At 34.4% G+C, this 60948-nt stretch overlaps 3 protein-coding genes and 1 long non-coding RNA gene across 4 annotated transcripts in view; 3 read left to right on the forward strand and 1 right to left on the reverse strand.

The window, feature by feature from the left end:
• Nucleotides 1-14569, forward strand: part of LOC125648057 (uncharacterized) — a 16478-nt gene extending 1909 nt beyond the window's left edge. Inside the window, exons 3-5 of the mRNA XM_048874955.2 lie at nt 2942-3004; nt 11862-11952; nt 13407-14569. Of these exons, the coding sequence (XP_048730912.1) occupies nt 2959-3004; nt 11862-11952; nt 13407-14121 (852 nt within the window). The 5' untranslated portion in view covers nt 2942-2958 and the 3' untranslated portion in view covers nt 14122-14569. The remainder of the gene's footprint in view (nt 1-2941; nt 3005-11861; nt 11953-13406) is intronic.
• A 4879-nt stretch (nt 14570-19448) lies between these two features.
• LOC125647683 (uncharacterized) lies at nt 19449-29157 on the forward strand. Its single transcript, XM_048874457.2, has 7 exons — nt 19449-19852; nt 23986-24170; nt 24397-24532; nt 24608-24694; nt 25039-25080; nt 26697-26769; nt 28570-29157. Exons 1-7 carry the CDS (start codon nt 19795-19797, stop codon nt 29099-29101), a joined length of 1113 nt encoding a protein of 370 aa, XP_048730414.2. The 5' UTR covers nt 19449-19794; the 3' UTR covers nt 29102-29157.
• Nucleotides 29158-35060: 5903 nt separating this feature from the next.
• LOC125683272 (eIF5-mimic protein 2-like) lies at nt 35061-56780 on the forward strand. The gene is made up of 14 exons (XM_048924253.2): nt 35061-35207; nt 35531-35598; nt 42235-42317; nt 43702-43795; nt 44122-44228; nt 44878-44943; nt 46149-46284; nt 46570-46679; nt 47817-47903; nt 49332-49415; nt 55270-55335; nt 55488-55707; nt 55900-56022; nt 56221-56780. Exons 2-14 carry the CDS (start codon nt 35538-35540, stop codon nt 56241-56243), a joined length of 1260 nt encoding a protein of 419 aa, XP_048780210.1. The 5' UTR covers nt 35061-35207; nt 35531-35537; the 3' UTR covers nt 56244-56780.
• Nucleotides 52300-53737, reverse strand: LOC130047131 (uncharacterized). Its single transcript, XR_008796177.1, has 3 exons — nt 53447-53737; nt 52904-52987; nt 52300-52581 (listed from the first exon to the last, which is right to left on the reverse strand). It is a non-coding gene; the product is annotated as an uncharacterized LOC130047131 (long non-coding RNA).
• Nucleotides 56781-60948: the final 4168 nt, after the last annotated feature.

A 60948-nucleotide genomic window follows, 5' to 3' on the forward strand; every position in this document is an offset into this window, starting at 1 on the left:
AGGATCAAATGCTAGAGCTCTAAACAATATTAATTGTAATAGTTCGTTCGCCGAAATAGTGCGATAATTAGCCAGAGTACGGACTTATTTCTGAGCCCGATTTCAAAAGTCTAATTAATTAGTAAGGTAGTCACATGGTACAGTGACGTCATATGCCACCGACGTCGATCAACATACTGTAAAAGTAGTGTTAGATATTTCTAAAAACACGGCTTTTGGGGGCCCAATTCATTTATCATGAATGTCATTTATTTTGATGTTATCCATGGTAAATAAATTAGGCCCCTAAAACCCGAGTTTTTCAAAAATATCTAACACTACTTGTACAATAAGTTAGGAAACATAATATTTCATTATTTATAATTGAAAGTTCAATTTGTTTTTATCTTTAACATTTTTTAAAACTACCAGTTGGTAAAAACTGCGAACACAAGTTCTGCTTATATGTTTTTAGAGAGTGAAGGTCAGTTTGTGCGAGATGGTATTGAATTTGAAGTTTGCATTTGCCGTAGGCCTATACGTAACAGCGCTTAGCTTTGATAGAACCATTTTCTCGCAGTTCATCTACGTATTTTGTCCAAGTGCTTTTTTGAAAAAGAACAGTGACAAATGCTGCTGGTTTTTCTATGGTAAAGTCGTTGTGCCGACAAAAAATATTCACGCGTCTTTTCCGTCATACCTTCTTTCGAAAATTTAAAAATAAAGAGTCTAAATCTTCTCTACTGACATCAAGTACACCCTTAAACGGCACAAAACACCCTAATGTAAGGTGAAGATAACGAACAGTGATCAATCTCATAACAATGTTATTTACAAGCCGTTCATGTGATAATTGGTTTTTTGTCAGTTAAATCTAATCTGTTCAAATCTTCCCGCTCGAAGTCGCATATGACCTCACAGATAATGGCGTGTAAATTATCGAAGAAGATATGCATATTACAATATTTGAATTTTATCGCTTTCAAACTCGAAATCAACGCAATCTGTTTCATTTAAAACACATGTAAAGTAGTTTTAGGTATGAAATGAATTAATTTTGCTTAAAACATCAAAAGGTTTAGAAACATGCGATGTGCCCTTTAAGTCTGATATTGAATCAGGTCATTTATTATATCTACATATATTTATGCATGTGTGCTTATCTCTTATATCTACATGTATATATTTGTCCATGTCCCCTCCATTTTTGGATATTTTATTGAACTAACAACACATCGTTATGACAAAGGACTTCATTTCAGCTTCTTTATCGTCAACTTCCCATATTTGTGTAGCATTATTATTTCATTATCACCAGCACATGATATTTATATCCCTCGACACGCCAGATCATGTTCTGCATGTGATCAATTTTTAAATCAAGGGAGACTTCTGACAAAGAAAATGATGTTACATGGGGTTTTAATATTCTCTTTTAAATTCAGCATTTCGAAAATCCCATGGTCTTTACTGGGTCGAATGCTGTCTGACGTGTTTCATTCCTAGTGTTACCGTATATACTCGCCTTTAAGTCGGTTTTTTTGGGAGTCATTTTTTTGTCCAAAACTCTATGTCCGACGCGTCCTAAGAAGATTGGTATTTTTCTGGGCGGCGTAATGTAGTATTTTTAAAACAACTCCGACGATTATCATGGACTACCACACGAATGATTATTGTTCACTTGTTATATATTGAAATATTCATATGTATACCGGCTGAAATATATTTCTTAAAAGATTGAATATTGTTAACAGATAATTCAGATCATCATTCTTGACTCTTAAAAACTCTATTGTTGATACAATGAATTATACCGGAATCCCACAATGACAATTTTCGCGAGGCGCGTGCCACTAAGTAAACACGGTGTCAGGTACTGGTCATTAGGAGACCATAATTGCTTAGGTAATCAAGGGATCATGGTCCATAATAGATCAAGGGATACATTTAAACTCCAAACGGATATGGCTTGGATATTGAGCACCTCATAATTATTGATTTCTCAAAATATTTTTTGAAACATAGGTAAAACACTAGAGCATTGACTTGAAATTGTCAACCTATTCTGACAAAAATTTGTACCGACTTATAAGCGGGTCAATGACAAATTCCTACAAAATAACCTTAAAAAATACAACCGACTTATAGGCGAGTATATACGGTAGTCAGTCCTTTACGTACTGATTTTGACTATGGATTACTCCGTTTAACTGATAAAGATATATGGCTCACTGGGGGATATGACCGGTCAACAGGGAATGCTTCCTCCTAGGTACCTGATCCAACCTGTAGTACAACCAGGGGTCCGTGGTTGCCCTTCTTGTAATAGGATTGATGAGATTAATCACTGTTCATTGTCTTCGCTTGTTCATTAACTAAACAATATAAGACTAGTTCAAAATACTCTGCAATATATATCATTACGATATTCACTGACAAAACCCTGTTGTTCGTTATTTAAAAATGTAGAATGTATGAACTTAGAAAAACATTTGACGCGTAGTTGGCCACAATCAATGGTCGGTAGTAGAACTAAGTAACAATTTACCCCTATCCAATAATCCTATTGTTACTTCATAACCAGTTAAACAGACAGATTTCCCGAAATTTATGGAACCTGATATATATATATATATATATATATATATATATATATATATATATATATATACCTATTGTGCTCTGGCACATGCTGCTAGGAAATTTGGTTCCGCAGGTCGCGTGTTCAACTCCAGGCAGGGGCGGGAGTGGGCATCCATGTACTTTTGTAATAGTGAATTTCTCTGCGATTTATATTAAAGTACTTCTTCACTTAGGACAGTCATGTTTATTTAACAGTTCATTGCAATCTGTGTGCTTTGAATATGCACACTATATATATACATTGCGTATTTTCATATGATCTTTTGATAACCTGAATTTGACAAATTATGTCAATGACAGTAAATTTTCTTTGCTTTAGACACATTGTTTTTAAAGATGTCCGATGAAGCAGGGATAAAGCATCATATTGCGCAGCCTGTAGGTAAGTCATTTCTTATGTTTCTCTCATTCCAGGGAACCGTGTTTACCTAACTCTCCATTCTGATTCATTCTCGGGGAGAAACTTATGGCTTAAAGCCCATTTCAACTTCCACTGGTCTTTAAGATGATGCTTAGAAAAATGATCATAATTAATATTTGTACAGTTATTTACCATTAATTATACCGTTTCAGACAATGTCAATTTTAAAATTGTATGTCTCAATGCATATTCAGTGAACTTTAGAATACTGATATATTGAAAATTACACACACAGTAGGTATTTTATTATGTTGATTTCAATCTTGTCTGAAATTAATATTACATATGTAACACTATGTTAAATGTGTGCAGTGCAGCAATGGGAACTTTGGCAGTAATAGTACAGCTCAATGATTGTTATTTATTCATATTGTTATAGCTAACTACTATTTAAACTGAACGTATCCCCCAACGCCCTTAATGTAGTGAATGCAAGGTGAAAATAACGAACAGTGATCAATCTCATAACTCCTACAAGCAATACAAAATAGATAGTTGGGCAAACACAGACCCCTGGACACACCAGAGGTGGGATCAGGTGCCTAGGAACAGCAATATAAAATAACGGATGTGTTCATAAACTGTCAGTTCTTTATTTAAAATTTGATGCTCGTTTTTATAAAACAAGAATGTTCCTTTATTTTAACAAACTTTGTATATATTTTTAGTTTTTCAATTAGATTTTTGAAGATTGATTTAGCGATCTTGTATTCACATATTTATTAACTTTACAACTTAATGTACTTTTTACACCATTGATTATTTAGAATCCATGCTCTATAAATAGATGTTTTACGTATTTTATCCGCTTTTCACCCAATTCCTGAAAAATATCGGTCTTCCCATGTACGCAAACTGTCTGTTATTCCATAAGTATCTTTGATATGTTTATTGTATTTAACGGTTTTGATTTTTTGTATCTTTAATATCTATAGAATTAATTTCAATGACATTCAATATCTGTAGTTTGACTTCCGAGTATGCTTTGCATATGCCTTTTAATAGTATTTTGATTATCATTTTTGACAAGTCTTGATACCCATACAGCTTTAAGTGCTTGAAATTTAAGGATTATACATGTATCAATAACACCTATGCCTCCTTCATTTACTGGACCTATTATGGTTTTTCTTTTTATTCGGTCTTTTTTACTCCACAGAAAGTTAAAGATACTTTTGTTTATTGTTTTAAAATATCTGCTCTAGGAATATACTAATTCTGATATATATATATATATATTAATTCTTTCATTGAATTAATATTTAAAAACTAATAGAGTGAGATCACCTGCATGGTGAGCATGTTTTACTTCCTCGCCAAATTGGGAGGTTCTTATTCCAAATACTTGTTTATTCTTTTTCAGTTTCATAGCCAGGATTTCAGCTACAAATAGGTATAATATCGCAGAAATTGTACACCCCTGACGTATCCCTCGTTTCATGTTGCAAGCTTTAGATATCCAATCATTATTTTTATCCTAATTATAGAGTTTGTATACAATCTTTTAACCCATTTTAGAAAATTTTCCTTACATTTGAATTTTGTTAATGTTTTGAACACGAAGTCCCTTTCGACAGAGTCAAAAGCTACAAAAAGAAAAATTCCTTTATCAGCTGATTCTTATCAGTATTCTAAAATGTCTAAAATTAGTCTAGCATTCTATCCAATATATCAACCTTTGATGTACGCGGATTGATTTTTATTTATCAGATTAGGGGATGATTACTCCTCGTAAGCACCTGATCCCACCTGTGGTGTTTTCAGGGGTCTGTGTTTGTCCAACTATCTAATCATATTGCTTATAGGAGTTATGAGATTGATCACTGCTCGTTATCTTCACCTTTCATTATCTAAAACCTTTTGAAGTATTTTGGCAAACATAAAGACTATAATTTTATAATCAGTGTTTCTTAAACGTATTGGTCTATAGTTTTTCAGGTATTTTTGTCTCCTTTTTTAAAGATTAGAGAAATTACAGCTAATCTCTGTGTATAGCTTAATTGATTATTTCTATAAATATTTTAGTGTGTCATAGAATAAATCTTTAATATGATTCCAGAATCATTGGTAAAATTCATTTGTTAAGGTAGGTAAATACTATTAGAAATTTCTGTCAATCAAAGTTTTTTTTCATTTAAATAACTTTAACAACTCATAAACTAACTAAAAAGCCCATATAAGACATGCCTTTGCAGGTTTATTTTTATACTATGTGCTACAGAGCACATATACCCCCAAATGCAAAAGCCAAATTCTAACACAAGAATGCATCATCTCATGTTTTATTAAAAATATGCACCAAAGCACATCATATTAAGCTATAATATATAAACTCCAATAGCTATTCATTTACTGAGAGAATTTTTAAAGATATTCATTGAAAACATACACAATTGCTGTTTAATCTGCTCACATCCTTCAGAAAAAAATCACAGAATATCGCAATTTTGAAAAATTCTCAAAATCTAAATTGTTTACATGCCAGTTTTTCTTTAAAAATATCTAGAATTATATCTAAGGTTAATAAAAAAACATATTTTACCATAGTTGACCAGAGATATTTTGCAAAATGGTCTCTTGAATATGTAAACCCCCATTTTTAAATTTAAGTTTTACAATTATTCTTTGCACACTTTGAAAAATAGTAAATTGTAACAGCAAATACAGTCTTAAAATCAAGAGTAACATAATATGACAATATATATATATGTAAAACATACTGAAAATTTTGTCCTACCAGACAATTAGAACACAAGGAGTGGCGGGGGGGGGGGTGCACAATTATTTTGGTGTGTGTGTTATTCTTTTTTGTTTGGCTGTCAATCATATAATACATAAAAATACATACATGCTATCTCATACTTATAGAAAAAATAAATATAGTGTAACATATATGTAGATTCTAGCAACTACAGCTCATGTACAAATAATTTTGTTTCTTTAAAGTACTTGTGAAGAAGAGTTCAAATATTCAACAACTTTGCTGATGATTTTCTGAGGATTTATAATTCTGGGTTTCTTTGAACCAAACACACTCCCTAAAATTCACTGTGAATTCCACTGTGAGGATCACGCCTATGTATGATTTTTAACTTGTTCAGGCTTAGATTGCAAGCTATGAGCCTTTTAAGCCTATGAGCCTTTCAATGTAGATATTACATTGCTTTGTACCATTGGAGCTAGTGAGGACTTCACACTATAATAATTCATGGTAAATATATCTAAGATTCACATTTGAATGCTAAATTTGACTCGTACAGTTCTCGTAAACTACAAACATCAAACAAAGAAGTTATAACTGGAACTTTCTAGTCGGTGTTTAAAATTTAAAACCGGATACGTAAAAGCACGGACTTTCCTTAAGCCATCTAAACCAGGTGATTTATTTAGTTTTAAATTATGAACAGCTCCTGTGCATTCTTCAAGTGATGGGAATTCTTCATATAATTGTAGGTCATTATCACTCATTTCATTTTCTAGTTCAACAGATTGTAAGTAGCCATCGATTTCGTCATCCGACATATTTTGGGAAGAATATAAGGTTTCAAAGAAATTGCACATGGCATACATTATATCGCTAGTTTTTGAAATATATTTGTTATCAATTTTTTAATCTTTTATAACACTTTGTTTTTGTCTACTTTTTTCTGAAGATAAGAAATAACTCGTGCGTTTCTCACCTTCAGTTATCCATTTGGATGTTGATCGTATAAAAGCACCTTGACATTTCTTGCTATATGGTTATATAGGCTGTCTAACTCTGCCTCGATATTTCGTTTTCTATTCATATAACTATTTTGATACTCTGATTCCTCAATATAATTTATTTCTTTTTCTAAAGTTCTAATTCTTTCATTTAGAGTTTTTTTTAATAGAATAGTCCCGAGCTTTTAATTTGAATGATTCCCATTTATCTTGTGGTTCTCCTGAGTCATCAGTTTTGTTTTTAGATTTCAGTAATCAGGTTTTGAATTCCCATTCTATATTCTAAATCTTTAAATGGGAGTTATTAAATTTCCAATGTCCTTTTCCTCTTTCGTTATGATTTGCTTTAAATAGTAGTTTTAATACTCTGTGATCTGATATTCTCTTTTTCGCTACATTACCTGGAATTTTACGTATGATAACGTTTTCCAAATAATATATGAAATTTTTACTTATAAACACATAATCTATTCTTCTACAAGGAATGTCGTTTGCATTGCACCATGAATAGCCGTTTATGCCCGGGTGTTTACTGTTCCTGGAATCAAACATATCTAATGAGGTTAATATTTCTTTAGTTTTCTAGAACTTGGATCCTGTGTATTCTCTACTTTACAATAGAAATCTCCACATATTATAACATTCTCTTCTGATATTTTCTTATCCAGGAAATTTTGTAATTTTGAAAATAATGCATCTCTCTTTGATGTGGTTTGGTGCATAATTGTTCTCATCTATTTTGACATTTAAATATAATCTTTTTCCGTCTGTCGTTATATGTTTTTCTAGTATATCAATATTCATGTCTTGTTTAAATAATATAGATTCTCGATCCTTTATTGTGATTCGCTGAAACAGTGATAAGATTTTCCAAACCACCTTGCATTATATTTTGTTTCATTTTTTCTCTCTATGTAATGGGTTTCTTGTAGAAATGCAATATCAACTTTAGTGTCTCTTAACCAATCATGAAGTTTTATTCTTTTTTCGTCCGAGTTTATACCTCGGACATTTACTGATATGATAACAAATAAGTCCATGTATCATAATAAAACATTTTGAATCTTTCATTGGTATGTATTGTAAGAAATATTCAAATTTCTCATATGAAAAAAATAAACTAATAATAATCATAATTCCATAAATACAAAAGATAGTCCTTTAGATGATCTGGTTCAAAATTCTCTGGGATAATTATACCTGTAATATACACTTTACCCTTTGCCGTTGGAGTGGAGGTCTCGTCGGCTTTGTCCATCGCGACTTTGTTGTCTTGAATCGCCATTTTGTCTGGTATAACTTGCAGAATTACGTGATGCCCGATGATTCGGAGGAGAGCGAGAAGCCCGGCTTTGAGATTTTTTATTGTTTGTTTTCTTTTCTGGATTATGGACACTGTTTAACATTTGTGTAATGTTCATCTGTGTCGTAGACTGGGGGGTTCTGGTAACCGATTGAGATATCGAGTGATGCGATTGTTTTTTTGTTTTTTGTTTGTCTTGTTGATATTTATAAGAATGTTACCCATCTGGGTTTTTCCTGGCCACTTTTGATGATTGGTGTGATCGGTTCCTTCTCTGTAAAGTCCAATACCTCAGAATTCATCATATGTGCTATCTGCAAAAAATTGTGTCGGTATCATAACTTTCAAGGATGGATCGAATTTCATCAACTTGATCATATTTCGCATTTACAATTTCTTCCAGTATTTCGATTTCTGTGTTTTTGTTTTTCAAGGAAATCATCATTTGTCTGGATATTTTTTCCTAGTTTTTTTTGGCATTCAGAGCTGTTGGGGAATCACGTATGAGTTGAGCGTTTTCAATGTTGCCACAACGCAGTGCTTTGACGTATTGAAATACATGTTCAGCTGATGAATGCGCAACACCGGAGACATATATTGAACAAGGGCAGAGGTTAGAAAGAGGGTTTTTTGCTCCTGAGAATGAAACCACTTCCTCTTGGTCATCCTCGTATTTGCTGCATAGTTGAGAACCTGGCTCATGGTCTTCTTGCAGGCATATTTTACACCTACTGTTTTCAGGGCATCGAAACAGCCAATGCTTTCCCTAGCAATTGGCGCACTTAGGCTCTCGTTTGTTTGAAGGTTGTTCTCTGTTGTATATCTGGAATCTAATACCTGCACAGGTGTTCTGTCTAGGTAGGTATGCGCCGTCTTTAAAAGGTTTTGCATATACAAATTTGTTACCGTTCATAACGCTAGTCATTTTCATGGTGACAGGGTGTCTAATATTTTTCTGCTTTATAGAGCTTATCAGGTTGACTTTATGTTGATCTAACATTTTGATAATCTCCTCATCATCTACTGATTATGATACACCTTTCATAGTGATGCGAATTACTTAAATGAAGTCTTGGCGCCAGAGGAGAAAGGATTGGTATCATAGATAACACAAAGACTGCGGAATTCAAAACCCTCAGACAAAAGCTTGTTTCTACTGACTTGAGTGTTGATTTAAATTCTCAAAAGTCCTCTATCCTATTGTAAACATTTTATTTTGTCAGTACATCGAAGTATGGATTGTAGCAACTCATAGTCAGATACCGGTTTTCCATCGTTTGTAATGTTAGAATTCCGGATGTACACAAGTTTGATCATTTCATTGTTAGTTGTCATATGAGAGAGGTTATGAACAAAAAAACCAGAAGACAAAAAGAGCAAATTTCTACGCTCGATATATATAGTATAGTTGACCGTGCTCACTATACGTGACCAGGGACTGAACTGTTTTCATGTCTACATATACAAGGAAGGAATGCACATAAAGTGTCAAATCAAACGCAAAAAAAAACCCCAAAAGGGTAAAACAGCACACTTGCATAAATGAAAATCTCGAAATAAGATATCTAGATCCAACTGCAATTCACAATTTTGATCAAATCGACGAGAGCTTTGTTGAACGTTCTATATGAGCGACGTCACGTGACCTTTTTCCTTGATGTTGATGGGTACGATTTCTCCAGAAGTCCTCCCAACATGTGAGAGTCCGTGTTTTCAAATGTGGCATATACATGACATCCATGTACAATTACATACGCATATAGAAGTTCTATTTTGGATACATATGGAATACATAAATGTACAGAAAATTAAACATATCCAAGTTGTGTGTTTATATATGTTATTATAAAAATAAATTGTGAAATAACAGAGGAAATGTGGGTTGAACACAAATTTAATTTGCCATATTTTTCACATACCAAACAAAATTATGATTTCATTGTACACGTTGAATGCATCCATTGAATTCCTGTTCTCAGAAGAAACTGTGCTCAGACTCTCAATGACTACATAAACAGTATTGAAACTCGCAGCACTCTGACACCTCGCCACATCACAATCTCTACCCAGAACTATTTTATAAAATATCGGGAAAATGTAGGACAAGCAACTATTTGTAGATTTTTTTCCAATTCTATATACTCTTCATGTATCTATGTATAGGCCTGGTGCAATAGAACTACCCAATATCCACGTTTCAACCCAAATCAATGCTTCTTGTATCACACAAAGACTTTACATCTGTTCAATATTTATTTATTTACGTATATTTTTGTAACTGAAGTCAAAACCATACTTTATTTGAGCATACGTGCCATTTTACAAAAAATATTGTAAAACCCTTGAGACGTTGACAGAGGTGTAAGTGAGTGTAAGGAACGATAACTCTGGGTAGAGATTGGCCACATCAACAACTGTTTATGTAGCGCCGCTATGTATGGTGGTGAATCTCGTTGGGTAAAAAGTGCCATTCCGCACGGACGAAACCTTTGGTCCACTACTATTACACTGACGTATTCTTAATCTAAACTATGGTCAAATTTCTCTCTCTTTCGTCGAGACTATCCCCTCAATCTTCGAGTCAGTCAGAGCAGTTCAACTTACACTTTTTTCAACTACTCTATGACGGGGTACGGAATTCCGAAAAATAAATTCACGTGAAAATACATGATTTTTACTGATCACGTGGTTACTATCCGGCTCTACCTTAAAGAAGTTAGCTCTTCAATTGTTGATCCCACACGCACAAGGTGCTATAACTTTGAGGTACTGATTTAATACTTATTTCACACGTACAGGGTATTGCAACTGTCTAGTACTTACACGCACAGGGTGCTATAAGTTTAATACTTATTTTACACGCACAGGGTGCTATATAGCTGTCTAGTACTGGTTTAAGACTTATCACACACGCACAGGGTGCTAAATAGCTGTCTAGTACTGATTTAAGACTTATTTCATTGCTCTAAACATATACATGTGTTACTTAAACCTATCCGGTTGAAAATGTGTATTGTGAAAGGACTACCTTTCGTGGCGGAAGGATTTTTAATCAGAAACCTCCAAATCTGCACAAATTTACCGTTTCTATTTTATACACTATATCATCAATATCAAAACCCTTAAATGTATATTCCAATTTTGTAATATACAATAAAAGTAGTACAGACTTAGAACTAATTCAAGTGTAATTTCATTAATTTTTTTGATATATTTTTTCCCCAAACTAAACACGAATTCTTAGAAACATCTTCAATAATTTACCCAAAAACTCAGTATCAATATTTAATATTTTGACCAATAAGACCTATAAGTTCTGTCTCAAATTTTGAGGCAAGACTTAATAACTGTAGAGGAGTTTGAGTTCTCAAATTCTGTTTGATGATATATGATTACATTTTCCCATATTTCAGTGTATAAAGATTATCATTCATTTTTAATCTATTAGCATTGGACTTGATTTGTATCGCTTATGCTGTATTGACAAAGATATGAGTACGTTTTAAGTGCGAAAAGGTCATGTGTAACACACTTTGGCTCAACAACAAGCAGCACGACCCCTTGTTTGTCATTTTAGTTTCATAATCCTCTTCCGTATAGAAATCAAATAAATACCTCCACCAAATTGACAATGCTACAAAACTTAGTCGTAAACCTCTTTAACTGAAATCGAGTTTCCCTTTATGATAAATTTAATTTTATATCAGAGTAAGTCCGTTACCCCACTTTCGTTTTGGCACGCGCATCATTATTTCAAATATAAGCGATGTTTCCTCACACTTTTTAAAATCTCGTTTTCTTATTTGACAGATGCTGGTCTGATTGCACTGTTTGGTGGGGTGATTTTGCTGATCTTCAACGTAACATGTGCCTGTATATTTTACGGGAAATGGAAGAAAAGGTACTACTTAAATTGGTTACAAACTTGAACAGTTTGCATATATATCAGATGGGACGATGATTTTCGAACACGAAATTGTTATTTTTGAGCTGTACGTAAATTACATGTAATCAGTTAATGACACATCCAATTTTACATTCTTGCACGAGTTCGAACCCAATACTGTTCGTCTTACCCGATGGTTGTTTGAATTATGTTTGTTAATTACTCAACAAAGTGAAGTATACAATTTGACATTGTGGAGGATGTTCGAAATTTACACTTCACGTCGTACCTGTAAACAGACGAATGTTGCCTACTTAAAGATTGGTGGAAAGTCAATACTTTGGCCCAAAGATGAAAGGAAAACACGTGAGACCCGAAAACCACAATAGAACCCTTGTTTTTTTTATTCTTGGGAATATTTTTGCAAGTTGTGTTTTTAGTTGTCTGGTGGTTTTTTTTTCTTATTGACAGACACCGTGTAAATTCCATACACTTCCTTAGAATTATTCGATCAAGATGAGAAATGATATCAATTCTCTTCACGTTTTTAGATATTCTGTCACTGTCTGTTAAACCAATCAAATTGCGTGTTACAATTAAGTACGTTTAAATTATATAGAAATAATTGTTGAGTTGGGGAATGTATACCTAACCGTCATGTTTATAGATGTACATCTCCTAAAGACGAACTGCAGTTTAGATATGTTACGCTGTATACAATAGAAATGATTACTTCGTTGTCAGGTTTGTCGAACAATTGCTTTCTCGGTCTCGAAATTTCATTGGGAAACAGCATATATCAGCCAGCTGAGTTTCTCTTACGTAGTCAATTTATCTAAAAATGACCCACCGGTCGATTATAGATGTACCCTTCTTTCGAAGCAAGCAAGGTGTATGAATTTTTTTTTTTTTTACATAAGTTTATGAACAAAGGTTAAGGATATTATTGATACTTACCATCCCCTTTTCATGCAAAATCAAGAACCTATGATTGAGTTCAAAATGATTATGGATCAAAGGATCAATCAATGATTTGCATATAAAATATCTAACCGTCTATTCAGGATAATAACATCTTACACATAACAATTAAGGAACAGAAAATATAAATTACATGCAACCTAATAGAATATTGTTATCTAGGAATATCGATGATATCAGGTAAAACGTTTTGCTTGATAATTACCTTTCTTTATTACTACACATAGTACAATAATCAGTAAATTTTTGCCCCGCTGTCATTTTTGTAATTTTCGCTCTTGTCTTCAATTAAACAGAGCTTACATTAAAACAACACAACCTTAAAGTAGGAATAAGCCAAAGGGCAGATTCGTTACCTTCACTAACTTGTAACACTACATCCTTAGTGATAGTCAACTCCAGAGAAAAATCATGAATCTTCATTATACACATATACGCAGTGTTTGATGTCGGTCTTTTAACTGTCGTTGTATTGTTTTTTTTTCTAGATGGCACAGGTCTCGCTTTGAGTCTTTATTGCAAGGACGTTCTGCATATCTGAGTAGAAGCAAATCTTCACCAATCAGCGTTAAATCTAAGTATGATAGGCTCCAAAAGAGTATGAGCACTCGCTTTAGAATTCGATCGATAAGAAAAAGTAAAAGATTTGCAAACAGCAGGCAAAGACGGCATGAGGAGACCTGTTTGCAATATAAGCAGCAGAGTGGGTCTACAATAAAGAGTATACTAGTTCAAAACCCCAGAAATCCTGGCAAAGAGACACAACCCAAGAAAAAAGTTACTGTTATGGAAGAGATGTGTTCGAACACGGAAGTTCATTGCTTGTCCGAAATTTCTCATGATTCCAATGTAGTAAAGAAATCACTGCGTCCTGCTGCTTCTGTACGAAATACGACAACGGTAGGAAACCCGAACAAGAGCGAACATCCCCCAGCTGGCAACCGAAAACTTCGCTGGTCAGCGGGAAGACGTAGAAACCACATTCCTCTACAAGACTCTGAAATACAAAACTATGGAAGTAAAGCGATGAACGAAAACCACCACACTGAATCTGATGAGTCCGCATCAATAAAACATCTTATGAATTCAGGCGCGGATCCAACTTCTGAGAACAAAATATGCACACTCAGCACTCTGTTTATTACTCATTCGAATGATGTATTGAAAGCTTTGTCACGATTGGAGATAAACGAGACCAACTGAATTGTCTGCAATTGATCCACCATCTTGATTCTAGTATTGTACTGTTCATCATTCCACATAGGAACATGGTTTATTGATTGAAGAACGAGTCATAAATGCCAGTAATGCTAGATTGCAGCAGTTATTCATCTTGGTTAATGAAACATTAAAACCATTGACCTTATATTTAAAAATAACACGCCAGTCTATTATTGGAAACTGGTGATTTCCTTTTAGATTTCGAGGTCGGCCGTTTCAGCAGCAAAAGTGCTATACCTCTTTATTGTATATATATCGAATGAGAAAAAAAATGAATGTGGGAATGCACACTTCCCATTTAATTTATTTTTAGTGATTGAACATCTATGAAATTGATCACTGTTCGTTATCTTCAACTTTGGCACTTGTGTATGTATATCGATTGTGGGCTGGTTGCATCAATACGGAATATCAAAAGTATAGAATTTTTTAGAAAGTATAGAAACTCTCCAGAAAAAAGAATTCACAACAATTGTTTCACTTGGACAACTCTTGTATACATATAGTGTTGACTAAAGACAATTTATTTCAGATACAAAACGATTTACCACATTTAGTAGTAATCAGAATAAATTTCTGAGGTTTGGTAGTAGAATGCAAGATGAAGATAACGAACAGTGATCAATCTCATAACTCCTACAAGCAATACAAAATAGATAGTTGGGCAAACACGGACCCCTGGACACACCAGAGGTGGGATCAGGTGCCTAGGAGGAGTAAGCATCCCCTGTTGACCGGTCACACCCGCCGTGAGCCCCATATCCTGATCAGGTAAACGGAGTTATCCGCAGTCAAAATCAGTGTGCCAAGAACGGCTTAACAATCGGTATGAAACACGTCAGACAGCATTTGACCCAAATACGAGGTTGTATTGGCGAACTAGATCGTTATAACGACCATAGAATTTGCGAAATGCTGACTTCAATCGAGACTGTTGAAATCCATGTACCATCAACTTGTTTGTCAGTAGCTTACCTCGATTTAAAAACTGACTATACCCAGAACAAGCTTTTGCATATCGAATCAGTTGAGATATATAAACACCATATGCAGGTGATAATGGAATATTGCTACATAAATGTGGGAAGTTGACGATGGAGAAGCTGAAATCATCCCGTTTGTCATACAGTTGAGTTGTTAGTTTGCCGTTAATGTCTACTTTCAATAAAATATCTAAGTATGAAGCAGAAGTGGACGACTCTGTGGTGTCCTTTATTTCGAGCTCACAGGGATATATCAAATCGACATATGAATGAAAGCTATCATTGTTAATAGACAAAACGTCATCGATATATCTAAAAGTCGAATGCAGCACAATAAAATCAGAGTACTGGGTATTTTGTCTACTGTATTTGGATTTTCTCAAGTCATTATAACTTACATCAGAGTCTATGGAACGATATTATAAAAAATGTATCATATGCAGTCCCCAGGCTCGTATAACACCCCTCTCTCTCTTCTTGAAAACGTGCCTGTAGGCCACTGACAAATAAGCAGATGTTACAGGGGTTTCAACAGTCTCGTTTAAAGTCAATTTCGCAAACTCTATGGTCGCAATAATGATATAATTTGCAAATACAAAATATAACTGACTGACGTAGTTCATACTAATTGTTAGGCTGTTCTTTACACACTGATTTTGACTACGGATTACTCCGTGTATTTGATCGAGATATGGGACTCACGACGGGTAGATCGCTCAACGGGGGACATTTACCCCTCATAGGCACCTGATCCTACCTCTGGTATGTCCAAATGTCAGGGCCCGTGGGGATTTGGGTTAGAAGAGGTATTCAGTACCCCTTGCTTGTCGTAAGAGAGGCCTAAATGGGGCGGTCCTTCAGAGAAGACCGCAAATACCGAGGCCCCGTGTCACAGCAGGTGTGGCATGATAAAGATTCCGATCTGCTCAAAGGTCGTAAACGCCGAGCACAGGAGTAAATCTTGCAGCCTTTCACTGGCAATGATGACGTCTACATATGAGTGAAATATTCTCTAGCGGGACGTTAACCAATATACAATCAATCAATCCGTGGGTTCGTGTTTGTATTCTTTGTGGGATTTGTGAGATTGTTGTTCGTTGTCGTCGTTTTTTCGCTGATCCAATTTTTATCAAATACATGTACATGGTTTGGTATCTTTACATGCAACTGATTCAATACGCAAAAGCTTGTTCTGTGTATGATCAGTTCTCAAATCGAAGCAGGCTACTGACAAACAAGTTGATGACACAGGGGTTTCAACAGTCTCGTTTTAAAATCAGCATTTCTCAAATTCTATGGCCGTTATAGAGATGTAGTTTGCCAATATAATCTATCATTGTGTCAAATGCTGTCTGACGTGTTTCATACCGATTGTTAGGCCGTTCTTGGCACTCTGATTTTGAATACGTTGAATTCCGTTTGTTTGCTCAAAATATAGCCCACACGGCGGGAAGGACCAGTAAACAGGGGACTCCTCCTTGGCACCTGATCTCACCTCTGGTATATCCAGTGTTCCGTGTTTGCACAACTCTCTATTTTGTATTGTTTATAGGAGTTATGAGATTGATCACTGTTCGTTATCTTCACCTTTCATGCAAAGATTGATTTATTTGCTGTCACGTTAGTAGTGGTGAAATGTATGATTAATCCAATGGATTGAACGGATGTACTGAGTGTGCTGAAGAATGTCCACTCCATGATTTTGAGGCAAAAATACTTGATTTACTTAATTGTCAAGACTTTTTCAGACAGATTATAAGCCAACTTTTTCTCCATCATCCCATTTTCAAAATTGATGCGAAGTGCCGAAACTCACTATATCTTAAAGTTACGTGTTTGTTTACGGAAAAGTTGTCCAAGTTAAAGCAGGAAATGTGATTTCGTTTAGCATGCTAAATCTTTATCCATGCAAAGTTATCGTTCCTTACACTCACACACACCTCTGTCAACGTCTCATAATTATTCCACGTGCAAATTCACTTTTGAAGGTTAATAACAATAAAACCAAGAATCAGGAAAGACAAATTACAGTTTTTACTTCCCAATACAATGCATATCTACCTCAAGAGTGTAATGGAACATTATCCGCGTTTCAACGATATTCAAAGCTTCTTGTGTCACAGAAAGACTTGACATCTGCTTAATATGGATTAATTTATATGTATATATTTGTAACTGAAGTCGAAACCATATTCCATTGAGTATTTTTACCGTTTTACATGAATCTTGAAAACCCCGTTGAAGACATGAACAGAGGTAAATGAGAGTGTGATGAACGATAACTCTGTCTAGAGATTGGAGTTGAAGACGAAATAATGGTTCTGGCAATACTCTGTATTGATACTACATAATTTAATTTCAAGACTATAATACGTAAGAACCTATTTTCACGGTTCTATCGATTAATGCGATGACTATAATACGTAAATACCTATTTTCGCGGTTCTATCCATTAATGCTAAGACTATAATACGTAAGAACCTATGTTCGCGGTTCTATCGATTAATGCTACGAACTTATTCATATTCATTAATGAAATTTTCCGTATGCTTTACTATAATTCATTGACTTATGTGATGTCCTGTGTATATTGATTTCTGTGATGTCCAGTGTAGATTGATTTCTGTGATATCCAGTATAGATTAAGTTCTGTGATGTACAGTGTAGATTGAGTTCTGTGATGTTCAGTGTAGATTGATTTCTGTGATGTCCTGTGTATATTGATTTCTGTGATGTCCAGTGTATATTGATTTCTGTAATGTCCAGTGTCGATTGATTTCTGTGATGTCCTGTGTCTATTGATTTCTGTGATGTCCAGTGTAGATTGATTTCTGTGATGTCCTGTGTCTATTGATTTCTGTGATGTCCAGTGTCTATTGATTTCTGTGATGTCCAGTGTAGATTGATTTTTTGTGATTTCGAGTGTACAGTATGTTGACTCTATCGATGTTGATGTGATTAATCTCATAACTCCTATAAGCAATACAAAACAAAGAGTTGGACAAATATGGACCCCTTGACACACCAGAAGTGGGATCAGGTGCCTAGGAGGGGTAAGCATCCCCTGTCGACCGGTCACACCCGCCATGAGCCCTATATATTGATCAGATAAACGGGGATATCATTAGTCAAAATCAGTGTTCCAGGAACGGCCTAACAATCTTTATGAAACACATTAGACAGCATTTGACGCAATGGTAGGTTGTATTGGCAAATGACCATAGAATTTGTGAAATGCTGACTTTAAACGATTTAAAAACTGACCATAAGCAGAACAAGCTCTTGCGTATCTAATCAGTGGAGAGATATAACCATCATGTGCAAGTGATACTGGAATATTGCTACATAAATACGAGAAGTTGACGATGAAGAAGTTGAAATCACCCCGTTTGTCATAAAGTTGAGTTGTTGGTTTGCTGTTATTATCTACTTTCCATAAAATATCAAAGTATGAAGCAGAAGTGAACGACTCTGTGATGTCGTTTATTTATAGTTCACTGGGATATATCGAATAGATAAAATGTCGATATATTTAAATGTTGAATTGAAGAACACAACAAGAGATTTTTTCTTCTCACGTAGAAGTATTTAAATAATTTTTGCATCACAGAGATATAAAAACAGGTCAGCTAACAAATGACAATTCCTGCCCATGGGAATTCCAACAGACTGTTAGAAGACCTGATCACAAAAGACCACGAAGATATTGTCAATGAGCAACTCCAGCATATTATTTATTTCAACTTCAGAGTACTTGTTCGTGGAATCAGAGTGGTGGTTAACAAAGTAATTCTTTGGATGACTGATCACTAAATATGAATATTTGTATTTTCCATTTTGTTGAAGAAACAACTGTCTATGATGTCAAAAAGTCTAGTCTTTAATCTATCGTGGGGAATGGTCGTGTATAGTGTTGAAAAGCCATATGTTATAGAATGTGGATGGAATGAAATCAGTTGGAGAGAAGTGGTACTTCGTACGCCCTGATTATCATCACATGCTTTAATCGATTAATCACCTGTTCTACAACAAAACACTTTACACATTTTCCACAATTTGGCTATTTTTGTTTTGTTCTATTTTAAAATATTACAGTGCTGATTATTACGTATTTCTTCCTCTTTCTGGAAACGAAGGATCACATTTGTCAATTGCTTTCTACTACAATTAATATAAAAATTAAAAATAAAACAGTATATTAAGGAAATGTCAATTTGAGTTTCATTGAATTAATAAGTCCCTTCCTCTTATTCATCATTTTTATATCCAAAATAAATACGGTCAAGAAATATTTCCGGAGTTCAACTATTGATTGGAAAGATAATAAACAATTAATCTTACCCAGTATAGCTCACAATAGGGGTCGATGTTGGTTGTTTATATATTGTTTATAGGTGTATATATTTCTCTAGAATCTTTAACTCATATGGAGATGTCACCATTGCCGGTGAAGGGTTGTAAATTGTAGGCCTATGCTCAGCGTTTACGGCCATTGAGCAGGGAGGAATTTATCGTGCCACACCTACTGTGACACAGGGCCTCGGTTTTTGCGTTCTCATAAGAAAGATCGCCCCATTTAGTCGCCTCTTACGACAACCAAGGTGTACTGAGGACCTATTCTAACCCAGATTCCAACAGACTCGGAGGAATTGAATATAAAAAGCGAAAACAAATGTCACAGTACGCTGTCCTCTGTTTTTGGATGGTAGCTACAGCGGTCTCTGTGGTCGGTGAGTATATTCTTTCATATTCTGTTCATTCCTTACTACTGAAACAGAGGGTTATTTTCATGTGGGTTTTTTTTTTTTTATCTCAGATTACAAAATACCAACTATGACGTCACAATCAAAACTTGGTATTTTCAATGTTATCGATTGTAACGTCACCATGAAAACCATCGAAAAGCAATACTTGTTGTTTATTGAAGGCTGAAGAACAAAACATTTACATTTGCCAATGCATTTCTTTATATGACAATACTAATGAAATTGACATTCAATATTTGATAATATGAAGTCGGTCACATGATCAGATTTACTTACGTATTAATACAATCATCGATTTAAAAGTCATGCACATGTACTTTAATCTGGCTTCTTGCTTATGCAATGCAATGGTGGATTTAGAGCCTCCTTTCACCACAGAAAAAAATGGGAGTAAAATTCCAGATTGGCACCCATACGATGACTTTGATATGGGCCTCCGAGGCGTATTGGTTAGGGCATCGCTCTCAAAATCACACTGCCTCTCACCTCTTCTCGGCGCGGGTTCGAATCCCGCTCGCGCCGGTATGTAAGAAAGTTTCCCAATTTACTTGCGGAAGGTCGGTGGTCTCCTCCCGGGTATATTGTATCTGGGCTCTCTCTTCCATCAATAAAAACTGGGAGCCACCATATAACTGAAAAATTGTTGAGTGTGGCGGAAAACATCAATCAATCAACCAATGATATTGGAAGTGAAGAAATGGAGGCAGAGTTAGATGTCTGTTTAATTGATGATGATAAATTGTTATTTCTGGGCAACAGCCATCACAGCCCGGCCATGATCGAGACTGGTTTAGAGGCTCACAATATTATGTTCTCAAGTAAACAAAAACTTTATCGGTTCGTGTTTATTTTTTCGTATACACCATGGAGGTAGAAAAAAAGCATCCTACGTACACTTCGTCTAAATATGTCCGATCTTACTACCATCAGTCCTAACGATGAACATCTGTTGTTTCCGTCTAAAACCCTGACAAAGAACTTAAAGTTAACATGATCTATCTCTCCTTCGTCAAGTCTTTTAGATCCACTGAATTTCTGTCGAAATCTGTGTTCAACACATTTTGCGTTTTCAACATCGAGTAGGCCAACGCCACAGTTCCTTCATTGCTGATTGACCAAATTACTTCTGGGATGTAATTTAATCAGCTTTTCTCATCTTCAACTGAGTTGACTTGAATTACCTTTATTTTACACCAGTTTCATCTTTTTTATTCCCCAAAGACGTCTCCATATGAGTGAAATATTCTCGAGAGGGACAATCAATCAACCTGAACTAAATATTCATACATCATATTCTCTTAAATATTTTTTCAAATCATTTATTCGATAAATATCTAACGAACTATATTTTGTGTTGTCCGATCGTTATTTCGGTCATCTGCTACATAAGTATGGAAGCTTGATAAGAACACAAATCAACATAGAAATGGGAATATAAGAAATAAGATATAATTCTTTGAGCGAATTGGAATATGTTATGAAGTTAATACGTGTGATCAAATCTACTATCCCCTTTTCGGGTATTATAGGATTTTATCATGTGACCAACATTATGTCATATTCCAATGACACTGAAAAATTGATGTCTTATTTCTTAAGTGCAGTCAACATAATGACATTTTTTCTCTTTCGTAAAATATCATTTTTATTATACCGTCAACTTCATTTACAAAGTATTATACCATAAATGACTTTGAGAGTGTACTATGACTTTCATTTTTCCCCCCACCATATCATATCTGATTTTGATATCAAATCAGAAAGGAACACATCTAGTAACACATAGCAGAAGAAATGCGGAAATCCTACTAAAACAATTCAAGCCAGTTTTCACAAAACAATCGGATCTACCATCAACTCGACTTAATAAGAACACAACCATCAAGCTTATCATCATCAACGAAAATGGCATCTACAAATTTCTCTCTCAAAAGTCAATGTATCTCAGCATCCAGACCAAATACAATACTCAACGAATGCATCCATCAGTGCGCACCAATCTTTAAAACCGTTACGCAATGCTCGTTAGACACCACAGGACCCCCTAAAGACTGGAGAAACATCAATATTTCCAGCATATTTCAAAAAGGGAGATAAACATCTAGCAGAGAATTATCGACCTGTATCCATAACTTCTGTCCCATGCAAGATCCTTGAACATTTTATATACAGACATCTTCTTGAACATGAAAGGTAAAGATAATGAACAGTAATCAATCTCATAGCTCCTATAAGCAATACAAAATAGAGTTAGGCAAACACGGATCCCTGGACACACCAGAGGTGGGATCAGGTGTCTAGGGGGAGCATGCATCCCCTTTCAATCGGTCACGATCGCCGTGAGCCCTATATATTGATCAGGTAAATGGAGTTATCCGTAGTGAAAATAAGTGTGCCAAGAACGGTCTAACAATCGGTATGAAACAATACTGACTTTAAACGTCTAGAAAAAAGTAAGATCTTAACCGATCTCAATCATGGTTTTAGATTGGACCATTCCAGGGAAACGAAACCCAGCTAGTAACAAACTTCAATGATTTCTTCTTAGAACATGACAAAGGAAATCAAATAGACGTAACAATATTAGAGTTCTTCAAAACATTCGAAAGCATTTCACATAAACTCCACCAATATGGGATACAAGGTAACGTTCACAATTGTGGCGATCAAACATCCTCACTAAAGGATATGAGAAAACTAGTCGATGGAAACCAATCATAAGTAACATCAGTAGACTCGAGCTCCGTGGTGTCACAATCAACAGTTTTAGGCCCGTTAATATCCCTTTACCACATATATGACCCCCAGACAGTGTCGTCGTTCCGCTTCTTTACAGATGACTGTCTGCTATACAGAACCATCAAGAAAAATGAAGACAATAATATACAACAAGACCTTAAAAACCCTTGAAATGGGAGATGTGTTTCAAAGTCAAAAATGCTATATTCTATCCATAAATCGATTTTCATCAAAACTCTAAGAAATGTCTAAGCATATACTTCAAAGTGTACAGGTCTACAAATCTTGAATTATCTCAAATGGAAAAAACCAACATTAACAACACAAACAATACTTGCTTTCTCAAAAGAAATTTAATAAATGTTCCAGAGTGCAGAAAGGTCGCATGCATATCACTTGTAAGATCGATCATGGAATAAAGAATAACTATCTGGAACCCGAATCTACAAGGTGATATCAATAGATTAGAGAATATCCAAAGCAAATCAGTGCGGTTAATTGGACGAGAGAACCGGGAACCGTCAGGAAAATAAGTTAAGAACTAGAACTCGAAATCTTGGAAGAAAGAAGACCGTACCGTCTTTATCAGCTTCGAACTTTATTAAAACCTGAAAAGAACAATCCAGTCTAAGAAATTCTCAGACCATGTGTATGTAAGCACCAACATCATAGAAAACGGTAATTGCAATAACACCAAGAGCATAGCGATAACAAAACAAAACTCTGCAGTAAAACACTCGTTTTTGTGACCACCGTTATTCAGTGGAACCATATACCAAAGGAACCTGCCGACTCTGTAGATTGATTGATTGAATATTGTTTTACATCCCTCTCGAGAATATTTCACTCATATGAAGATGTCACCATTGCCGGTGAAGGGCTGTAAAATTTAGGCTTATGCTCAGCGCTTATGGCCAATGAGCAGGGGGGATCTTTATCGTGCCACACCTGCTGTGACACGGGATCTCGATTTTTAAGGTCTCATCCGAAGGACCGCCCCATTTAGTCGCCTCTTACGACAAGCAAGGGGTACTGAGGACCTATTCTAACCCAGATCTTACTCTGTAGAGGCCTTAAAGCCCACCCTACGTTGTTAAAATGTATATTTCTTTCTTGTTTAGACATGATCAAAACAGAAACGTTTTCAAAATGTAAGGATTCATTTTCAGGTATGTATACACTGCCGCTATTTTTGTAAGGCATAGTTCCTTAAAACATCAGGCAGACATATTACTTAATTGTATTTGCTAATGTCCTCAGTAGTTATGCATATTCCTATCGCAAGGGTAACGGTATGAATATGCTAAACGAAACAGTTTCTTTAAAGTTGAATTTTAAGAGTTTTAATTTCTCCACAGAATGTAATCCTAAATGCGGGAATGAGATCCGGAAGTCCAAAGGGACCATTGTATTGGGAAGGCCAAAAGACTCACACTGTACGTGGACTATAGTCGTATCGAAAACCCGTGGTGTCACTTTCCGGATATCAGCTCTACGAGTAGCGCAGATAAATCGCAACACATGTCATGACAGCTATCTCAAGGTAGGTGTTAGTGCTCCTACTGTAAAATCAAAATTTTCTTCGTGGTGAAACTGAATTACACCAAAGAACAAATCTTCAACCGCGAATTCGATAAACATGCTATTTGTCAAACCACACAAGAATTGATCCACGAAAATAAAGGATTTTTGCGTAAATGTGGTTGGATTATAATTCTGTGGTGTGTATTGTATTGTAATTATACAGCGTTTTAAATTTATTTTTAAAGCTGGAAGAGGTTAGAGGTGAAAGGAGGACATTACTGAAGGATTACTGTAAATCAGTACCACGTGATTATATCAAAACGCGCCATAACCAAGTAATGGTGTCGGCTTACAATGTCGGATTTAAGCTTACCTGGAATGGTATGAAAATTTAATTACGTTTTCATCACCTATTATCTATCGTAGCTGTTGTCAATATTTTAATTATCACTATAGTTAATGTACCAAGGGGAGTCAACCGAAAGACAGTGGAAACGTCTACAGCACTGGGGAACCACGAAACCACTGTAAACACGCAGAAAGGTACTCATCAGTACTGTAGATAACATCACTTTATTTTTTACACTTTTGCAAATTTCTCTTTGATCTTCCCTTTTTCTTTTTTTAATATCAAGTCTGCGCTTTCACATAATATAATAATGATAATAGTGTGTGTGTGTGTGTGTGTGTGTGTGTGTGTGTGTGTGTGTGTGTGAAATCTAATAAGAAATGATAAATATATATAGATACCAAAAGTTTTAATATTTCATGTCATTTAGATCATGAGGATTACAAAAGTGATTAATCAATTCGTATACAGTAAAAATACATAGAAATACATTTTATTCAATAAATAAACTCTGTAGATCTAGTGTTATATCTTACAGAAAGCGTCTTCCTCAACCTCCTGAAAGAAAAGAAGTACATCGGTAATGAGGCATAGTATATCATGCTAGTATTCCATACCAGATTAAACATAGTTTCTTAACTTACTAACTTATTGAGGGTAATATATATTACGTATAGTGTATGGTGATTTCCCCAAAAATCGCTAAAAATGGAAACTAAAGGTAGAGTTTCTCTCGAACGTATTGAAAAAAACCTCAAACTGTGACAGACTATGGAAGTCACCACAAGAGACCAAGTTTATACGCATGTTGACTTAGATGTCGAGCGTAATTTATATTAAGCATTTTGATTATCATAAATATCGGTATTACTGACTAAAATATCGAGAATAATTTACGTTATCCATATTTACTTACATGTATATATTGAGGGTTATTTACGTAAAGCATAGTGTACAAGAATCTTGATGTTTAGTTTATGTTGCAGTTTGCAATTACGTACTCTGTCGACCATTTATAGTTATATTTCAATTAAAATTCTACATGTACTTAAATCAAAGTTATTGTTTGTTTGTTTAACGTCCCTTTGAGGATTTTCCACCTACATGTAAACGTCACCAGCTCTAACTGATTTAGACCCATACTTATCACTCAGGGTCGTAGCAGTTCTTTATCGTACTACAGCCTGCTATGACACGGGGCATCCGTTTCTGAGCGGAGCTTGAACCAAGGAGATCCAGGTCACTTTAACCACTGTGTTTAATTTCGAATATGTTTTCAAAATGTGTAATAGAAATATGTATCAAAAATCACAAACCCCTGTTACATTGTCCTGTGTATTTATGAAAAGCCTCCCTCTTTTCATTTTGGATGACAGAATTTTTAACCGAGTTGCAACGAAGTTGAACTCGGCTTTTGGTTTGGTGGAGCGGGCGGGCGTTAACAATTGGTTTCCGGATGATAACTCGTAAAGTTTACAAACAAATCAAATGAAACTTTGATATATTGTTGGGTACCAGGTAAGGAAGACCCTTATTAATTTTGGAGAAAAATGGTTAAAAGTCAAGGTCACAGTGACCGAAAATAGAATGAAAATTTCAGAAAAAATTGGTTTCCGGATGATAACTAAGAAAGTTTAAATCCGAATTAAATGATACTTAGAGATATTGGTATGTACCAGGTAAGAAAGACCCCTATTGATTTTGGAGAAAATAGGTCAAAGGTCAAGGTCACAGTGACCGAAAATAGATTTAAAATTCCAAAAAATTTGGTTTCAGGAGGATAACTCGAAATTTTTTAATTTGAATCAAATGAAACTTGGATATATTGTTGGATACCAGCAAAGCAAGGCCCTTGTTGAATATGGAGGAAAAAATTCAAAGGTCAAGGTCACAGCGACCGAAAATAGATTGCAAAATTAAGACAAATATGGTTTCTGGACAGTAATTCGAAAAGTTTAACTCCTAAACTCCTTTTAAAAATGTATTCACAAGAATTTATTACAATATATCCAACAATTAGTTCTTCACAATTATAAATATGCCACATCATTCCTGACTTTACAATGTATCCCATGCAACTCGGCTCATGCACCCCTGGGTGCATATTTTGATTTTGTTGAATTATTAAATGCGTTAAAGTATACATAGATTGAGCAGACGACCACCTTTATCTCTATTTTCTTCTGCGTCTTTCAGTGTTGGCGGTGGCATCTGGAATGTGCGTCACTTTTATCATCATCTTTGCAGCCATGAAAACATGTGCTAGAAGGTAAAGTATAGATTAAAAATTGTAGAAGGTTAGGTATAAATATTGAAATATATGTGTTAGAAGGTAAACTATTTATATCACAATATATGTATTAGATTTGTTGATTGTTTGTTTTACGTCCTGTCGAAAATTGTTCAATCATTTTGAGACGTCACTAGTTGTAGGTGAAGTACCACAAATTTATAGACCTATGTTTAGCGCCCAGGGCCGTAGCAGTGAGGGTTGTTCTACGTGCCAATATCTGCCGAAACACGGGTCCTCCGTTTTTAAGGTCATGTCCGAGAGACCCGTGATTCTCACTTTTGATTGCCGAGCGTTTGGCGAAGGAGCAATCACTCCTGTGTTTTACATCTTAGTTTGACGCGACCATCTACATATGTAAGTTACGAAGCTATCGCGACCGGTAATATGTGTCAGAAGATAAAGTGTATGTATCTAAATATGTGATGTCGTTATTCTTTGTGGCTGTTAAGACAGTGTCGTAGAGCTACATTTTCAACAAAGGCTATTTATTGATTAAGGTGCACAATATTTGATTTTCCTTAGATCTGAAAAGCATACTGTTTTTTTGCATATATCAAAAAAAAAGTTTCAAATCCGATTTATTGTTAATGAAAGGTGAAGATAACGAACAGTGATAAATCTCATAACTCCTATAAGCAATACAAAATAGATAGTTGAACAAACACGGATTCTTTATTTTAAAATTTAAACCCCCCAGAAGAGTCAAATCTCATGCATCAGAACATGGGAAACGTTGCTGTTTTTTGTTTAGCAGATATCAGCGTTGATGTGTATTGTTTTGTTTTTATTGTTTAGCAGATATCAGCGTGACGTGTATGGTTTTGTTTTTATTGTTTAGCAGATATCAGCGTGACGTGTATTGTTTTGTTTTTATTGTTTAGCAGATATCAGCGTGACGTGTATGGTTTTGTTTTTATTGTTTAGCAGATATCAGCGTGACGTGTATTGTTTTGTTTTTATTGTTTAGCAGATATCAGCGTGACGTGTATTGTTTTATTTTTATTGTTTAGCAGATATCAGCGTGACGTGTATTGTTTTGTTTTTATTGTTTAGCAGATATCAGCGTGACGTGTATGGTTTTGTTTTTATTGTTTAGCAGATATCAGCGTTGACGTGTATTGTTTTGTTTTTATTGTTTAGCAGATATCAGCGTTGACGTGTATTGTTTTGTTTTTAATGTTTAGCAGATATCAGCGTGACGTGTATTGTTTTGTTTTTAATGTTTAGCAGATATCAGCGTGACGTGTATTGTTTTATTTTTATTGTTTAACAGATATCAGCGTTGACGTGTATGGTTTTGTTTTTATTGTTTAGCAGATATCAGCGTTGACGTGTATGTTTTTGTTTTTATTGTTTAGCAGATATCAGCGTTGGCGTGTATAGTTTTGTTTTTATTGTTTAGCAGATATCAACGTTGACGTGACGAACAGACAGACAAACTGACGGACACACACACACACACACGAACAGACAGACACACACCAACGAGCAGACAAACTGACGGACGGACATCGTTCTATCGCATAAACTCTCTTTTTCTTGGACCATTATGATTTACAGCGAAGTAAGGCGCTCGGGAAAATCGCAAAAGTCTCATGGTAGAGTTTAAACAGTTGGGTTTTATTTAGCGAGACTTTGATATAATGGGCGAAGTTTAACAGTTGTTAAATGGTTAAGTTTAAATTGTTGATTTTTAGGCGAGACCTGGTTTAATGGTTAAGTTTGGATTGTTGATTGACTTGGTATAATGGTTAAGTTTAATTTGTTGACTTTTAGGCGAGACCTTGGTGTAATAGGTGGAGAAAATCATGAGATGAACGTTACGTCAGAGATGAATGGTCAACTAACCACAAGAAAGTCAGTGCAGGGGGTGTGCGAGGAGATTTATCGACAGGAGGATCATTACGACGACATCCACATCGATAAATCTGATGGTCAGAGTGGTTACAGCAAAATTTCTAGACAGAATACCAGTAGTCGCCATCAACAGAATGAAGGGAGGGGAAAAACCACACATACATGTATGGAGGACCGTTGTCTTGATCTATCAAGCGTTTGTAAACAAGAAAATGGAGACGATCTGAATGACTATATGAACCAGTTCAACCACGGCAAAAATCAGACGGAACGTAGAAAGGAGAACCGGCGTAACAGTGCGTGCCCTTCCCTTACCGAGAGCACCGCGGACAGTACCTTGTACGTCAACAGCTACCAGTTCATGAGCGGAGCGCGACGTAGCACGTCGTGCACCCCATCCAGCTCATCCTCCGACTCTGCGGAATACGTCAATGTTACCGACGCCATCTAATTAGCTTTTACATACTCATATGTGATGTAAATATGTATATAAAAATGAGATCTGTTGACATTTTTTTGTTTTACTTCGAAACGAATTGACAGACACAGGATTAAACAGTTTGACGATTATCACGTTTTAAAAGATAAAACAAATTGCCAAACGCGTGTTAAGGTATTCAATGTGTAACAATAGGATAATAAACATTTTTGATGGTTTTAAATCAAAACAAATGTTTATTGTTAAATAACGATGAAAGTGAAGTAGATGAAATTTACATAACTGGCAAATGATTAGAAGCTGACCTTTTTGCACGTGGAATTTTTGAAAAGAGTTATCTGCCTTTTGTAAACATGAGAAAAATCTTATTTTCTGAAAATGTGTGTGGTAACGATTAATTTTATTCATACTTTCATAAAGAGAAAGTGTATGTAACTTTCTACCAAAAGATTTGTGTGAAAATATGATTGCTTTAAAAAATATTGTAGTGAAATATGTTCTTCCCATAGACTTCAATGTTAAATTCTAGGTGAAATAAATCATGCAAGCGGTAAACAAAATTTTGAAATCCATATTTTTATTTGATGACCCCTTCAAAATGATACCATGATAACAAAAATACCACCATCCATTTATCAGGTATGAAATATGGTCGTTATACATTGAATACCTGAATCGTCAGTGTGATAATGCCGTGCTCAAACTTACATGTAACATCTCTGTGATCTCACAAGTCCGGTCGATATTATTTGTGTCTTCAGTCAATAATCAACATATTGACCTACATTTAAGTCCATAATTGTATATTTCATGTATATACACCAAAACTAGACGAGTGAGATACTAACGGCAAACTAACAACTCAACTTTATGGCAAACGATTTCAGCTTCTCCATCGTCAACTTCCCATATTTATGATATTCCATTATCACCTGCATATGTTGGTTATATCTCTCAACTGATTCGATACGCAAGAAAATTTTCTGCTTAAGGTCACTTTTTAAATCGAAGGAGGCTACTGACAAACAAGTTGATGGTGCAGGGGTTCCAACAGTTTCGTTTAAAGTCAGCATTTTACAAATTCTATGGTCGTTACAACGATCTAGTTTGCCAATACAACCTATCATTGGGTCAAATGCTGTCTGACGTGTTTCACACCGATTGTTAGGCCGTTCTTGGCATGTGCATACTGATTTTGACTACATCTGATATATTCAGGGGTCCGTGTTAGCCCAACTCTCTTGTTTGTATTGCTTATAGGAATTATGAGATTGATCACTGTTCGTTATCTTCACCTTTATAGGAGTTGTGAGATTGATCGCTGTTCGTCATCTTCACCTTTATGTGAGCTATGAGATTGATCACTGTTCGTTATCTTCACCTTTCATGCAAACGTTACCCCTCTTTACAAGGACACGCGGCTTCCTTCGTCGGATACAATGTACCCACGGTTGATTTACCCCCGGTCCGTTCCCCTCTGTGTTATTGTATGACTTTTGCGGATATTTAACCATAGCTGCAGAACTGTATAGCACTCTGAGATTGATTTTGAGAAATAAGAATATATAATGTATGAATTTTTAAAAATACTGAAAAACTGTCTAGACGTCTGTAGAAATAGAAAATATATTTTTACTGATTTAAAAAAATGTAGACGTCTACTTTACAGGGGCGGATCTTGGAATTTTTGAAGGGGGTGGGGGTGGTTCTACCATTAATTTTAGTTTTCAAAGGGGGTATCCACCCTCAAAATGTGTTATTTTAATCTTTTTTAAAAAGCAAAATTTTCTGACGAAATAGGGTTCCAATCCCAGAACCCCGTCCACTGCGCAAAGAAATTTTAAAGCAACATATTAAGTTCAATGTGCTGTATCGTGAGTTCAATGCAAGCTGTATTTGCAAAATATATTTTCCAAAGTAAATGGCTATGGATTTCAACCAACACCGGGTGTGTTGACTTATAAAGTTGATGATTTAGACTAAGTAAATGTCTATTATTCATCTTTTCATTTGTCAAGATAACGCCGGTAAATTTGAAATACACGGAACTCTTCTGGACGATATGAAGCTTAATTTGATAGAAATACCTAGAGTTAATTCTGGGATTTGACAGGCAGATACGCCGAGTCAACTCCGGTAAAGTCCAATTCACACTACCTTAAGTTGTAAGTCTTTTCCAAATTTTGTTTTATTTTTATCAGACTTTTAGAAATGATTCCTTTTATAAAGACCTTCGTTCCCAGAGGAATATTGAAATCACATCTAGCCAAAGTGTGTATCACGTATCCTCCGGTGTCTAGTACACTAGAAGTGATGAGAGGAATAGGATAGACTACATGAGGAAATGTATTGGTTCCAGCTGGCAAAGCTTGTAATAATTAAAATATATATCTTTGTAAGTTTCATTATTACAACTATATTTCAAACGAACCTGGCTTTAATTCCACGTTTGATAATTCAGCCTATATTCCAAGTTCCCTTTTCAAAGACAATATTCTTCAAAGTCATGTTTCAGTTTTAAACATATCTAATATCCCAGTCAATGGGACGAATGAATATGAATTACCATACCTACAATGTATACTGCATTCCAAAACTACACAAAAACCTTTACAAACAGGAGATACATTGCATAATTCAGTAAATGTTCTACCAGACCCCTATCTTCACTCCTCACGAAAATATTAAATGTCATGAAGAACTTCAGAAGTATTGTGCCACGACACATGCAAGAAGTGGTGTAAATCAAATATATGCCCAAATCAACAGCATCAAAATGTATGATTTTCCGACATTTTACACCACTATTCCTCATAATAAATGAAAGACTAGGGATTTGACATCATAGACTTTTATTTCTTTAATGAAAATGGAACACGAAAAGAAACATATCTTGTGTTCAGTTCTCCAAAAATTTACTTTATTTAACACCACTCTGATTCTATGCACAAGTAGGCTGAAGGTGATATTTTAAAAATGCTGGAGTTCCTTATTGACAGTATTTACGTACTCTTCGATAATGAGATCTTCCAACAGTTTGTTGGAATTTCCATAAGCACAAATTGCGCTCCATTATTAGATGACCTTGTTTTGTATTCTTATGAGACAAAATTTATTCAAAAGCATCTACATGCGAAGAAAAATTATCTTGCTGTGGCCCTCAACGTACTCAGCATTTGAATATATATCAGCGACGTATCCTCATTTTCATTGATATATCGATTCGATATAATATAATTAGTCCCCTACAGACGAAGGGGACTTTAGGTTTGCGCTCCGTCCGTCCATCCGCACTTTTTTCTGTTCTTGCAGATATTTTTATGACATTTAGTACGTTGCTTTTCCATAACAAGTTGCAAATCAAGTTCGAATTTCGTCTCGGTCCGTTGATTTTTACTCCCCTACTGACGAAGTCGAAGCCTGAGGGGACTTTAGGTTTGCGCTCCGTCTGTCCGTCAGTCCAGTTTCCCGTACTTTTTTCTCTGTTCTTGCAGATATTTATATGAAATTTCTAATTTCGTCTCGGTCCGTTGATTTTTTTAAAAAAACTTAGTTATGGGTCTTGGACTTAGAAAAATAGCATGGATTATCAGTTTTCCAGACTCTTTTGTTGTGCTTGCAGATATTCATTTGATATAAAAAAAAAAAAAAATTTCGTACATTGCTTTGTCATAACATGTTACAGATCAAGTTTGAATTTTGTCTCGGTCCTTGAATTTTTCATTAAGTTATGGCCCTTGGACTTAGAAAATTAGCATGAATTCTTAGTCTACATCCAAGTTTCTTATTTCTCTAGATAAGAGTACTACACTCATTAAAACTTCTAGCATAGTAATACAACAATGTAGCTAAATTATTCATGGTCACCTATTTATCACAGTTTATTGACTTGGTTAAAGATCTAAACCTAATTATGAATTTGTCTTTTTTCCTGGCCTAGTCTCTAATTGAATAGTAGTTGATTTCCAACCATTCCTATCCTGGTTCCCCAATTTTTCCTTTTACCATAACCTACGTAATGAACTTTGAATATTGTTGTGGTACAGTATTTTTGGCAACCGGTAGGGGACTATTATTGCCATGCAATACTCTCAGAATGCTTGTTCACTAAGGTATGGCCTTAGAAAAATAGCATGAATTATTAGTTTTCCAGACCTTATTTTGTTGTGCTTGCAGATATTCATTTGATATTTGGTGCATTGCTTTGCCATAACAATTTTTGGGTCAAGTTTGAATTTGGTCCCGGTCGGTTGATTTTTCATATAGTTATGGCCCTTGGACTTAGAAAAATAGCATGAATTATCAGTTTTCCAAACTTTTTGTTGTTGTGTATAAATAACTGCAATAATTGAATATCGAACATTTCTTTGGAAAAAGTATACCCATCAAAAAACAACTTGCAAGTGTTTATCCGAGGGTTCTAAATCCCTACATATGTCATCTATAGGCAACATTTCCGATACTTTCAATAGATATACCAAATTTGTTTCAGAGGTAGCTGCAGAACTGTAGCTCTCTGGGACAGGGTTGGAGGTTAAAACCGGTCAATAGAGAATTATTTGGTCATTATAGTCTGTGTTATTTATTTTAAATGTTTAAGTGACCATTATGGTAAATACTGTAATTCATAACATGCACTATCAGTTTATAATATACAAAAATTTATATGTCATAATATCAAATAAATAATGTACAAATGACTGTTGAATTGGGTAAGATGTAAAAGTTTCTGTTCAAATTCCTTAGTTTAACAAGAACTATACCTATTGTTTCAAATCTCCATTTTAATTGTTAAATAAACAGTTGAGGGGTGGGTTGGTGATGTTTTCATAACAATAACAAGCACAGTGGTCATCTCTGGTCCCAGTCTATACTTTTTAACACCTGTCAACTGCTTCCTGTGCTCAGGTATTGTCCAGCTACCTTTTATTCTTAATCTGTCCAGGTACATGTATTAATAGGCCTGTCTCCAATTGTCAAGCTATGCTATGAAAAGACTTAATTTATCTTTGCAAGAAATGTACAAAAATAGGAAAATGGACAGTTTAAATCACAATTGACCATTTGGGGAGTATTGACCAGGACGGTTAAAACCGCCCCTAAAACCGGGGGCGGTTTAACCGCCCAACCCTGCTCTGGGAAAGTATGAGGAAAGATCAGAGAATGTTCCTTTATTTTCTCAGAGAGTTAAAGATCACGCTACGCTCCACAACACCTCTGTTATCGTCTGATTTACAAGAATTTTGTAAAACAGATCGTCTTTAAAAATAAAATAAATCTGCATCATTTTCATAAATAAAACATAAATTTATGAGTTAAAAACACATTGATAGGTATCGAAACGCTGTAATACGTGCAAACTCCATATTTATGGAACTATTTTGTCTTCTCAAATGTATTAATTTCACTTTCACTTCGAAACTATGGACTCTACATTAGAAAAACTAGCGAGATTATAATGATGAAAATCTGACATTACACAAAGAACAGGAACATGTCTTTCTGTTGGAGTAAAAGACGCCATTTTGTCCGTGCGAGATTATGTGGTTAGCCGAACTATTTATCAGACGATAACAGAGGTGAAAGTGAAGCTTGCGTAGCGCGCCCTCTGGTGAGAGAATGAGCTAAAGATTTGCTGCTAACACAGAGATTGAAAGCCTTGTTGATGCGTCTCATATTTAAACATTTCCAGAATTTCTGTCAGCACTTGAAGATTGTATCATGGCCATGCCCTTAGAGTAAAGGAATTTTTTATACGGTCTCGGGAATGTAATAACAGTACATGATTTGACAGAAACAACCATAATTTATGGACCCCCAGGTCATGTTCTATAATAATTGCTTCTGGTTTACTTTTTAAACCTTTTTCACAATGCACTAAATTAATCAAATGAAAATAAGATTATATCAATGGTAAATACATGATAATGGTAATTAAATAAGGGGTACGTGTAATTTTTTTTAAAGTTTTAGTCGAAACAATTAAAGATCGACCTATCTATATCGATCAAATCTCGCGTGAAATAAGCACCTGACGAGATTTCTGTTCGAGAGCATTTGAGTCTATTTTTGGATCAACTTTTTCTGTGAGGCAAACAAGCAAGAAGGAAGCTTCAAGGTGCGTAAAAACAAATCTTTTGTTTAGCAATAACGTTTTATCTTTGAAAACAACGTGATGAAAATGTTATACGGTAAACTGAACGTTCCTGCCTTTGCATCTTTTGTTCCTTAAAAATGCGTCTAAGTTATCGTCACGTGTATCAACTACAAAGTAATGCCATTGCCAGTAATGGCTTCTTCGTGATGGTGAAACTATTGCATATTTTTTATCTGAGTGTTTTACGTTTCTAAAGTTTTATTCTGTATCAAGTTTCAATAATACGGAGTGAATTACATTTTATATATCTTCGGTAATTACTAACGAAGTTTTAACGTTTACAGATTTTTTATGAGTCAGAAGGTAGAAAAACCCTCTCTATCAGGCCACCGTCTGAAAACTAGGAAAAGGGGTAAGTCAAATATAATCTAATTTTATATCCACACAAAGTTACCTGTTTAGAGTGCATTAGATATCTTAAAGTCTTCAATGTGTATCAAGAATCCGAGAAATGAAAACATAATGAGGTAAAACATGAATTTTTATAACTTCATTGTTTTTTGGAATGTAGTTGGTCACATGCTTTAATTCTAAACAATGTGAATGTTGTAGAATTGCTCACACACCAATTACATTTTACAACCCAATGAAGCTACTGAAATTACATCTTGCTAGTTATATTCCATTTTACAAATTAGTCTATCAAGTTTTTTAATGTATATATTTAGATATGAGAAGTAATCAGAAACTTTCTAAACTAGATAAATAACTTACTATTGTTTTTATGAGCAAGCTATACCAGCATTTTAGCAAGTAGAGGATTACCATGGTTCTGTCCATGTTAGAAATCTCTTCTGGAAAATGGGTTTGTTGGGCGAATGGTCCATGAAGGCCAAATATTATGAGCCAGGGTATGTTTAGAGACCCAGCTAGGTCCAGGGAAGGTTAGGGGTAAAGCCATATTGTTTTTCTTGGGATTGAAGACCAGCAAATTGCTTTCAATTTAAGGATTAAAAATTTGAACAATTATTCTTAGAAGTCAAGTTTCAAACCTATTTACTAAATGTTTCATTCATCCAGTGAAATTCAGCATCCTGATGTCTATGGCTTTCTGAAGTATTAGAAATTTTTAATTTTTTCAGATCTTATGGTCAGAGTTGTGTAAATTCATTCATCAAATGTTGGCATTATGTCTTATAAGAGTAGATGTACAGGTTTTGTTTCTAAATTCAGAGACTCTTTAATATGTATGCTAAGGTAATTTATGGGTAAATGGAATTTAGAAGAGAGAAAGAGAAAGAAGCATAATTAGGGCCCCGCATGAAATGCTGGAAGCCCTATAGTAATCACATTGTCCGTCTGTCCGTCAACACTTTCTTTGTGACACGATAACTCAAACAGTTTTCGTTTTACAGTTTTCAAATTTTGTACAGAAATACTTTACAATAAGAGGAAGATACCTATAGATTTTGGAGTCATGTCAGTTTGTCTGTCTTTTTGAATGTCATCTTTCTTATTATGACCGTATTTATTTACCACTGTCTAAGGGAGATAATTCAATTTGAATTATGATATGCATTGTATTGATATATAGAAAATTTACAAGAAATAACTCTACAACATTGTGTGTGTGTATATATTTGTTTGTTTTTTTATGTGATTTAAAAAATGCTTGATGTTACATGTATATTGAATTAAAACATGTTATTCCCAGTCAACAACTTTCGATCGGTATCGGAATACGAAATAAAATTTCTTATATCCGGTTGCAAAGTGAAACTGCTTCATGCTTCAAGTTATTGAATTATGTAGTAATTGCACGTTACACATTAGTGAACTGTTCCTTTTAATAAAGAAAGTCACAAAATAGATACAAAATGAGTGTACCTTATTCATTACTGTTACTGAGCTTTCGTCGGCGAAAATCTGGAAATTGCGTGTTTCACTGCGCTGGTTGACGGTAAGGTCCACATTTTCTTCGTGAGTATTTTGATATTTGCTTATGAATTTTTTGCACATACATGGTATGTCTCGGCTAGGAATAATGGAAAATTTCTCACCTATGTATGTAAAGACATATTAATCTCTAGTTTTCAAAATGTAGAACACTTTTATCAAATGACAGTGTGTTTGAAAACGCTTAGAGCCCCGATGTCAGAATTTCCTTTTCCAAGACGTCAATATGTCAAATTCATAATCCTTTTCGAATAGTATGTACCATATTTTGTACCAGTTATCCATTTTGAATCCCCCATTACAATGGGATTTTGTTGCACTCTGTTGTGTTTGAGTGGATGAGTGTGTGTCAAACAGAAGTAATTTAAATTGCATAAGTCTCTCATAAATATGCTTCATGATTCCTTTTTCACAAATTGGCATTCCAATGTATCTTTATATATTATTAATTCTAACATATATACCAGCCCCAAACATTGCTATATCAAATACAGATGTCACTTTCCTCTAATAACCCTCAGCGGGGCCCTTGCTGACCGTGTCAGTTTTCTAGTTAGAGTTTATATCTAGATAAAATACCCACATGAATGAAATTCTGATGAGTTATAATTTTTTAAACAATATTTCATTCAATAAATAACAAAAAAGGATTTGGCATCAGGCATAAACTAGGAATACCCTCTCCACTTGATTTTGTAGCAATTTGAATGGAATGTTAAGGGACTAAATAGTACCTGTGGACAATTATGCAATCCCACCCTTTAGGTGTTCGAACTTATAAAATACTCAGGCTTAAACAAACAATCAACCAATCAATTAAGTATAATTATGCTGTACCTGGTCATTGTATGGTGTGCAGTGATTTGAAAGTTATTCCCTGGAGATAAACGTACCTGTACTTGGCTTTGAAATTTACATTTTTATGCAAGCATGGAGGACAGGCAATTATATCACTTGGGTTGGAATTTACTATTAAAGAGTAAAGGTATAGAGCTCTAAGTATAGGGTATCCAAGTTCATCAATGTAAAAACAATAAACTAAATGGTATAAAATTCTACTTTGTATTCTGATATATTCATACATAATCAATCTACAATATTACCAAAGTTCATTCAAAATTTTTGTATACTCCCCAAGATATGCAGAAATGAATTAGGAAAAATGTCAAATTTTTTTGGGGCACGGGCACTTTATCACTAAATGGAATGTTCAAGCATTGCAACAAGTTATTACATAGAATGTGCAGCATCACCCATCATTTCTAAGTTGAATTTCTTGCCCCACTAAATTCATAAACTGAAGTCCATAGTAGGTCAAAGTAACTGAAAATTATAGAACCATCTGCACTTTCACTTATCACAACCATTTGGACCATGCCACTGTGACTAATTACCCAAATTAACATCATTATCAGAGCTCCAGATAAGGTGCGTATCGGCGTAAATACTCATTAAATTTTACCAAATACGCATTAAAGTTTAAAATCAGGCGTACGATTACGCATTCGCTAATGTAAATACGCTTTACACTCCTTAAGTAATGCGTAGAGGTAACTCAATACACAACTGTATAAGCCTAATTGTTATACTTCTTTCTTAAATAAACAGGTAGGGTGCGATCGAAAGCACACAAAAACAGAAAATGGTACTGAACAAACGATATACATTTCTTCTGTTAAACTTACTAAGTTTTTACTAAAATGTTGCTCCTACAGCATTGTCTCGCTAACTATTTGAAAATATTTGCAAGAATGGGAGTCACACATTTATTTACCGACTTCCGTCACACATACACTCGTTTTACACAGATGGAATAAAACCAATTCTTGCTTAATGGTATAAGGTGAGGGGAATCCAACAGTAATTTGCAGTGAAAACAAAGTGCAAAGATATATATATATATATATATATGGGCAGTATTAGGTTTCCTTCAGGCCAAATAAAAAAATATGTGTGGTTCCAGTTACCCGACCGTCCCTAGTTTACACCCCCCGACCCTAAACTTTTTTTTCCGATTTTCCGATAATGGTTCAATTTTTTCCGGAATTTTCTTAACTTCCGTCATTGGCTCGGGTATTAGATTTAGATTCAACAATGGCATCCACATCAAACATCGTCCCATCGTGTAGCGTTAGTGTATGAAAGACTAACAGCAACTGCAGCAGAAGATGATAACACAGGATGCTACAGAAGAAGAAAACCAAAGTAAAGCAGTTTTGGTTGAGGTTAATCCCCATTTGGCCTTTTCGAGTCAAAATGCAAGGGCTATTGCAACATGCGTTGAATGTTGTAAACCACGCGTGATTTACTCCAAGTTGAAACTTAACCAAAGACAGCAAGTGCTTTTAGCAACAAGTTTAAGTGAATACGAATATACTTGTGGGTCTTATTTATTTCCACCATCTGTATCTGAATCTGTTCGGAAAAACATATCATGCAGACCAAACCTACAGTGTGTGACTCCTGTAGAAATACCGTATTATGCATCTGGAATGGGGCAAAATGACATATGCGTTTACTGTGGAATAGAGAATGCTGGCATTGATATCAAACTGAAAAAGAAATTCAAAACAGTTCTGCCATTGTGTGATAATTGTCAAAAAGATGGAAAAACTCCATTTGTGCAAAGGCCATTTAATTAATAAGGGCCCACTTGACTTTCCCAGTTTTCTAAAAATATAATAAATTTACAAAAAAAACACAATTTTGTTGTTTCTCAGCTAGTCAGCTGGCCCAGGATACATGATGCTCACAAAGCCTGGACTAGAGTTAATCACTCATGTAATTTTGGCATCAATTTTCAGCTTCTTCTATGTTAGATGTCAGAAAGTCACCAAATTACCACTTAAAACACCGATCATCTTGTAAATATATTACAAAATGTTCAATTTAGTTCATTATTTCTTAGTTTATAGTAAATTTTAAACAAACACAACAAAGCATGACCATGAACTACGCATACATAAGAAACATTACTGAAACTTGCATTCTGTTTTAATTTATTTAATACTCGAAATCATATTGTACATACAAAAAAAAAAAAAATCCCTACCTACCCTAAATTTTTTAGAGGTGTAACCGGAACCACACATATTTTTTTATTTGGCCTAATTCTAAAAAATGCTATAGAAAGTCACAAAAACTTTAGACTTTGTAACTGATATTGTTTGGTTTAAAAAATGATTTGAGTTTCTTGGTTTTTGCCTATAAATAGCTCTAAAACTTCATTGTTATTTCGGATTTCAAACATTTCGGTTGAGCATCACTGAAGAGACATGACTTGTCGAAATGCGCATCTGGTGCATCAAAATTGGTACCGTAAAAGTTTTACATTATAACAGTTTAATTTACAATATGACAAATGGTTTTGTTGTTTGTTTGGTGTTTATGAATTTTTTCAATACTGTACAATCACAGGGGATTCTTATCCATTTTGTTCTCAATTTAAATATAAATTATATATAGATTGAGAACAAAATGGATAAGACCCTGTGGTACAATAAATGATTGTATGCTTATGGGTGAAAATTTTTTTGTAGTTCTTTTTATTATAAAGTCTTCATTGTCATTGGGATTTTGAAAATTGTTTAGGTATTAAATTTTGATATGCCAGACACTCAGTCATATGATATCTGGTTATATTTAGACTAAGTGATCAAATTCTGTATTAGTGGCAAACAGCAGATAATCAGTAAATTAACAAAATACTCTTTTGACTTTTTCTGAAAAGCAAAATACCCATTAATTTGAAAATCAGGGGGTAAATACTCTTTGTGGTAAAAAATTATCTGGAGCTCTGATTATTATAATTCGTCAAACACCTGTGTTAATGTATTTTGGATAAAAATAGAAATAACTTTATAAAACTTGTTATCAGTATAGTTTATGTACTATAATGAATTATTATCTATAAAAATTAGTATTTGAGTCTCTAAATGGTCATGGTTCCATTCACCCATTTTGGGTAATTAGTTGCAGTGTTCGAAATTAGTTTTAAACTTGGTATAGACCACAGCGCTATGCCAAATCAAGATGACATAGACCTCATAAAATTGGCAAAGACCGCAACATTGAAAAAAAATAGCAATTTAAAATATTGTTATTTACTTCTAATGTGCTTAGAAAACATATTTTCTTTCCATTCCCACAACAATGCCCTTCTTTCCTCATAACGTTTATCAGATGTCGACTTTTAGAATAACTTTATTGCTTTAAACCTAGAAAATCGGCATAGACAATTTGGTCTATCCCAATTACAATTGGCATAGACTAGTGTCATTTGACATTTGGTACATTGTTTTGCCATAATATGTTACAGATCAAGTTTGAATTTTGTGATTTTTTTGCTGAGTTAAGGTCCCTGGACTTCGAAAAATAGTATGAATTATCAGGTTTTCCAACTGCTTGTGTTATGCTTGTAGGTATTCATTTGATAATTGCCAGGTACACTTTGAGTTCGCCTGAACAAAGTTGATAAGAGCTAGTGGGGTGACATCCACACCAGTGGCAGCTTATTGTTTATATCCCAAGTTTTTTTTATTTCTGTACACAAGAATACTACACTTATTAAAACTTCTAGCATATTAATACAACGATGTAGCTGTATTGTGGATGATCTCCTACATTTCACAGTTTCTTGACTTGGTTATAGACCTAAATCTAATTATAAATTTGTCTTTTCTCCTGGTCTAGTCTTTGTACTTGAAAGTAGTTGATTTCCAATCATTCCTATGCTGGTTCCCCAATTTTCCCCTTTACCATAACCTACATGATAAACTTTGAATATTTTTGCGGTCCAGTAATTTTTGCGACTGATAGGGGACTATGTACTGCCATGCAATACTCCGAATGCTTGTTGATTTTGACACGCACCCTCCCCCACCTCCCCAAAAAAAGTGTCATAGAGGGCTACATTATTGCAGCTAGAAATCGCAGTCCTCCGCCCAATAAATTGTAATGTCAGAAATCTGGAAGGGCACAGGACAGACACATAAACTCATTATCTATGTTTTATAATTCAGATGTCATATGTTAGTCATATTCTAATTCTGAATCAGAAAAATATCTTTTATACATGATGTCACATTTACAGATGAAAAGGAGAAATACGATCCTTCATCTTTCCGTGATGCAATTATTCAAGGACTGACAGAAACAGATAATGATCTAGATCAGGTACTTATACCATAGAGGTAAACAAGAAATAGCACAGAAATCTTACATCATAGAGGTAAACAAGAAATAGCACAGAAATCTTACACCATAGAGGTAAACAAGAAATAGCACAGAAATCTTATACCATAGAGGTAAACAAGAAACAGCACAGAAATCTTATACCATAGAGGTAAACAAGAAATAGCACAGAAATCTTATACCATAGAGGTAAACAAGAAATAGCACAGAAATCTTATACTGTCTGTGATATAATACAGATAAACAATAAACTTGTTGTGATGGACTGGACAGGTAAGTACAGAAGTCTTGTACTGTCTGTGATATGATACAGTTAAGCAGAAAAAAAAGTCTGTGTTGATCAGAGGAACAGGTAAATGGAAAAATCTTATGTTGTTGGAGCAGAGGTTCCTGTGACTAGGATTTATCATGTGCATCACACATTGTAAAAGAAAGAGAAAATCTTAATTAAATTCAGATCCTTTGATCCTCTCACCTTACTGTCTGTGATATGATACAGTTAAGCAGAAAAAAAAGTCTGTGTTGATCAGAGTAACAGGTAAATGGAAAAATCTTATGTTGTTGGAGCAGAGGTTCCTGTGACTAGGATTTATCATGTGCATCACACACTGTAAAAGAAAGAGAAAATCTTAATTAAATTCAGATCCTTTGATCCTCTCACCTACACAAAGAATCTAACAACTTCACATTAGAGGTCATTTCAGATTTGAACTTTTGCATTAACCAATCAGCGATCGCCTTGAAAATCTCTGATGTGATGGTATATTCTCGGAACTATTTAACATTATATAACCGATTTTCAAGGCATTCACTGAGTGGTTAATGCAAAAGTTCAATACGAGATGACCTCTAATAGGGAGTAGTTAGATCTGTTGTGTAGCGATAGTAGGTGAGCAGATCAAAGGATCTAATTTTAATTAGATTGTAGAAGGAGATAACCAGGTATTGTTAAGAGCAGCTGTAGCAGCACCAAAGTATATTACAGTGTGCATCCATAATATTGGAAATGGGTGTACATCAAACTATCTAATCCAAAAAAAAAAATTTCAGTTATTCTTTTTTGGTCAGAACCACAACCAATACGGTTACTAGATCAGTCTATGCCTGAGGCTTTGAATCATCAGATCACACTGGCAAAACATTTTTTGTGCAATGCAGTCATTTTATATATATAGCATGATATAACTTGAATTGTTTGTAATTAGTCATGAAAATCTTTTAAATATGCTGATAGATTTTTTGTTGGAAACATGAATGATTGCACTTGTGAAATAGACTTGCACAAATGTAAGTGGACTCAAAGCACATATTAATTAGTGCATGTATTTATACATTCTAAAAATCTTACATTTATTATATTCTACAGGTTGCAAAATATTTGGACTTGCAGGGCGGGAAGCTTGACTTCCGTCGATACGCTGATGTGTTATTTGACATCTTGTTTGCTGGTGGACAGCTAGGTGATTAAAATTCATGACATCGATTTACCATACTTGTATCAAATGATATCATATTACTTCCTCTCTCTTTCACCACCCCTCTGTCTATCTCCAACAGTCTTTCTCTCTCACCACTCCTCTTTTTCTATCTCTCTCTTACTTTAATGTATATGTATGTGTATGCATTTGTACACTTATTTGTGACATAGATCTCAATAAATTTGTTAACACTAAAAAAAAATTCATGACATCGAATTGTTAGACAATCTTTAAAGAATGATAATTGGTTTTTTAGAAAATGTAGAAATATTGAAAACTTCGTTAAATGATCACTCATTAAATTTTAGCCCCTGGTGGATCAATCATTGAAGACTCTAGTGATACAGAAAAACTCTTCAGAACAAAAGTCTGTGTTTTCCAAACTGAAGACGACAAATTGAGAGACTTCTTTGAGGTAATTGTATTTTGCTTAAAAGACTTGATATAATAAAGGTCTTTCAGGGGACCCATATAACTTTGAAATTTTACAGCTGTAAATATATTAACGAAATCTTTTATATTGTGGAAGAGATTATGTGTAATGCAGTTTCACTTATTTAAACTTGTCTGCAATATTTGCAGTCGTGATTTGTTTTAAATCAGAAGTGATACAATTTATTGAAAATCCCAATTTTTGAAAAAAATAAAGTTTTTTGATTCAGTAAACGGAGAGCAAACAAAATATTTCTATCACTTACGTGTTGTAGAAAATAAATCTATGGCATGCATATTCAGTTTGTATTTGCTTGCAGTCCTGCCCTCAATGTTGTGTAAAAGAAAATCTGAATGAAAAATAGCCATTTTATCCAAAAAGTTCCAGCACAAAGTCATGTTTATGTTAATGTTGATTTCGATTCTGTGTCATTTTGTTAAAATTGGGAGTAAAAATCAAGTTACATCAGGATTCTGGCACAAATTACACTTTAATTTTGAAACAGCGATGACTGTCATATTTAATGGACAAACAGAGCCCTTAGTCCTTTAGAAATCCTTGCATGTAATGGCTGTGTGTTAGTAATGTTACAAAACATTTGGCAGTGTGTAATGAGACGTGTTTGTTTTAGGTGTTTCACAAACTATTGAGACGTTACAAGTATCTGGAGCGATCCTTTGAGGATGCCCTTAAGAAGGTGAGATTTGTATTAATACAAGATGTGTATGCAATTGCTTAACTGTATATAAAGGAGAAAAACATAATTCTTAATGTCCATATTCATCTCATTCAACCCTTCTGACACCTGATTGAAAGTACTGTGTCTTTGGTATTGACCTTTGATATTAAGGAACTTTATACACTACTAAGTTTCAATATATGTACTTTTTATGCCCTGCCATGAGTATGAGAGGGTGTATAGTGTTTTTGTCCATATTCCTTCCGTCACACTTTGCGTTTAGCTAAGTTTCAAAGAAGTCTACTGAAGATAGTTTTATCAAACCTTATATGCGGATACATATTGGTGACATCTGTTCAACTGCATCAGTATTATTATTTTTTTTTATTATTGACCTTGACCTCACTTTTCCCTCTTGGGTGTTTAGCTCTGTTTCAAAGCAACTATTGACAATAAAGATTACACGATCATATTAGTGGTAGCTAGTCAACTGAGGCATTTTTTTTTTTTTTTTTTTTTTTTTTTTTTTTTTTTTTTTATTATACCTTGCATTCATGTCCTATGGACATATTTCTTGTTCATTGTAAGTTGATATTAACTTATCATAAAATTATGCTTTCATGAAAAATTTGAAAGACATTGAACGAACGGCATTTACTTTCATCCAATTGTAACAGGAAGGGAGAAAATGCAACGGACCAGACCGGGATTCGAACCCGGGCCCCCTGAATCTCTAGTCAGGTGCTCTACCAACTGAGCTAACTGGCCACCGGCGATCGAAACCGGCTGACCACTACACAATTAAACAGTCCCCGGGGAGTCCTGAGACTGGAATAATCTCATCCAATTAAACAGTCCTGGGGAGTCCTGAGACTGCAATTATTCTTAAATTAGTGCTTAGAGGGACCTAGCCTTAGACGTTGCTATGAAATGATCTGTAATGTTCACCATCGAGATATTTGTTATTCTGGCATCTTTCAATGCAATACATAACATTAGTAAATAAAGTTTTCTCCTCTGTTCACATGATTTTCTGCAACAGAAGAGCACAATGCGCTTTTCAGGCTGAGTAGGGGGATATTTATTTTGGCAGTTCAAAAAGTATATCTGATTTGTTTATAGATGGTCTGTAAATCTTAGATTTGGAAAGAAATTTTGTTGTTGTTGACATTTTGTGCATTATTCATGTTTATAAATCCTTAACCATATTTGTGATTTTGCAGATCCTGTATTTTATGAAAGGATTCAAAGATGACGAGAAACGCAAACTTGCTATCATCACAGGGATGTTATTGGGGAACTCCTTTTGTTCTGCCAAAGTACTCTCAAGTTTATTTGAAGAGCATCTGGTTAAAGATGGTGAGCTACTCGTTTGGTCTGTTGGTGGGTGTCACACCATGAATGTACATAAACGAAACTTTATTTCACATGTCCGATTCGCTGTAAAGAATTCAGTAAAATTATACATTAATTCAAATGTTATTGTCATGAATGATGGATGTTCCTCTCTGGGAGAATCAGTGTTTCTTGTAAGTCTTTGTGTTCGTCTGCTGTCTGGATGAGGGCGGGGGATGATATATTAGAGCTGCTGTAAACTGAAAATTGGTATTCCTATCATTGTAAATGTTTCATCTTGGTTTTTAGGAGTCTCTTTGGATTTCGCCATCGTGATGTTCAAATCCTGGCTTGCAGAGAAGGATATGAACAGCATAATTACAGCTCTCAAGAAAGCTCAGCTTGAAAACAAGCTCCTGGTATGTTTAGAAAGATTTTTCTTAAGCTTTTTCCATTATCATCAACGTACATATATACAGTCGTTTTACCGGTAGCGAATCAGTTTGTTGTTATGTTGTGCACTCAACCTACATGGTCGAAGTTCTTGGTTGTTGTTTAATTTGTATTTCTATGCTTTTCAATTAAGTGGCACCAAAATTCCCAAAATATGAATGGTACAGGCACAGAAATGTCAATTACAACACCCCCTATTTTCCTAGTTTCGAATTCATTTTTCAGTATCAAATCAAGCGCCCTCTACTGTTGCTGACCCAATAAATAAAATTGACAGATCGAAATTATTGTTGAAATATGCCTTCAAGAAAATTCTACATAAAGTATATTTATAAACATTACTTGTTGATTTAAATGATTTCTTCTTCTTCTAAACTAAACACAGTATTAAAAATTTTGCATTTTATGATAAACTTTTTGTGATATACTTTATTAAAATTAAATCAACCATCTCCGAGACACAATTATCATGGAATATCTTTTCTTGTAATTTGTTTTGGTAGTATCTTCACTTTTGCCAGCTTTTCAGGTTATTGCATCCCGTAAAACAACATTTTTCAAACTTTGAAAATTCATGATTTGAAACTAAATATGTGGTTAGTTTGGATGTTATAATTTCATTTAAAAGTCAATTATTGTTTATTTTAATATTTTAACTTGTTACATTTATCCTAAATGTTGACAACATAATCTGTATCAACAACACACTGCAAATTTTGAGTTAGATGCATTTGTTTACACACTTTCATTTTCTATGACTTGCACTTGCATGTATTCAAATCTGGGTCATTGTTTCAAGTTGTAAATACTGTGGAAAATAATCATGCAGATGTTACAAAGACACTACACAGGGGTAAAATATTCATCCTTTTATTGTATTTACCTAGTAAGAATTTTTTAAACCCTTCACTATGTTTTTCAAGAGTATTTAAATAAAAAATTATTTGATACTGGCAAATATTCATTACCAGTAAAATGACTGTATGCATACAAACTCCCAAGAAATAGTTTGTAAGATACGCGTAACACATGCACAGGTATGAATTAGAATTTTGTACAACATTCTGGCAGTATAGTAATGTTTTGTTACTGTATTGTTTCAGGAATTGTTCCCTGCCAACAAGAGAGACCAGGATGTTTTTGTTGCTCATTTTAAAAAAATCGGCTTGGCTCCCATAGCAGATTTTCAGGTAAGATAGTGAATCTGGAATGTCTTGGAGCAGTATCTCCATAAAATGAATATTAAGCAGACATGTTTTTGCTGTTTTAGATTCTATTTGTTAGTAGTATTGTTACAATAGTTGCTGACTATCGAAAAATAGTGTCTGAACACTGCAGCGACAACCAAGTATAAATTTTTGACATTGATTGTCGCCAACTATTCTGACTAAATCTACATTAGCAAGTAGTGCAAAAAAAGTCAAATGTGAATTAATGGTAGTACGAGGTCACGAAATCAATCGCTAATAAAGTCTTCCCAACAACTTAATATGTTTAACTTTATTTGATTTAGGAAATGCTTACCTCCAATTTTCGATTGAAAAATATCACCTTCATGAAACTGAACTTCCAAGGACAGCAAAATTATCAGACGTTCAAATTTTTAGAAACTGTTCGTTGATGTACATAATGTTAATGAGAGATAATGTGTCAATGTATCTGGGGGCTAAAAAAATCAAATGAGGATTTCAGTTTGAACTTGCTGCAGTGGTTAAAAAATATATCAAAGCATCTTCCATACATTATCAATTTTAGCATGGAGGTATTTTGGTATTTCTGTCTCCTCTGTCCGTAGTGAGTGAGTTTTTAGTCTGGCTGGAAATATTGTTAAAAGGCCCAGATTAAAACAAGCACTTGTTTATTCAATCATATATTAGTGAAAATTTATTGGTATTGGAATGAGTGAATCAATCAAGTGTTGATTAAGATTCATCAGGAGTTGACTATTGTGTATAATTTTGTATTTGTCCAAAGTTCATTGACTCAATCAATTTATCAAACATAATGGTTAAGACATTTAATTCTTCTCTATTCATTATGATATAATTTAATCAGAATGGATATTATATAGTGTACATGTACTTTATTTTAATGCAACTGTAAAGTTGTAAACGTCTTCGCAAGCCAAGGGTTTTAGGTCCACTTCACTTCCCATTTATGGTGAAGATTATTTAATCAATAGTATACTGCCGATACCTTCAGATAATTGATTATAACTTCAGTCCGATTTTGCAACACTATTTGTTAATAATTCAGTTCTGTAGTTGATTTTTGCTTGATTGAAATATTTCTGAATGTTTTTCTAAAGGTCCATTAATTTAACTGTCTTCTAACTTGTTTCTCTCTCTCTCTCTCTCTCTCTCTTTCTCTCTCTCTCTCTCTCTCTCCCTCTCTCCCCACCCCCAAACACAATAAAAACACTGAAAAACAACTGACTTACATCATCCTGCTTCGGAGGGACAACCCCAACCCCCCTTCCCCTTCCAGGAGGGGAGGGAACTATCTGATCTAGGGGCGCTGCTATGTATTACATATGTGTAATTGTTCGTGTATTTTAATATTTTCATTTTAAATATATCGTTATGCTAGTATTTCTAGATAAGTGATTTATTCCACAGGAAGCACAGAGAAATTTTCAAGTCAAGGTTGAGTTGAAGAAACATTTGACTGAAATGATGAAAGATGAGGATCCCCCAAAAGAGGTGAATATTTGTAAATCTCTATGCATTTAATGGTAAATAGTTGTAGATACATTTAATGGTAAATAGTTGTAGATACATTCAATGGTAAATATTTGTAGATACATTTAATGGTAAATAGTTGTAGATACATTTAATGGTAAATAGTTGTAGATACATTTAATGGTAAATAGTTGTAGATACATTTAGTGGTAAATAGTTGTAGATACAGTTAATGGTAAATAGTTGTAGATACAGTGAATGGTAAATAGTTGTAGATACAGTGAATGGTAAATAGTTGTAGATACAGTTAATGGTAAATAGTTGTAGATACAGTGAATGGTAAATAGTTGTAGATACAATTAATGGTAAATAGTTGTAGATACAGTGAATGGTAAATAGTTGTAGATACATTTAATGGTAAATAGTTGTAGATACATTTAATGGTAAATAGTTGTAGATACATTTAATGGTAAATAGTTGTAGATACATTTAATGGTAAATAGTTGTAGATACAGTTAATGGTAAATAGTTGTAGATACATTTAGTGGTAAATAGTTGTAGATACAGTTAATGGTAAATAGTTGTAGATACAGTGAATGGTAAATAGTTGTAGATACAGTGAATGGTAAATAGTTTTAGATACAATTAGTGGTAAATAGTTGTAGATACAGTTAATGGTAAATAGTTGTAGATACAGTTAATGGTAAATAGTTGTAGATACATTTAGTGGTAAATAGTTGTAGATACATTTAGTGGTAAATAGTTGTAGATACATTTAGTGGTAAATAGTTGTAGATACAGTTAATGGTAAATAGTTGTAGATTCATTTAATGGTAAATATTTGTAGATACATTTAAGGCCATGCCAATTTGTAATCTAGTTCGTCGGATTCGCCGCTTCTATTTGTAATAAATCCAAGTTATAATATTATCAAAAAATAATATCCGCCCGCGTGTTAAAAAATATTGGTAAAATATTTTTGACTTTTTACAACAAGTGCTCAAATGACCTTGGTGTATGTACTGACAAATGACAGAAATGCGGGCTCTCGAGAAATTTTCTAACAGTGTAATACGGTGTTTTAAGTTATTCATGATGTCTATCTTAATATGTACGATACTTCATAACACTGGATTGGAAGTTGCTCCTTATGCTGCAATCGAACTGGAAGCCGATGAAACTTTTCGACAGCGTACGATTGATTGATTATATATTGTCCAAAGTCTCTCTTGAGAATATTTCACTCACATGAAGACGTTACCATTGCCGGTGAAGGGCTGCAAAATTTAGGCCTATGCTCAGCGCTTATGGCAAGGAGAGATCTTTATTGTGCCACACCTGCTGTGACACGGATCTCAGTTTTTGCAGTCCTATCTGAAGGACTGCCCCATTTATTCGCCTCTTACAACAAGCAAGGGGTACTGATCGAGGACCGACAGTTAACGACAAATTCACAAAAGGTTTGGTGATGTCCTATCAAAATTCAAGAAGATGCTCAAAGCGATGCAATGGAGATTTCAAAACTGGACGTGTCCCTAGCAATATGCATATCTCTGAATCGAAAGTTTGTAGAAATGAAACTTAAATAAAATTCTTCAAAAAGACCTTATCAATTGATGTTGCAAAGTACATGTATTAGGTATAAAGAAAATAAGTCTTTGAACCTGAAATACTTCTTATTCATTGTAAACTATATCAACAAAGTTGAAAAATATTAAGTTTATGTGGTAAACAAATGATATCTGATGATTTTAGATCTTTATTTTTAGGCACTCGCCTTTTAAAATCACTTAATTCAATTAAAAATATTTATATTTCTTGTATTCGCTCGCCTCATAATTTTTATCTCCAATATTAAAAATAATATTTGTAAAATAATTTCGCCCTCTCGCCTCACTTTTTTTGTTTGAAAATCCGAAGAACTATTTTACAAATTGGTGTGGCCTAATGTTAAATTTTTGTAGAGAGATTTAATGGTAAATAGTTGTAGATCTATACATTTAATGGTGAATAGTTGTAGATACATTTAACAGTCTTCACAAAAACATTTAAAACTTGCTGACCAGTAGGACTAATGAACTGTCTGAATTTACTGGCCCACAGTGAAATTTACTGGACCCCCAAATTTTCAAAGTATATGTTTATCACATACATTATGGAATGTATTGTATAATTGTACAATTAATGTACTGAAACTTTATCAAATATGATACAACACAATACACTATTCTCTCTCTCTCTCTCTCTCTCTCTCTCTCTCTCTCCACAGCAAACAAGACTAGAAATTAATGTATTTGTTAAACATGAAAACAGCCCAAGTGCACCTCAGGAAGTAGTCTTATCTACCAACATGAAATGTAAATGATTATTTCTACAGACTGCAAATTGCATAAAATCGGAGATAACTGCAACTGGCGAAGTTCATCTTAATCGGACAATGCAATTACTGGTGTGAAGTGTGATGCATAGTGTGGCCATTTCTGTTGTTTCAACAAGTTCGCTGAATATTCAGGCAATTTATGTACAAGTTACCTTGACAATTACAAGTATATTTATCGTTCTTTTCTCTTAAAAATAAACAAACCACGATGTCTTAACACTTACTTTACGTGCTATTTATTAAAGGGAATGTAGGGTATAAAAAAATATTTTCACATTTCAAATACTAAATATTTAGTAATTAAGTCCACTGGTTATTTCCATTTGATTGTAATCTGTTGAGTAGAAATCGGATATTAAATATAGCTACACATCATCTGCTGGAGGCTGCCATTTTGCAAGATAAAGTTATCGCTCTTTAAGATATTTCCCACAATCCCATCTGTTTATGACGTATACCGGGCAATTGCCTCTCAGTGAAAGCATCTGATCATGTCTGACTGCAAAGGATATCAATATGAGGCTGATTATAATGAAGAGGAATTATTAGCAGCTTCAAATGAAAACACTAGTGCATTGGGATAAATTGATGAAAACGACACTCTTAATTCTTAAACTTTTAATTTTGTATTCTTTATACAGGATTGTTCATTATCTTCACTTCTTCATTCTTCACTTGAACATTTCTTAGCACATATGATGGACAATGACTGGGCAATTCTATCTGTATATGTTGCACAAAGTTGATTTATTCTTCAATATGGATTGAGAGTGGGATATTTTTGTCACTATTCATGTCTTCATCGAGCTGAAAATATAAAAATGAAATCAAACCATTACTTTATAACTTTAGTAATTTTCATGAAAGTGCATGTACGTGTATTTCACACAACAAAGAGTTTATTTTTCATAGTAGTTTTCTCTCTTTCTGATTTTTTAGTACATCTGTTTACAAGATAATCTTGCAATGTGAACCGGTATACAGCACAAATCAGTTGATTATCACTTCACCCCTGCAGTAATTGCCACGTAAATGTCAAGACTTCAAAGATTATCTGCACAGGGGGAATTAAAATGACCTTGGTTGTAAAACTTTGTTGATCATTTAATAGAGAAGTGCATCAAATTACCTGTTTCCTTAGATGCTGATAGTCCAGGTTGGTCAATAGGTTCTGCATATGAGTTTTCATGGTTTCCAAAAGAAAATGGATTAGCTGAAAAATAATGACTAATTAATTATATATACTTACTTCATATATACTATACTTCATTTGTTTACTTGTACATTTTCAATTTTCTTTAAAAACAATAGTATAATACAAAATGTGCTAGTGCTGGGATGATTTTTGAAAGTATTACATGTATCCTACTTTTCCTCATCTTTTTGAGCTATTTTCTCTTATTTTATTAGGCTTGCTGCCATCAAATATTTTAGTTACTGCATCTTCTTTTTAATAGGTTTTGGTGTATTTTTGGTGTATTTTTTGAATATTTAAAAAGCAGTGTTTACCCATCCCTTCATATTTAGCCTGTACAAAATGTTCACTGGATAAGGATAGATTGAATTAGAAAATTATTATATAAGTAAAAGTTTGTTGTAAATAAACTCTGGTTATACACATTAAGAATTATTAGTATTTACTGAGTAAAATGCAAATATAACTGGTACTTACCCTGATATCCTCTTTAAAAGACTCTTTCTCAAAATACCGTTCAAAAACAAAAGATTCATTTCCAAGGTTATGTATCCAATTATTGCACAATGTTCATAGTTTTGGTGGGAGATCAGGGATGCTAAAAGGTAAATACATGTATTCCTTTTCCTTTGACCACAGTGCAAAATTTCGCTTGAACTCCCGACATTTAGATTATAGATACTCTGTAACCCATTTAGTGCTAGGCACAGCAGTTGTAATGAATTGCCACATACACGTCATCAGCCGCCATGATAAGAGATTCTCCCATTCAGCCCAGTTTTCAGTGTAAATGACAGATTAAATCTTGTTATCAGCAGCAATTATTTTTTCTATGCTAGATTTTGTTGTCTGCATGGTACCAGTTTTCACATATCAAAATTTGATTTTTGACCCTACGTTCCCTTTAATTTATCTAACTTTATGCAAATAAAACCTTTGAAATATCTACATCCAACATAATATTTAATGTGACTTACAAAAAGTCTACAAGCCCATCAGACTTCTTGATTTTTTTATTTTCACTGTCTGACTCGACCTTAAAATTTACTGCCCGCAGTCTTCAGACCTCTGAGTTTTCGTGAAGACTGATTTAATGGTAAATAGTTGTAGATACATTTAGTGGTAAATAGTTGTAGATACAGTTAATGGTAAATAGTTGTAGATACAGTGAATGGTAAATAGTTGTAGATACAGTGAATGGTAAATAGTTTTAGATACAATTAGTGGTAAATAGTTGTAGATACAGTTAATGGTAAATAGTTTTAGATACAATTAATGGTAAATAGTTGTAGATACATTTAATGGTAAATAGTTGTAGATACAGTTAATGGTAAATAGTTGTAGATACATTTAGTGGTAAATAGTTGTAGATACAGTTAATGGTAAATAGTTGTAGATACAGTGAATGGTAAATAGTTGTAGATACAGTTAATGGTAAATAGTTTTAGATACAATTAGTGGTAAATAGTTGTAGATACAGTTAATGGTAGATACATATGTAGGTATAGATACAGTTAATGGTAAATAGTTGTAGATACAGTTATTGAGTTAATGGTAAATAATTGTAGATACAATTAATGGTAAATAGTTGTAGATACATTTAATGGTAAATAGTTGTAGATACAGTTAATGGTAAATAGTTGTAGATACAGTGAATGGTAAATAGTTGTAGATACAGTTAATGGTAAATAGTTGTAGATAATACAGTACAATTCTTTATTCCTTATGCAACACAGCATATTGGTTAACATATAAACACTACAGTTGTTTAACATTCAGCAGGTGTAAGTATAGGTGACATTATACAATGTATATTGACAACATAAATGAAGTTCATTATAATACGTAATATATTGTAATGCCTTTACAGATGTATGTAGTTGAGCATAACATATTACTAAAGAATTGGCCTGTCCTGCGTTATTAATAGATTATCACACTAAGTGAATGCTTTATATAGAAATTTGCCTAGGTAGATGTAGTCAGATTTGATGGTAAATCATTTTATATAGGTGGCGTAGACTGGTTTTTATTGGAACAGATATTGGCATCGTTGCAGTAGCGCACAAGAGTGAAATTATTTTGTTTCAAAAAGATTCAATTATTGATCCCTTAGTGTCTGGTTGGTGATTGGTTTTAAACTTTTACCTGGCAGACTTTACCTCCACCCCTTGGCATTGATGCTCCCTATTGCAGTCTAACACTGGCTCTCAAAACATATGGTCCAACTGATAAATATTTCAGTATTAAAGGTTTAACAAGTAATTGTTTAATTGTATTGTGCAATCTTTGATTTTCAGATGGTTGCCTATGTACTGGAACATATGCAGAAGCATAATCTCAAAGAACAAGAAGTAACAATTTTGGTAAGTTTCCATGTTAACCTGTCAATGTTGAAAAAGTTAATGTGATTTTGCTTGGAAAAGGGTGACGACAAAAATCTGAGGAATGGTTGATATAGACACAATATGCATGACTTCCTGAGTTATTCGGGTATAATGTGGTAAATGTTTGTCAGGTTTGGAACACCATCATGGCATCCGTGGAGTGGAACAAGAAGGAGGAACTGGTGGCTGAGCAGGCTCTGAAGCATCTACGGATGTACAGCCCTCTGGTAGCAGCGGTGGCCAAATCCGGCAAAGCCGAGCTCTCACTCCTGGTCAAAATACAGGAATATTGCTATGACAATATGAACTTCATGAAGTCATTTCAGAAGATTGTTGTCATGCTGTACAAAAGTAGGACATAGTTGAAAAAGTTTGATATTTTATGTAAACATTTGTCCATTTCTTTCTTTTGACAAGATTATATGATACAAGTGAAATTTAGACATTGAAGATTATATAGTATTGAAAGCCATGAAGAACTGTTTGTCCTGGTAAATTTTCATCTTCTGAATGATAACTTTATAATCAGTGATAATGTTTCAGCTGAGGTACTTCGAGAAGAAGTAATATTGAAGTGGTTTAAAGATGGACATTCTACTAAAGGAAAGAGTGTGTTTTTAGAACAGATGAAGAAGTTTGTGGAGTGGCTGGAAAATGCCTCAGAAGGTTGGTGAATAGAGATGTTTTGATGAAGCAATATAAGAATTTAAATGTAGGAATTAATGGCACGAAATAACTTCATATTCCTTTTCTATTCTGAACCATGGTCCCAGTTTGGTGTAGACATTGGAATATTTTTACAGAAAGCACACAAGTATTTAAAATCGGGATGACAGATGTTGATGTTTGATTTTTTTCTTCCAGAATCTGAAGATGAAGAAGACTAACCCTTGTGCGGTATTCAGGGAGACATTTCTAGCTCCATTCTTGCAGCTGTCTGTGCAGGCTGTCCCTCTCACCCCATAGACAGGTGCTTGTTCATTGGAATCTGCATAGCCTTGGTCATCATTTAAACATGCAGGACACTTTAACAGCAGCAATGAAAAAGCAAAATTTCAATTGCCACGCTCATTAGATTTTTATATGTTGTACAAGTATTGTTTAAGAGGAAGGCAACTATAAACTGATTATTTTCATGTATAGATTTGTGGAATTTATTTAATATTGAATCAAATATTGATATTGATTATTTAGACTTAGTTTTTTTTTATTTCCCTCCCCCCAACTTTTTACCCTGAAGAATATCATCCGTACTTTGTCATGATGTACTTTTTTTGTACATGTACATGTATGTTGATTTATTGTAGCAATAAACTTTCTTTTGAAAGTGATTATATGACATGTAAATGCTTTTAAAGCAAATCAAATGAAGTACTCTCTTTGTATTACATATTCATCAATAAAATGCAGGTTTCTTGTACAAAGTGATTTTTCGGTAATTCGGCAAAAATGTAGTGTGCTCATTGAAACTGTTTTCTGACGTGGGGCAAAGGTTGAGAAAAAATCACTATGTTGGTGATAAACCCTGCCTCTTAATCATAAGGTTTGCTGTAAATGGTGATAACTGCCATGCAGACATTAAAATCCACAGAACATGGGTTGTACCCCAGTTAGGGTAATGTTCTTTCTTACTTACTCCAGCCAATTGCATCTATGGTCTTAAAACTGATACATGCACATGATCATTACAAGACCTACATATTGAAATGAAGTCATCGGTATTCCACAAACGGGCGTTAGCGGGAGGTAACAAGGCAGTTTTGAGATGTTCCTCCCAGTACAATAAGCCCGTTGTTATGGTATCTTAGGACGTGGTCATTAGACCCGAGCAACCTTTTAATGTGGCTCATTACATTGAAATTTTTTTTAGTCGCTTGTTTAAGCACCTCGTATGAAGCATGATTTCACCATCGAAAAAATCAATTATTTTATAAGATTTTTTTGGTGAGTCGGGGTATATAACAAAAAAAGTTTTTTGCAATTAAGAGATTCTAGAGTCCAAATTTCGCTGTGATTTGGTGCATGATGTGAATATCTAATAAAACATGCCCAAAAGACTCGGATAGACAGACGTTCTATTTTTTAGAGGAAATGTATCTATGAGAAATGAAATTATTTGTTAACAAATATTTTTTTTAAATCTACGGATAAAATTTTTGAAATCCATGTCAATTAATAATAGAGGTTTTAAACAAATATGAAGGAAAAAAAAGGATGTAGGATAACCTTCAATTGTTGATATAAATAAAATAGGAGAGGGCGTTCTAAGTTTTAAGAACTTGTGCTCAATTCTTTTGGGATAATATCTAGACAATAGAATATGATCAAATCAACAAACATGTTTTAAAAAGAAATTGAAATGTCGGATGTATCACTAAATTTATCTATTTTATATTATTTATACAAGTACAGTGTACCGATCCCCATCAAAATTGATAGAAATTGTTGAGATAATCATATTAGTAATTATGTTCCCCAAACAAAGTTTGGGAACATATTGTTTTTACTCTGTTTCTTCTTCTTCTTCTTATTATTATTATGTCTCCGAACACAAAGTGTCGGAGACATATTGTTTTTGCTCCGTTTCTTATTATGTCTCCGAACACAAAGTGTCGGAGACATATTGTTTTTGCTCCGTTTCTTATTATGTCTCCGAACACAAAGTGTCGGAGACATATTGTTTTTACTCCGTTTCATATTATGTCTCCGAACACAAAGTGTCGGAGACATATTGTTTTTGCTCCGTTTCTTATTATGTCTCCGAACACAAAGTGTCGGAGACATATTGTTTTTGCTCCGTTTCTTATTATTATGTCTCCGAACACAAAGTGTCGGAGACATATTGTTTTTGCTCCGTTTCTTATTATTCTTATTATGTCTCCGAACACAAAGTGTCGGAGACGTATTGTTTTTGCTCCGTTTCTTATTATTCTTATTCTTTTCTTATTTTTCCTCTTCTTTAGTGAGAAATTTGTCCGACCGATTTTGTGAAAGTGCTTCGACAGATCCACTTCAAACTTTGTGAGCTGATAGGGGGTCACTAGGAGGGGTGCATTCAATTTTTCAAATTTTCAAAATGGCCGCCGTTTCAAGATGGCGGCCAAAAAACGTCAAAAACTCAAGGTTGTCGGATTTCAACCAAATTCGATTTCTAGGGTAATATGGTCACACCGAGTCCACTTCCACCATCAAAATTTTTTTTTGAGCCGCCATTTTCAAAATGGCCGCCATATACCGAAATATTTGAAAGTGGTAAAATCTCTACAATATTTGGGTTCTGGGGTAAATTGAGAGTCCACAATTCATTTCTAGCATCAGTATTTCCTTCCAATCAATTTTCAAATTGGCCGCCATTGAAGAAAATGGCGGCCAAAAATCAAGTCCGTCGGATTTCAACCAAATTCAGTTTTTAGGGTTTTTTGAGAATCCTGAGTGCATATCTGACATCAAAAAGCATTTCTGACATGGGGAGGAGTTCGGAGACATTTGTGTTGGCATCCCAACACAGTTATAGCTCGTTATTATTTATTATTATTATTTTCTTCTGATTCTTATTATTCCTCTTCTTTAGTGAGAAATTTGTCCGACCGATTTTGTGAAAGTGCTTCGACAGATCCACTTCAAACTTTGTGAGCTGATAGGGGGTCACTAGGAGGGGTGCATTCAACTTTTCAAATTTTCAAAATGGCCGCCGTTTCAAAATGGCGGTCAAAAACTCAAGGTTGTCGGATTTCAACCAAATTCGATTTCTACGGTAATTTAGTGACCCCATGTCCATTTCCACTATCAAAATTTTTTTTTCAGCCGCCATTTTCAAAATGGCCGCCATATACCGAAATATTTCAAAGTGTTAAAATCTCTACAACATTTGGGTTCTGGGGTAAATGGAGGGTCCACAATTCATTTCTAGCATCAGTATTTCCTTCCAATCAATTTTCAAATGTTTCAAAATGGCCGCCATTGAAGAAAATGGCGGCCAAAAATCAAGTCCGTCGGATTTCAACCAAATTCAGTTTTTAGGGGTTTTTGAGAATCCTGAGTGCATATCTGGCATCAAAAAGCATTTCTGACATGGGGAGGTGTTCGGAGACATTTGTGTTGGCATTCCAACACAGTTATAGCTCGTTCTTATTCTTTTCTTCTTATTTTTCCTCTTCTTTAGTGAGAAATTTGTCCGCGCGATTTTGTGAAAGTGCTTCGACAGATCCACTTCAAACTTTGTGAGCTGATAGGAGGTCACTAGGAGGGGTGCATTCAACTTTTCAAATTTTCAAAATGGCCGCCGTTTCAAGATGGCGGCCAAAAAACGTCAAAAACTCAAGGTTGTCGGATTTCAACCAAATTCGATTTCTAGGGTAATATGGTCACCCCGAGTCCATTTCCACCGTCAAAATTTTTTTTTGAGCCGCCATTTTCAAAATGGCCGCCATATACCGAAATATTTCAAAGTGTTACAATCTCTACAATATTTGGGTTCTGGGGTAAATGGAGGGTCCACAATTCATTTCTAGCATCAGTATTTCCTTCCAATCAATTTTCAAATGTTTCAAAATGGCCGCCATTGAAGAAAATGGCGGCCAAACATCAAGTCCGTCGGATTTCAACCAAATTCAATTTTTAGGGTTTTTTGAGAAGCCTGAGTGCATATCTGACATCAAAAAGCATTTCTGACATGGGGAGGTGTTCGGAGACATTTGTGTTGGCATCCCAACACAGTTATAGCTCGTTATTCTTATTTTCTTCTTCTTATTCTTATTATTCCTCCTCTTTAGTGAGAAATTTGTCCACGCGATTTTGTGAAAGTGCTTCGACAGATCCACTTCAAACTTTGTAAGGTGATAGGGGGTCACTAGGAGGGGTGCATTCAACTTTTCAAATTTTCAAAATGGCCGTCATTTCAAGATGGCGGCCAAAAAACTCGAGGTTGTCGGATTTCAACCAAATTCTATTTCTAGGGTAATTTAGTGATCCCAAGTCCAATTCCACCATCAAAAAATATTTTTGAGCCGCCATTTTCAAAATGGCCGCCATATACTGAAATATTTCAAAGTGTTGAAATCTTTACAATATTTGGGTTCTGGGGTAAATTGAGGGTCCACAATTCACTTCTAGCATCAGTATTTCCTTCCAATCTATTTTCAAATGTTTCAAAATGGCCGCCATTGAAGGAAATGGCGGCCAAAAATCAAGTCCGTCGGATTTCAACCAAATTTAGTTTCTAGGGTTTTTTGAGGATCCCGAGTGCATATCTGACATCAAAAAGCATTTCTGACATGGGGAGGTGTTTGGAGACATTTGTGTTGGCATCCCAACACAGTTATAGCTCGTTATTATTATTTTCTTCTTATTCTTATTATTCCTCTTCTTTAGTGAGAAATTTGTCCGCGCGATTTTGTGAAAGTGCTTCGACAGATCCACTTCAAACTTTGTGAGCTGATAGGGGGTCACTAGGAGGAGTGCATTCAACTTTTCAAAATGGCCGCCGTTTCAAGATGGCGGCCAAAAAACGTCAAAAACTCAAGGTTGTCGGATTTCAACCAAATTCTATTTCTAGGGTCATTTAGTGACCCCAAATCCATTTCCACCATCAAA

Source organism: Ostrea edulis, chromosome 6, assembly GCF_947568905.1.
Source record: "Ostrea edulis chromosome 6, xbOstEdul1.1, whole genome shotgun sequence".
NCBI lineage: Eukaryota > Metazoa > Mollusca > Bivalvia > Ostreida > Ostreidae > Ostrea > Ostrea edulis.

Excerpts from the sequence above, each read along its gene's own strand:
- LOC125647683 (XM_048874457.2), top strand. The coding sequence starts at position 19,795 with ATGTCACAGTACGCTGTCCTCTGTTTTTGGATGGTAGCTACAGCGGTC. Across the intron at positions 24,695-25,038 it reads CACTGTAAACACGCAGAAAG|AAAGCGTCTTCCTCAACCTC; the intron begins GTACTCATCAGT and ends TATATCTTACAG. Across the intron at positions 25,081-26,696 it reads GAAAGAAAAGAAGTACATCG|TGTTGGCGGTGGCATCTGGA; the intron begins GTAATGAGGCAT and ends TGCGTCTTTCAG.
- LOC125683272 (XM_048924253.2), top strand. The coding sequence starts at position 35,538 with ATGAGTCAGAAGGTAGAAAAACCCTCTCTATCAGGCCACCGTCTGAAA. Across the intron at positions 47,904-49,331 it reads CTCCCATAGCAGATTTTCAG|GAAGCACAGAGAAATTTTCA; the intron begins GTAAGATAGTGA and ends TTTATTCCACAG. Across the intron at positions 55,708-55,899 it reads TGTTGTCATGCTGTACAAAA|CTGAGGTACTTCGAGAAGAA; the intron begins GTAGGACATAGT and ends ATAATGTTTCAG.